General features: G+C 45.9%; 13 non-coding genes across 13 annotated transcripts; all 13 read right to left on the bottom strand.

Annotated features, from left to right (window-relative positions):
- Positions 1–23,950: 23,950 nt before the first annotated feature.
- Positions 23,951–24,022, bottom strand: trnae-uuc (transfer RNA glutamic acid (anticodon UUC)). The gene has a single exon. It is a non-coding gene; the product is annotated as a tRNA-Glu (tRNA).
- A 1,934-nt stretch (positions 24,023–25,956) lies between these two features.
- Positions 25,957–26,028, bottom strand: trnae-uuc (transfer RNA glutamic acid (anticodon UUC)). The gene has a single exon. It is a non-coding gene; the product is annotated as a tRNA-Glu (tRNA).
- Positions 26,029–29,980: 3,952 nt separating this feature from the next.
- Positions 29,981–30,052, bottom strand: trnae-uuc (transfer RNA glutamic acid (anticodon UUC)). The gene has a single exon. It is a non-coding gene; the product is annotated as a tRNA-Glu (tRNA).
- Positions 30,053–31,988: 1,936 nt separating this feature from the next.
- trnae-uuc (transfer RNA glutamic acid (anticodon UUC)) lies at positions 31,989–32,060 on the bottom strand. Its single transcript has one exon. It is a non-coding gene; the product is annotated as a tRNA-Glu (tRNA).
- A 1,930-nt stretch (positions 32,061–33,990) lies between these two features.
- trnae-uuc (transfer RNA glutamic acid (anticodon UUC)) lies at positions 33,991–34,063 on the bottom strand. The gene has a single exon. It is a non-coding gene; the product is annotated as a tRNA-Glu (tRNA).
- A 1,950-nt stretch (positions 34,064–36,013) lies between these two features.
- trnae-uuc (transfer RNA glutamic acid (anticodon UUC)) lies at positions 36,014–36,085 on the bottom strand. The gene has a single exon. It is a non-coding gene; the product is annotated as a tRNA-Glu (tRNA).
- A 1,933-nt stretch (positions 36,086–38,018) lies between these two features.
- On the bottom strand, positions 38,019–38,090 carry trnae-uuc (transfer RNA glutamic acid (anticodon UUC)). Its single transcript has one exon. It is a non-coding gene; the product is annotated as a tRNA-Glu (tRNA).
- Positions 38,091–40,034: 1,944 nt separating this feature from the next.
- Positions 40,035–40,106, bottom strand: trnae-uuc (transfer RNA glutamic acid (anticodon UUC)). The gene has a single exon. It is a non-coding gene; the product is annotated as a tRNA-Glu (tRNA).
- A 1,944-nt stretch (positions 40,107–42,050) lies between these two features.
- trnae-uuc (transfer RNA glutamic acid (anticodon UUC)) lies at positions 42,051–42,122 on the bottom strand. The gene has a single exon. It is a non-coding gene; the product is annotated as a tRNA-Glu (tRNA).
- A 1,950-nt stretch (positions 42,123–44,072) lies between these two features.
- trnae-uuc (transfer RNA glutamic acid (anticodon UUC)) lies at positions 44,073–44,144 on the bottom strand. The gene has a single exon. It is a non-coding gene; the product is annotated as a tRNA-Glu (tRNA).
- A 1,950-nt stretch (positions 44,145–46,094) lies between these two features.
- On the bottom strand, positions 46,095–46,166 carry trnae-uuc (transfer RNA glutamic acid (anticodon UUC)). Its single transcript has one exon. It is a non-coding gene; the product is annotated as a tRNA-Glu (tRNA).
- A 4,394-nt stretch (positions 46,167–50,560) lies between these two features.
- Positions 50,561–50,632, bottom strand: trnae-uuc (transfer RNA glutamic acid (anticodon UUC)). The gene has a single exon. It is a non-coding gene; the product is annotated as a tRNA-Glu (tRNA).
- A 1,947-nt stretch (positions 50,633–52,579) lies between these two features.
- trnae-uuc (transfer RNA glutamic acid (anticodon UUC)) lies at positions 52,580–52,651 on the bottom strand. Its single transcript has one exon. It is a non-coding gene; the product is annotated as a tRNA-Glu (tRNA).
- Between the last annotated feature and the right edge of the window lie 19,438 nt (positions 52,652–72,089).

The raw sequence follows: 72,089 nt of genomic DNA, 5'->3' as shown, positions 1-72,089 counted from the left end.
ATGGCACTGAATGCTGATAAATCCCCAGGGCCTGATAAACTACATCCCAGGGTACTTAAGGAAGTGATCCTAGAAATATTAGATGCATTGCTGGACAACTTCCAGAATTCGATAGACTCTGGACCAGTACCCATGGATTGGAGGGTAGCTAATGTTACCCCACTATTCAAAAAAAGGTGGTAGAGAAAAAGCGGATAATTAGAGACCGGTAAGCCTGACATCAGTAGTGGGGAAAATGCTGGAGTCCATTATAAAAGATGTAATAGCAGAGCACTTGGATAGCAGTGGCAGGATCGGACAAAGTCAACATGGATTTACAAAAGGTAAATCATGCTTGACTAAACTACTGGAATTTTTTGAGGATGTAACTGGTAAAATAGATCAGGGAGAACCAGTGGATGTGGTGTATTTGGACTTTCAGAAGGCTTTCGATAAGGTCCCGCATAAGAGATTAGCATGCAAAATTAAGGCACATGGAATTGGGGGCAAGGTATTGACTTGGATAGAGAACTGGTTGGCGGACAGAAAGCAAAAAGTGGGAATAAGCGGGTCATTTTCCGAGTGACAGGCAGTGACTAGTGGGGTTTCTCAGGTTCGGTCCTAGGACCCCAGCTGTTCACAATATATATTAATGATCTGGACGAGGGAATTGGATGTAATATCTCAACATTTGCAGACGACACAAAGCTGGGTGGGAGGGTATGCTGTGAGGAAGATGTTGTGAAAATGCAGTACGATTTGGACAGGTTGGGTGATTGGGCAGAAACATGGCAAATGTACGAAATTTTGGATAAATGTGAGCTTATCCACTTTGGTGGCAAAAACAGGAAGGCAGATTATTATTTGAATGGCAATAGATTGGGAGAAGGGGAAGTGCAAAGAGACCTGGGTGTCCTTGTGCAGCAGTCGCTGAATGTAAGCATGCAGGTGCAGCAGGCGGTTAAGAAGGCAAATGGTATGTTGGCCTTCGTAGCAAGAGGGTTGGAGTACAGGAACAAGGATGTCTTGCTACAATTCTACAGGGCCTTGGTGAGACCGCACCTTCAGTATTGTGTGCAGTTTTGGTCGCCTTACCTGAGGAAGGACGTTCTTGCCATGGAGGGAGTGCAGCGAAGATTTACCAGGCTGATACCTGGGATGGCAGGAATGACGTATGGTGAGAGATTGTGTCGATTGGCCTTATACTCACTGGAGCTTAGAAGATTGAGCGGGGATCTCATCGAAAGCTATAAAATTCTGTCAGGCCTGGACAGACTAGATGCAGGAAGGATGTTCCCGATGGCCGGGGAGTCCAGAACCAGGGGTCATAGTCTAAGGAGAAGGGGTAAGCCATTTAGGACTGAAATGAGGAGGAATTTCTTCACCCAGAGAGTGGTGAACCTGTGGAATTCTCTGCCACAGAGGGCGGTGGAGGCCAGTTCATTAAATATATTCAAGGAGTTGGATATATTTCTTAAGGCTAAAGGGATCAAGGGATATGGGGAGAAGGCAGGGACAGGCTACTGAATTTGAATGATCAGGCATGATCTCATTGAATGGTGGAGCAGGCTCGAAGGGCCGAATGGCCTACTCCTGCTCCTATCTTCTATGTTTAATTAAGTGTATATTGCCTCTCCCTGTTGGTTCTGCCAAAATCCCTCACCTCACACTTCTCTTTATTAAATTCCATCTGTCACTTGTCTTTCCACACTGCGAGCCTTTCTATGTCATGTTGCAGCCGATTGGTATCATCCTCACTGTTTGCCACACCCCCAAGTTTGGTGTCATTGGCGAATTTAGATATTTGACACTATTCCAATATCCAGGTCATTTATGTATATCAAAAAAAGCAGTGACCCCAGCACTGGCCCTTGCGGAACACCACTGTCTACCATCCTCCAATCTTAAAAGCAGCCATTTACCACAACACGCTGTTTTCTGTCATTAAGCCAATTCCTTATCCAAGCTGCCACTGACCATTCTATTACAAGAGCCTCAATTTTGTTAACCAGCCTTCTCCGTGGTACGTTGTCAAACGCCTTCCTAAAATCCATGTGGACAACATCCATTGCATTCCTTTCATTAATCCTCCCTGTTACTTCGTCAAAAAATTCATTTAGATTAGTTAAACACGATCTGCCTTTTACAAATCTGGGTTGGCTTTCCTTAATTAGCTTAAACCTCTCCAAATGCCCGTTAATTTTTTTCTTGATTATTGTTGCTAAACCTTTACCCAACACCGCTGTTAAACTGACCGAACTGTAGTTACTTGGATTGTCCTTGCACCCTTTCTTGAACACTGGTGTCATTTTTGCCACTTTCCAATCCTCAGGCACCTCCCCCGCATCTAGGGAAGATTGGAAAATTATGGCAAGCCCTTCCGCTATCTCATCCCCCAATTCCCTTAGCAACCTGGGATGCAAGCTATCTGGACCAGTCGACTTAGCTACACTAAACAAACCCAGCCTTTCTTATACATCCTGTGTATCTATTTTTACCCCGTCCATTGCTGCTACCTTTTCCACATCTACCGATTTTTTTTTTGACGGCATCCACCTCCTTTGTAACCACCGATACAAAGTATTCATTGAGTATTCTAGACTTGCCCTGCATGGGAAATGTCTACTCATGCCAAGAAGATGGATGCCGTTCTGAATGCAAGCTGCCGATTTATCACAGGTTGCTTAAAATCAACAAACACCAACAGCCTATATATCCTGGCGTGTATCGCTCCCCCTGATATAAGAAGAACGGTAGCCAGCAAGAAAGAGCGACTCCTTCAAACATCAGATGAGAGGCACCCTCTGCATTGTCCTGCACCTACACCCAGCCGCCTAAAGTCAAGGAAGAGCTTCATGAACAGTGTTGTTCCATTACAATCAACCTCATCTGAAGCCCGCATCGTCTTGTGGAAAGGCCAGCTCACCAGTCTTGAACAATCCCCAGCAATGGAAATTTTACCTGATGAAAGCCTCCCCCCCCCCCCCCACCAGGAGCTAATTGCAACTGGGCAATCTGGAAGTGCCTTAACAGACTTAGGACCTGTGTAGGTTGCTCAAAGGTGTCACTAAGCAAATGGGGATATTCAACCAGCGCGACAACTTGTGAATGTGGAACTGAGGCACAGACTATGCAACATCTCCTGCAATGCCCATCGTTAGAGGAACCCTGCACTGTTGCAGATCTTGCCGAATTCAACAACAAGGTGGAAAAATGTGACCAATTCTGGCTGGGCTATGTATAAACTGTCCGTGGACACGATAAGAAGATGATGCTTTTTTGTCCTTAATTGGCCCCACCCCGCCTCTTACTACCCACATGCTATTTTCATTCCAGTAGAATATTTTGGGTTCCCTTTAATGTTTACTGCCATTCTACTCTCATGTTCCCTCTTTGCCAATTTTATTTTCATCTTCACTTCCCCTCTCAACTTAACATATTTGGTGTGGTTCTCCCTTGAAGATTTAAACTGACATGAATCACACACCCTCCTCTTTTGTTTCATCATCTTCTCTATCTCTCTCGCCATCCAAAGAGCCCTTGCTTTGGTTCCCTTACCCTTACCTCTTCTTTGAATGTACCTAACTTGTACTTGGAACATCTCCTCCTTAAAGATCACCCATTGTTCTGTTACAGTTTTTCCTTTCAGTCTTTGGTTCCATTTTACCCTGGCTAGATCCTTTCGCATCCCATTGAAGTTAGCCCTATTCCAGTTTAGAAGGTCCACTCTAGATTGTTCCTTTCTCCTCTCCATTGCTAATCTAATTCTTATGATACGATGATCACACGTGCCAAAGTGTTCTCCCATAGTCACTTGGTCGAGCTGGACCACCTCTTTCCCCAGCACCAGATCCAGAATTGCCTCCTTTCTAGTTGGGCCAAGAATATACTGGTCAAGGAATTTATCCTGAATACATTTCAGAAAATCCTCCCTCTCATTTCACTTTACCCTGGCATTATCCCAATTGATGTGTGGGTAATTAAAGGTCCCCAATATCAGCACGCACTAGCTCTTGCATATCTCTGCGATTTCCCTGCAGATTTGCTCCTCTACCTCCCTGTCACTATTTGGAGGCCTATATAATACCCCCCCTAGCGTGATGATACACTTTTTGCTCCTCAGCTCTAACCAAATGGATTCTGTCCTTGTCCCCTCAAGAACATCCTCTCTTTCCAACACTACAATGTCTTCCTTAATCGGCACTGCCACCCCACCTCCCTTTTTTTCTTTCTCTATCTTTTCTGAACACCTTGTACCCTTGAATAAGAAGTGCCCAGTCCTCATCGTTTATAAGCCATATTTCCGTTATTGCCACAACATCCTATTGCCACACTGCTAATTGGGCTTGTAGCTCACCAAACCTATTCACCACACTTTGTGCATTTATGTACATGCATCCTACATCCATTTTTCGATTTAATGTAGATATTCTTAGTCTGTTCCTATCTAATAAGATACTACTTCTGCCTCTAACACTACTTTCTTCTCTTGTACTAACAAACACACTAACTGCTTTATGCACCTTATTCCTCTTTTCTACTCCTATATGTTGGTGCCCACCCCCTGGCCAAGTTAGGTTAAAGCATCGCCAAAGAACTAGCAAACCTCCCCACGAGAATATTGGTCCCGTCTCCATTGAGTTGTAACCCATCCAGCTTGTACAGTTCCCACCTTCCCCAGAAAGGATCCCAATACCTCGGAATCTAAAGCCCTTCCACCTCTCCAGCCACGGAATCATCTGTTCTATCCTCCTATTCCTGTAGGCGCTAGCACTTGGCACTGGGAGTAATCTGGAGATTACTACCTTTGATGTCCTGCCTATTAATCTCTTTCCTGGCTCCCTTTCGTCTGCCTGCAGGACCTCATCTCCCCCTCTGCCTATTTCGTTAGTGCCAATATGGACAATGAAATCTGGCTGTTTACCCTCCCCAGTCAGAATGTTCTTCAGCCGCTCAGTGACATCATGTCACCAGGGAGGCAACAAACCATCCTGGAATCATGTCTATGGCCGCAGAATTGCCTGTCTGTTCTTCTAACTAATGAACCCACTATCACTATTACTCTTTCATTCTTCTCCCCCAACCCCCGTGCAGCTGATACCCCAGCGGTGCCGTGGCCTTTTCTCTGGCTGCTCTTCCCAGTGGAGCCATCACCACCACAAGTTTCCAGAACTGTGAACCAGTTAATGAGCGAGATGCACTCTGGGGTTTCCTGCCCGACCTGCCTGGTCCTCATACTCTGTCTGCCAGTCACTGATTCCCTCTCTGCCTGCACACTCTGAGGCTGTGGGCTGACCACTTCTAGGAGCGTGCTTTCCAAGTATTTCTCAGCCTCCCAGATACACTGTAGTGACTCCAGCTGCCACTCAAGCTCCAAACACGGATCTCAAGTTGCTGCAGTTGGCGATACTTCCTGCACACGTGGTCGTCTAGGCCGTAAGAAGCATCCAGGATATCCCACATGGCACACGATGTGCAAATCACGGTACTGAGCTACCCTTCCACGCCTCTATTTACCAGTCTATTGGGATAATTTCGCAGAAATAAACTTGAAACTCTTAAAAGCTACTCACCAGCACCTTCCTCTTTTAGATAGGCTATGAACTACGTCTGTCTGACGGTCACCCATTCCTTCTCTGTCTACACAGTCTTAAGCTGCGGGGTGACCACCACCTGAAACGTGCTACCCACGTAGCTCTCAGCCTACAGATGGACCACACTGTCTTCAGCTGCTTCTCAAGCTCCAAAATTTGTGGCAAGTGTCCTGGGATTCCCACATGGCACAGGATGTGCACTCCACGTTACTGAGTTGCTGGCTCATGCCTCAAGTTAATTAATAGTCAATTAAATAAACAGAATTAAACTCAAGACTTAAAGTCATCATCTACTCACCATTCCTTGTCGTTTCAGCATCTTCCCTTGTGCTGACGTCACTTACCTCGCTCCCTTGCGCTCGCTCCCGGCTCCGGGTTCTCTGGCCTACCTTTATCTGCAGCCGCCCCTCTCATTCTACATAAGAACATAAGAAATAGGAGCAGGAGTAGGCCAATCGGCCCCTCGAGCCTGCTCCACCATTCAGTAAGATCATGGCTGATCTGATCCTAACCTCAAATCTTCTATCACTCTGCATCCACCCGAACCCATGTGATCTCCCGGGAGAGGCGAAAAACCAGATAAAGACCCAATGGCCAATTTGGGAGAAAAAAATCTGGGAAATTCCTCTCCGACCCATCTAGGCGATCGAAATTCTTCCAGGAGATCACTCTGTCCCTATATTTTCTACAGTACTTACCTTCTGTAAAGGCGATCTCCACCCCAGCCAGGAACAGGAATAAAACCATCTCCTGAAATCTAACAGAATTAGAACACAGTAGGAGCAGAACAAGGCTACACGGCCCCTGGGCCCGCTCCACTACCCACAGGGCCATGACCATTCCGAACCCAGACTCATGTCCAATTTCCTGCCCGCTCCCCGTAACCCTTTATTCCCTTTACTTCTAGGAAACTATCTATTTCTGTTTTAAATTTATTTAATGATATAGCTTCCACAGCTTTCTGGGGCAGCAAATTCCACAAACCTACCACCCTCTGAGTGAAGAAGTTTCTCCTCATCTCAGTTTTGAATGAGCAGCCCCTTATTTTAAGATTATGCCCCCTAGTTCTAGTTTCACCCATCATTGGGAACATCCTCACCGCATCCACCCGATCAAGCCCCTTCACAATCTTATATGTTTCAATAAGATCGCCTCTCATTCTTCTGAACTCCAATGAGTAGAGTCCCAATCTACTCAGCCTCTCCTCATATGACCACCCCCTCATCCCCGGGATTAACCGAGTGAACCTTCTTTGTACTGACTCGAGAGCAAGTATGTCTTTTCTTAAGTATGGACACCAAAACTGTATGCAGTATTCCAGGTGCGGCCTCACCAATACCTTGTACAACTGCAGCAATACCTCCCTGTTTTTATATTCCAACCCCCTAGCAATAAAAGCCAACATTCCATTGGCCTTCTTGATCACTTGCTGCACCTGCATACTAACTTTTTGAGTTTCGTGCACCAGGACCCCCAGATCCCTTTGTACTACAGTACTTTCCAGTTTCTTGCCATTAAGATAATAACTTGCTCTGTGATTTTTCCTGCCAAAGTGCATAACCTCACACTTTCCAGTATTGTATTCCATCTGCCAAATCTCTGCCCACTTACTTAGCCTGTCTATGTCCCTTTGCAGGTTTTTTATGTCCTCCTCACTCACTACTTTCCGTCCCATCTTTGTATCATCTGCAAACTTTGATATGTTACACTCGGTCCCCTCCTCCAAATCGTTAATGTAGATTGTAAAGAGTTGGGGACCCAGCACTGACCCCTGCGGAACACCACTAGTTACTGGTTGCCAATCTGAGAACGAACCATTTATCCCAACTCTCTGCTTTCTGTTAGAGAGCCAATCCTCCACCCATGCCAGAATATTACCCCCAATCCCGTGATTTTTTTTATCTTGAGCAATAATCTTTTGTGTGGCACCTTGTCAAATGCCTTTTGGAAGTCTAAATACACTACGTCCACTGGTTCCCCTTTATCCACCCCGTATGTTACTTCCTCAAAAAACTCAAGCAAATTTGTTAAACATGACTTCCCCTTCATGAAACCATGCTGAGTTTGCCCTATTAAATTATGTTTATCCAAATGTCCCGTTACTGTCTCCTTAATAATGGACTCTAACATTTTACCAACCACAGATGTTAGGCTAACAGGTCTATAGTTTCCAGCCTTCTGCCTACTACCCTTTTTAAATAATGGTGTTACATTAGCAGTTTTCCAATCTGCCGGGACCTTTGCTGAGTCCAGTGAGTTTTGGAAAATTATTACCAATGCATCCACAATCCCTACCGCTACTTCCCTCAAGACCCTGGGATGCAAGCCATCAGGTCCAGGGGATTTATCCGCCTTGAGTCCCATTATTTTACCAAGTACCACTTCCTTAGTGATTTTAATTGTATTTAGTTCCTCCCCCCCCCTAGAGCCCCCTGTTTGTCCAGTGTTGGGATATTCTTAGTGTCCTCTACTGTAAAGACTGATACAAAATAATTGTTCAGTGTTTTTGCCATCTCCATGTTTCCCACCATTAATTTCCCGGTCTCATCCTCTAAGGGACCAACATTTACTTTAGCCACCCTTTTTCTTTTTATATAACTATAGAAACATTTACTGTCTGTTTTTATATTTTTTGCTAATTTACTTTCATAATCTATCTTCCCTTTCTTAATCAATCTGTTCTCCTCCTTCCCCCCCCCCCCCGCCCCTAATTCCTACTCTCTCCAAATACACAACCTTAGCACTCTGTTTAGAAGCACTCCTTTTAGGATTACTCTGTGCAGAGCACTGAAAAATATGGATTTCCACAAAACTTGTTCTCTGATTTATTCCACACCAGGATTTCAGGATCAAAAAATTAGCAATCAATGAATTGCCCTAAACGAAAGGATCTTAGAGCTGATACCACTGATGGAACGATGTGACTCACCTACATGACATCGCTCCCGCCTCAATCCAGGAATTTAATTGTTAGAGCCGCCTAGTTTACACCCTTCCTTCCTCAATCCAGGAATTACATCCCCAGGACTGCAAAGATTACACTGCTCCAGCCTCAGCTGAGGAATGTTGTTCTTCAGGCCGCCTATATTTCCCTGCTCCCGCCTCAGTCCAGGAATTTCATTCATAGGGTCGCCTAGAATACACTGCTCCCGCCTCAATCCAGGAATTTCATTCTCAGGGCCACCTAGATAGCTCTGCTCCAGCCTCATTCCGGGAATGTCAATCCCTGGGCTTCCTAGTTTACACTGCAGCCACCTAAATCGCGAGATTTAATTTCCACGTTGCATAGATTTTACTGCCCCCGCCTCAGTCCAGGAATTTCATTCTCTTATCTGAAACTAGGACAAGAACAAGAACAGCAAGTTTATAAAGAGTGGCCTTAACCACACAAACATGTGGTGGTGTTTGACTGAGGGGAAGAAAGATTATCAGGAGCAAAGAACTGATACGAAGGAATCAAAAGAAAATGCTTAAAACATTAACCAATGAGATAAATAGCCTGTATGCATCGCAATAGTCCATTAAACCCTCTGGAAATATTGAATTCTCGCATAGTCTTTCTCACAGAATAATTCCTATCAGTCAATATTTCCGACTCCCCCAGCACCGTCCCAGGGTCTGCACAGAGGTGGAGGCACCGGGATCAACAATTGGGAGGGAGAAACCCTGCGGGTCCTCAACATTGACTAAGTACATAACTCAGTCGTATTGCTTCCAGTCAGACATGGTAAGGTCTCTTCCTGCTGATTACCACCTACCGCCCTCCCTCAGCTGATGACTCAGCGCATGTTTATGCTGAAAACCGAGTGCAGAAAGGATACAAATACACTCTAGGTCGGGAGGGGGTAAAGCTCCATGTCCATCACCAAGAGTGGCTCGGAAATAGCATCAATAACCAAGCCCTGAAGAGCGCAGCTGTTAGACTGGGATGTGGCAGGTGGTGGGAGAACCAAGATGACAGCACAGCCTGCTTGACCTCGTCCTCACCAACCTACCTATCGCTTATGCATCTGTCCATGACGATATTAGTAGGACTGACCACTGCAAAATATTTGTGGAGATTAGTCTCGCCTTCATATGCCACTACCATCGTGCTCAGTGGATGAAATGGGACAGAGCTAAGTGATCCCACAACCAACAGATCAGATTATTTCAAAGCTGTCATATCATGTCGTGAATGGTAGTGAAAAATTGAGTCGTTTCCACATAGCCCTGATGTCTCATTTTCAAGTATATATCCAATTACCTTTTGTAACTTACAGTTAAGAAAGAGAGAATTGCATTTATGTAGCGTTTTTCAAGATCTTAGGATGTCCCAAAACGCTTTACAGCCAATGAAGTGCCTTTGAAGTGTAGCCACTGCTGCAGGAGATGTAGCAGCCAAATTGTGCACAGCAAGCTCCTACGAATAACAATGTGATAATGACCAGATAATCTCCTTTGGTGATGTTGATTGAGATAAATATTTGTCAGAACACTGGGTTAACTCTGCTGCTCTGCTTCGATATGTTTCAGTGGGAGCTTTTACGTTCACCTTAGAGAACAGACGGGGCCTCGGTTTATCGTCACATCCAAAAAACGTCCCTTCCGACAATGCAATGCTCCCTCAATACTGCCTCTTCAACACTGCAGCGATCCCTCAGTACTGCATTGCAGTGTTAGCCTCGATTTTTGTGTTCAATTCGCTGGAGTGGGACTTCAACCCACAACCTTCTGACTTTGAGTTGAGAGTGCTATGACCTGAGCCGACTGAATCTGATTCCACCAGACTTTCAGAGTTCATTCCAGATCATAAAAACTCACTGTGACCAAAGTTCTCTTTCTGCTCTCTTTCTTTCACCGATTAATTTTTTCTGTGTCCTTTTGGTAATGACAAGGCAAGTAGTGGAAACAGTTTCTCCATGCTTACTGTATCAAAACCCCTCATCATTTTGAACACTATTCAAATCTCCCACTAAACCTCTCTGCTATAAGGAGAACAATCCGAGCATTTCTTGTCTCCCCACCCCCCCCACTCCCTAAGTAATTGAAATCCCTCATCCCTGGTGTCATTACGGTAAATTCTCCCCACACAAGTGGCGGACAATGATCACCTCCAACAAGAGGGAATCTAACCTCTTCCACTTGACAGTCAATGGCATTTCTACCACCGAGAACTGGGGAGGCTGAGTCATTGAATATATTTAGGGTGGAGATAGACAAATTTTTGAAGGATAAGGGAGTCAAGAGTTATTTGGAGCAGAAAATGAAGTGATGTTGAGACCAAGATCAGTTCAGCCAGGATTTCATTGAATGGCGGAGCAGGCTCGAGGGGCCAAATGACCCACTCCTGCTCCTACATCTTATATTCTTATGAATCCTCCAACATCAAAATCCTAGGAGTCGCCATTGAACAGAGACTCACTGGACCAGCCACATAAATGCTGCGGCTACTACAGCAGGTCAGAGGCTGGGAATTCTGCGGTGAGTAACTTCCCAGCTGACTCCCCAAATTATCTCCAACACCTATAAGGCACAAGTCAAAAGTGTTATGCATTAATATCTGTAGACATAGGGATGCCATGTGGGCAAGAACCTACTAATTCCACTAACATTATTAAATATATCTCTATATTAAGGACAAGTACATATATTACGAATAACTGTCTGCAAAATAAGTAGGTTCTAAGGGGCCTTATTCAGTTCAATATTAGAAACTGTGAATGAACATTAATGGACTGATAATCTGTAAAGACAGATCTGATGGCCAATAAATTCCCATCGGAATTTCGGAACTGATACCGCTTGTTTTACAACACCGCCCGAGAGTAATTTCGAGGCACTTTTGTTTGCAGCGTTTGTTTCTTTAAAAGCCGGTGTGACTGGTCCTGTCTCTTTATAAAGTCTGTGTGACTGGTCCTGTCTCTTTTATAAAGACTGTGTGACTGGTCCTGTCCCTTTATAATAAAAAAAAGCCTGTGTGACTGGTCCTGTCTCTTTATAAAGCCTGTGTGACTGGTCCTGTCTCTTTATAAAGCCTGTGTTTCTGGTCCTGTCTCTTTATAAAGCCTGTGTGACTGGTCCTGTCTCTTAAAAAGCCTGTGTGACTGGTACTGTCTCTTTATTAATCCTGGTGTGATTGGTCCTGTCTCTTTATAAAGCCAGTGTGACTGGTTCTGTCTCTTTAAAAAGTCTGTGCGACTGGGCTGTCTCTTTAAAAATCCTGTGTGACTGGTCCTGTCGCTTTAAAAAGTCTGTGTGACTGGTCTTGTCTATAAGAAATAGGAGCAGGTGTAGGCCAATCGGCCCCTCGAGCCTGCTCCGCCATTCAATAAGTTCATTGCTGATCTGATCCGCACCGCCAATCCACTTTCACAGAACCATCTCCTGAATCTAACAGAATTAGACACATGAAATAGGAGCAGGATCAGGCTACACGGCCCCTGGGCCCGCTCTGCTACCGACAGGGCCATGACCGATCCGAAACTAGACTCTTGTCCCAATTCTTGCCCTCTTCCCGTAACCCTTAATTCCCTTTACTTCTAGGAATCTGTCTATTTCTGTTTTAAATTTATGTAATGATGTAGCTTCTACAGCTTTTGGGGGCAGCATATTCCATGGACCTACCACCCTCTGAGTGAAGTAGTTCCTCCTCATCTCAGTTTTGAAAGAGCAGCCCCTTATTCTAAGACTATGCCATCTAGTTCTAGTTTCACCCATCATCGGGAACATCTTCCCCCGCATCCACCCGATACAACCCCTTCACAATCTTATGTTTCAAAAAGATCGCCTCTCATTCTTCTGAACTCCAATGAGCAGAGTCCCAATCTACTCAACCTCTCCTCATATGTCCATCCCCTCATCCCCGGGATTAACCGAGTGCACCTTCTTTGTACTGACTCGATAGCATGTATGTCCTTTCTTAAGTATGGACACCAAAACTATACGCAGTATTCCAGGTGCGGTCACATCAATACCTGCACAACTGAAGCAATACCTCCCTATTTTTATATTCTATCCCCCTAGCAATGAAAGCCAACATTCCAATGGCCGCCTTAATCACTTGCTGCACCTGCATACTAACCTTTTGAGTTTCGTGCAGCAGGACCCCCAGATCCCTTTGTACTTCAGTACTTTCCAGTTTCTTGCCATTAAGATAATAACTTGCTCTACGATTTTTCCTGCCAAAGTGCATAACCTCACACTTTCCAGTATTGTATTCCATCTGTCAAATCTCTGCCCACTTCCTTAGCCTGTCCATGTCCCCTTGCACGTTTTTTATGTCCTCCTCACTCACTTCTTTCCCTCCCATTTTAGTATCATCTGCAAACGTTGATATGTTACACTCGGTCCCCTCCTCCAAATCGTTAATATAGATTGTAAAGAGTTGGGGACCCAGCACTGACCCCTGTGGAACACCACTAGTTACTGATTGCCAGTCTGAAAATGAACCATTTATCCCAACTCTCTGCCTTCTGTTAGATAGCCAATCCTCTATCCATGCCAGAATATTACCCCCAATCCCGTGATTTTTTATCTTAAGCAATAATCTTTTGTGTGGCACCTTGTCAAATGCCTTTTGGAAGTCTAAATACACTACGTCCACTGGTTCCCCTTTATCCACCCTATATGTTACTTCCTCAAAAAACTCCAGCAAATTTGTCAAACATGACTTCCCCTTCATAAAACCATGCTGACTTTGTCCTATTAAATTATGATTGTCCAAATGTACTGTTACTGTCTCCTTAATAATGGACTCCAAAATTTTACCTACCACAGATGTTAGGCTAACCGGTCAAAGGTTTCCAGCCTTCTGTCTACTGCCCTTTTTTAATAAGGGTGTGACAATACAGTTTTCCAGTCTTCCGGAACTTTTGCCGAGTCCAGGGAGTTTTGGAAAATTATTACCAATGCATCCACAATCCCTACCGGCACTTCCCTCAAGACCCTAGGATGTAAGCCATCAGGTCCAGGTGATTTATCCGCCTTGAGTCCCATTATTTTACCGAGTACCACTTCCTTAGTGATTTTGATCGTGTTTAGCTCCTCCCCCCCCCTTTAGCCCCCTGTTTGTCCAGTGTTGGGATATTCTTAGTGTCTTCTACTGTAAAGACTGATTTAAAATATTCGTTCAGTGTTTTTGCCATCTCCATATATCCCACCATTAATTTCCCGGTCTCATCCTCTGAGGGACCAACATTTACTTTAGCCACCCTTTTCCTTTTTATATAACTATAAAAATTCTTACCAACTGTTTTTATATTTTTGGCTAATTTACTTTCATAATCTATCTTCCCTTTCTTAATCAATCTTTTTGTTATTTTTTGCTGTCTTTTAAAGTTTTCCCAATCCTCTATCCTCCCATTAGATTTGGCTACCTTATATGCCCTTGTTTTTAGTCGAATGCTATCCTTAATTTCTTTACTTAGACATGGATGGCTGTCTTTTCTTTTACACCATTTTCTTCTCAGTGGAATATATATTTTTTGGAAGTTGTAAAATAACTCCTTAAATGTACACCACTGATCATGTATCGTCTTACCCTTTAAGCTATGTTCCCAATCCACTCTACTCAATTCCGCTCTCATACCTTCATAGTCTCCTTTATTCAAGCTTCGCAAGCTTGTTTGAAATCCAACCTTCTCACCCTCTAACTGAATGTGGAATTCAACCATGTTATGGTCACTCATTCCAAGGGGATCCTTTACTGGGACATTTTAATTAACCCTGTCTCGTTACACAGGACCAGATCTAAGGTTGCTTGCCCCCTGGTCGATTCAGTTACATACTGCTCAAGAAAGCCAGCCCTCATACACTCAATTAACTCATCCTCAAGGCAGCCCTGCCCAATTTGATTTGTCCAATTAATATGATAGTTAAAATCCCCATAATTATAGATGTTCCCTTATTACAAGCCTCAACTACTTCCTGATTGCTACTCTATCCAACAGAGTTGCCACTGTTCAGACGCCTATAGACTACGCCCACTAGTGTTTTTTTCCCCTTATTATTCCTTACCTCCACCCAAACTGTTTCATTATCCTGATCATTTGACCCAATATCATTTTTCTGTATTAGTGATTCCTTCCTTTATTAACATAGCCACCCCACCTCCCCTTCCTTCCTGCCTGTACTTCCTGATCGTAAATAACCTGGTATGTTTAATTCCCAGGCATTGTCACCCTGCATTCATGTTTCTGTAATGGCCACAAGATCATACCCATATGTAGTTGTTTGTGCCTTTAACTCGTCTATTTTGTTACGAATGCTACGTGCATTCAGATAGAGAACTTTCAAAGATGTTTTGTGACAGTTATTTCCTGATTTTGCCCTTTTTATTACTTTACCTTTTACTCCATACCTTCTGCCCCTTCCTGACAAGCTCTGCTTTTAAATTTCCCCACTGCTACCTAAGTCTATGAGCTTCTCTGTTGTCATTTTTATTATTTGCTCTCTAGGAACGTCCCCCGCACTAGTTAGTTTAAAGCCCTCTTTACAGCCATAGTTATATGATCCGCCAGGACTCTAGTCCCAGCACTGGCCAAGTGAAGCCCGTCCCAACTGAACAGCTCCCTCCTGCCCCAGTACTGGTGCCAGTGTCCCAGGAAGCAAAACCCATTTCTTCCACACCAGTCTTTGAGCCACGCATTTAACTCTCTAATTGTATTTATCCTAGCTAAATTCGCTCATGGCTCAGGTAATAATCCAGAGATTATTACCCTTGTGGTTCTGCTTTTTAATTTGTTCGCTAGCTGCCCAAACTCCCTCAGCAGATACTCCTTCCTTGTCCTATCTATGTCGTTGGTACCAACATGGACCACGACAACTGGATCCTCCCCCTCCCAATCCAAGTTTCTCTCCAGTCCAGAGGAGATGCCATTAACCCTAGCACCGGGCAGGCAACACAGCCTTCGGGACTCTCGCTCTCGGCTGCAATGAACTCTATCTATCCCCCCTAACGATACTATCCTCTACCACTACAGCATTTCTTTTAACTCCCCCCACTTGAATGGCTACCCGCTCCACGGTGCTTTGGCCAGGTTGCTCATCCTCCCCACAGTCCCTGTTCCCATCCTCACAGGGAGTAAGAGCCTCGAACCTATTGGACAAGTGCAAGGGCTGTGGCTCCTCCAACACTGCCTCCTGGATCCCCGTACCTGCCTCACTTCTAGTCACACCATCCTGACCATGGCCACGGACTAAATCCGAATTAATTAATCTAATTGGTGTGAATACCTCGTTATACACAGAGTCCAGGTAATTCTCCCCCTTCCTGATGTGTCTCAGTGTTGGAAGCTCGGTCTCTAGCTCTTCAACACGGAGCCGGACTCCCTCGAGCAGCCAACACTTACTGCAAAGGTGATCACCATGAGCATCAATGGTGTCCACCAGCTCCCACATATTGCAGCAGCAACACATCAACTGATATCCCATTCTATGTAATTAATTAGATTTATTAATATTATTCTTAAATACCCTCTGCCCCGATTCTAGATGGTGAATATCACACCTTTAGAATCTATAAACCAAAGAGATTTAAGCTTAAAAAGGGAGAAATACTTACCAACCAATCACTTACCCACTTTCTGGTGACGTCACACTTGGATTACTTTTTACCTCTCGCCTCCTGGAGTCGCCAGCACCTGATGTAAAGACACTAATCCCAGACTCGCCAGCACCTGATGTAAAGACACTAATCCCAGACTTGCCAGCACCTGATGTAAAGACACTAATACAGGATTCGGCAGCACCTGATGCAGAGACACTAACCCCAGACTCGCCAAAACCTGATGTAAGGACACTAATCCAGGGCTCGGCAGAACAGATGCAGTGGCACTAATCCCAGACTCGCCAGCACCTGATGCAAATACACTAATCCTGAACTCGCCAGCACCTGCTGCAAATACACTTTATCCAGACTTGCCAGCACCTGATGTAAAGACACTAATCCTGGACTCGACAGCACTTTATGTAAAGACACGAAACCCGGACTCGCCAGCACCTGATGCAGAGACACTAATCCCGGACTCGCCAGCACCTGATGCAAAGACAATAATCCCGGACTCGCCAGCAACTGATGTAAAAACACTAATCCCGGACTCGCCAGAACCTGATGCAAAGACACTAATCCCAGACTCGCCAGCACCTGATGCAGAGACACTAATTCCGGACTCGCCAGAACCTGATGCAAAGACACTAATCCCAGACTCGCCAGCACCTGATGCAGAGACACTAATCCCGGACTCGCCAGAACCTGATGCAAAGACACTAATCCCAGACTCGCCAGCACCTGATGTAAAGACACTAATCCCGGACTCGCCAGAACCTGATGCAAAGACACTAATCCCAGACTCGCCAGCACCTGATGTAAAGACACTAATCCCGGACTCGACAGCACCTGATGCAGTTGCACTAATCCCGCACTCGCCAGCACCTGATGCAGAGACAGTAATCCTGGACTCGCCAGCACCTGAGGCAAAGACACTAATCCCAGACTCGCCAGCAGCTGATGTAATGACACTAATCCCGGACTCGCCAGCAGCTGATGTAAAGACACTAATCCCGGACACGCCAGCACCTGATGTAAAGAAACTATCCCGGACTCGACAGCACCTGATGCAAAGACACTATACCCGGACACGGCAGCACCTGATGCACAGACACAAACGCGGACTCGCAAGCACCTGATGCAAAGACACTAATCCCAGACTCGCCAGCACCTGATGTAAAGACACTAGACCCGGACTCGACAGCAGCTGATGCAGTGGCACTAGTCCCGCACTCGCCAGCAGCTAATGCAAATACACTAATCCCAGACACGCCAGCACCTGATGCAAAGACACTAATCCCAAATTCACCAGCACCTGATGCAAAGACACTAATCCCAGACTTGCCACGCCTGATGAAAAGACACTAATCCCGGACTCGCGAGTACCTGATGCAAAGGCACTAATCCCGGACACACCAGCACCTGATGTAAAGACACTTATCCTGGACTCGACAGCACCTGTTGCAGTGACACTAATCCCGGACTCGCCAGCACCTGATGCAGATACACTAATCCTGGACTCGCCAGCACTTGATGTAAAGACACTAATCCCGGACTCGCCAGCACCTGATGCAGAGACAGAAATCCCGGACACGCCAGCACCTGATGCAGCATCACTAAACCCGAACTCGCCAGCACCTGATGCAGACACTAATCACAGACTCACCAGCACCTGATGCAGAGTCACTAATCCCAGACTCGCCAGCACCTGATGCAGTGACACTAATCCCGGAATCGCCAGCACCTGATGCAGAGACACTAATCCCAGACTCGCCAGCACCTGAAGTAAAGACACTAATCTCAGACTCGCCAGCACCTGATGTAAAGACACTAATAACGGACTCGCCAGCATCTGATGTAAAGACACTAATCCCGGACACGACAGCACCTGATGCAAAGACACAAATCCCAGACCCGGCAGCACCTGATCCAGTGGCACTAATCCCGGACACGCCAGCACCTGATGCAGATACACTAATCCTGGACTCGCCAGCAGCTGATGCAAAGACACTAATCCCGGACTCACCAGCACCTGATGTAAAGACACAAATCCCGGACTCGCCAGCACCTGATGTAATGACACTAATCCCGGACTCGCCACCAGCTGATGTAAAAACACTTAGCCCGGACTCGCCAGCACCTGATGCAGAGACACTAATCCCGGACTCTCAAGCATCTGATGCAGAGCCACTTATCCCGGACTCGCCAGCACCTGTTGCAGTGACACTAATCCCGGACTCGCCAGCACCTGATGCAGATACACTAATCCTGGACTCGCCAGCACTTGATGTAAAGACACTAATCCCGGACTCGCCAGCACCTGATGCAGAGACAGAAATCCCGGACACGCCAGCTCCTGATGCAGCATCACTAAACACGAACTCGCCAGCACCTGATGCAGACACTAATCCCAGACTCACCAGCACCTGATGCAGAGTCAATAATCCCGGACTCGCCAGCACCTGATGCATAGACATTAATTCCAGACTCACCAGCACCTGATGCAAAGACACTAATCCCGGACTCGCCAGCACCTGAATTAAAGACACTAATCCTGGAGTCGACTGCACCTGATGCATAGACACTAAACCCGGACTCGACAGCACCTGATGCACAGACACAAACGCTGACTAGCCAGCACCTGATGTAAAGACACAATACCCGGACTCGCCAGCACCTGATGCAAAGACACTAATACCGGACTCGCCAGCACCTGATGCAAAGACACTAATACCGGACTCGCCAGCACCTGATGTAAAGACACTAATCCCGGACTCGACAGCACCTGATGTAAAGACACTAATCCCGCACTCGCCAGCACCTGATGCAAAGACACTAATCCCAGACCCGGCAGCACCTGATCCAGTGGCACTAATCCCGGACACGCCAGCACCTGATGCAGATACACTAATCCCGGACTCGCCAGCACCTGATGCATAGACACTAATCCCAGACTCACCAGCAGCTGATGCATAGACACTAATCCCAGACTCACCAGCAGCTGATGCAAAGACACTAATCCTGGACTGGCCAGCTTCTGATGCAAGGACACTAATCCCAGACTCGCCAGCCCCTGATGCAGAGACACTAATCCCAGACTCGCCAGCACCTGATGTAAAGACACTAATCCTGGACTCACCAGCACCTGATGCAGTGGCACTAATCCCGGACTCGCCAGCACCTGTTGCAGTGACACTAATCCCGGACTCGCCAGCACCTGTTGCAGTGACACTAATCCCGGATTCGCCAGCACCTGATGCAGAATCACTAATCCCGGACTCGCCAGCACCTGATGTAAAGACACTAATCCCGGACTCGCCAGCACCTGATGTAAAGACACTAATCCCGGACTCGCCAGCACCTGAGGCAGTGGCACTCATCCCGCACTCGCCAGCACCTGATGAAAAGACACTAATCCTGGACTTGCCAGCACCTGATGCAGAGACAGTAATCCTGGACTCTCCAGCAGCTGAGGCAAAGACACTAATCCCGGACACGCCAGCACCTGATGCAGTGGCACTAATCCCGCACTCGCCAGCACCTGATGCAAAGACACTAATCCCGGACTCGCCAGCACCTGATGCAAAGACACTAATCCCGGACTCGCCAGCACCTGATGCAGAGACACAATCCCGAACGCAACAGCAACTGATGTAAAGACACTAATCCCGGACTCTCCAGTACCTGATCTAAAGACACTAATCCCAGACTCGCCAGCGCCTGATGTAAAGCTACTATCCCGGACTCAACAGCACCTGACGTGAAGACACTAATCCCGGAATCGCCAGCACCTGATGCAGAGACACTAATCCCGGACTCGCCAGCACCTGAAGTAAAGACACTAATCCCGGACTCGCAAGCACCTGATGCAAAGACACTAATCCCAGACACGGCAGCACCTGATGCACAGGCACAAACCATGACTCGCCAGCACCTGATGTAAAGACACAATACCCGGACTCGCCAGCACCTGATGCAAAGACACTAATACCGGACTCGCCAGCACCTGATGTAAAGACACTAATCCCGGACTCGACAGCACCTGATGCAAAGACACTAATCCCGGACTCGACAGCACCTGATGCAAAGACACTAATCCCAGACCCGGCAGCACCTGATCCAGTGGCACTAATCCCGGACACGCCAGCACCTGATGCAGATACACTAATCCTGGACTCGCCAGCACTTGATGTAAAGACACTAATCCCGGGCTCACCAGCACCTGATGCAGAGACACTCATCCCGGACACGCCAGCAGCTGATGGAAAGACACTAATCCCGGACACGCCAGCGCCTGATGTGAAGACACTAATCCCGGACTCGCCACCAGCTGATGTAAAAACACTAATCCCGGACTCGCCAGCACCTGATGCAGAGACACTAATCCCGGACTCTCCAGCACCTGATGCAGAGACACTAATCCCGGACTCGCCAGCACCTGTTGCAGTGACACTAATCCTGGACTCGCCAGCACTTGATGTAAAGACACTAATCCCGGACTCGCCAGCACCTGATGCAGAGACAGAAATCCCGGACACGCCCGCACCTGATGCAGCATCACTAAACCCGAACTCGCCAGCACCTGATGCAGAAACTAATCCCAGACTCACCAGCACCTGATGCAAAGACACTAAGCCCGGACTCGCCAGCACCTGATGTAAAGACACTAATCCCGGACTCGGCAGCAGCTGATGTAAAGACACTAAACCTGGACTCGCCAGCACCTGATGTAAAGACACTAATCCGAGACTCGCCAGCACCTGATGCAGTGACACTAATCCCGGACACGCCAGCGCCTGATGTAAAGACACTAATCCCGGACTGGCCAGCTTCTGATGCAAGGAAACTAATCCCAGACTCGCCAGCACCTGTTGCAGTGACACTAATCCCGGATTCGCCAGCACCTGATGCAGTGACACTAATCCCAGACTCGCCAGCACCTGATGTAAAGACACTAATCCTGGAATCACCAGCACCTGATGCAGTGGCACTAATCCCGGACTCGCCAGCACCTGTTGCAGTGACACTAATCCCGGACTCGCCAGCACCTGTTGCAGTGACACTAATCCCGGATTCGCCAGCACCTGATGCAGAATCACTAATCCCGGACTCGCCAGCATCTGATGTAAAGACACTAATCCCGGACTCGCCAGCACCTGATGCAGTGGCACTAATCCCGCACTCGCCAGCACCTGATGCAAAGACACTAATCCCGGACTCGCCAGCACCTGATGCAGAGACAGAAATCCCGGACTCGCCAGCACCTGATGCAGACACTAATCCCAGACTCACCAGCACCTGATGCAGAATCACTAATCCCAGACTCACCAGCACCTGATGCAAAGACATTAATCCCGGACTGGCCAGCATCTGATGTAAAGACACTAATCCCGGACTCGCCAGCACCTGATGCAGAGACCCTAATCCCGGACTCGACAGCACCTGATGTAAAGACACTAATCCCAGACTCACCAGCAACTGATGCAAAGACACTAATCCCAGACTCACCAGCATCTGATGCAAAGACACGAATCCCGGATAGGTCACCACCTGATGTACAGACACTAACCCCGGACTCGCCAGCACCTGATGTAATGACACTAATCCAGGAGTCTCCAGCACCTGATGCAGAGACAGTAATCCTGGACTCGACAGCAGCTGAGGCAAAGATACTAAACTCGGACTCACCAGCACCTAATGCAAAGACACTAATCCTGGACACGCCAGCACCTGATGCAAAGACACTAATCCCAGACTCGCCAGCACCTGATGCAAAGACACTAATCCCAGACTCGCCAGAGCCTGATGAAAAGACACTAATCCCGGACTCGCCAGCACCTGTTGCAGTGACACTAATCCCGGACTCACCAGCAACTGATGGAAAGACACTAATCCCGGACTCGCCAGCGCCTGATGCAAATACACTAATCCCGGACTCACCAGCACCTGATGCAGTGACATTAATCTCGAACTCGCCAGCACCTGATGCAAATACACTAATCCTGGACTCGCCAGCACTTGATGTAAAGGCACTAATCCCGGACTCGCCAGCACCTGATGCAGAGACAGAAATCCCGGACACGCCAGCACCTGATGCAGAGACAATAATCCCAGACTCACCAGCACCTGATGCAAAGACACTAATCCTGGACTCGCCAGCACCTGATGCAAAGGCACTAATCCCAGACTCACCAGCACCTGATGCAAAGACACTAATCCCGGACTGGCCATCTTCTGATGTAAAGACACTAATCCCGGACTCGCCAGCACCTGATGCAGAGACACTATTCCCGAACTCAACAGCAACTGATGTAAAGAAACTAATCCCGGACTCACCAGCACCTGATGTAAAGACACTAATCCCGGACTCGCCAGCACCTGATGTAATGACACTAATACCGGACTCACCTGCACCTGATGTAAAGACACTAATCCCGGACTCGCCAGCACCTGATGTAATGACACTAATCACAGACTCGCCAGCACCTGATGCAAAGACACTAATCCCGGACACGCCAGCACCTGATGTATAGACACTAATCCTGGACTCGCCAGCACCTGATGCAAAGAAACTAATCCCGGACTCGCCAGCACCTGATGCAAAGGCACTAATCCCAGACTCGCGAGCACCTGATGCAAAGATACTAATCCCGGACTCGCCAGCACCTGATGCAGTGACACTAATCCCGGACTCCCCAGCACCTGATGCAGGGACACTAATCCTGAACTCAACAGCAACTGATGTAAAGACACTAATCCCGGACTCACCAGCACCTGATGTAAAGACACTAATCCCGGACTCGCCAGCACCTGATGTAATGACACTAATACCGGACTCACCTGCACCTGATGTAAAGACACTAATCCCGGACTCGCCAGCACCTGATGTAATGACACTAATCACAGACTCGCCAGCACCTGATGCAAAGACACTAATCCCGGACACGCCAGCACCTGATGTATAGACACTAATCCTGGACTCGCCAGCACCTGATGCAAAGAAACTAATCCCGGACTCGCCAGCACCTGATGCAAAGGCACTAATCCCAGACTCGCGAGCACCTGATGCAAAGATACTAATCCCGGACTCGCCAGCACCTGATGCAGAGACACTAATCACGGACTCGCCAGCACCTGATGCAGTGACACTAATCCCTGATACGTCAGGAGCAGATGTAAAGACACTAATCCCGGACCCGCCAGCGCCTGATTGAAAGATACTATCCCGGACTCGACAGCACCTGAGGTAAAGACATTAATCCCAGACTCGCCAGCACCTGATGTAAAGACACTAATCCCGGACTCGCCAGCACCTGTTGCAGAGAGACTAATCCCAGATTCGCCAGCACCTGATGTAAAGACACAAATCCCAGATTCGACAGCACCCGATGCAAAGACACTAATCCCGGACTCGCCAGCACCTGATGTAAAGACACTAATCCCGGACTCACCAGCACCTGATGTAAAGACACTAATCACGGACTCGCCAGCACCTGATGTAATGACACTAATCCAGGAGTCTCCAGCACCTGATGCAGAGACAGTAATCCTGGACTCGACAGCAGCTGAGGCAAAGATACTAAACTCGGACTCACCAGCACCTAATGCAAAGACACTAATCCTGGACACGCCAGCACCTGATGCAAAGACACTAATCCCAGACTCGCCAGAGCCTGATGAAAAGACACTAATCCCGGACTCGCCAGCAGAGACACGGACAAAGAGGGAGACAAAGATAGACCTGTTAAGGCGACAGCAGTGTTGAAATTTCAACGGTTGATCAGGAGCAGGCATTGCCTCGCGCGGGTGCATTGATTGGAGGCATTTCAAACAGCCCCAAAACACACTGTTCCCTGACCGGGAATCGAACCCGAGCCACGGCGGTGAAAGCGCCGAATCCTAACCACTAGACCACCAGGGAAGCTGCAAGAATGTGCTTGCCAGCTAGCAGAGCAACGCAGACTTTCCTCCTTGCTGCTTTGAAATTCAGATCACTTTCACGCCAGACAAACTTTTCGTTCAAGATGACATCTTTTAGACGAGAACACAAAGGACAAGTTCACTAAGCCACAGCACCATTGCGGGAAGGCGTCCATTTGGCATATATTTCCTTCTATGCTTTTCTCAGAGACAGAGGCATACAGTCAGAGAGAAGCCGTCGGGGAATTGAATACTGAACATTATAATATCGAGGACATTGTAGAGGAAATGGTGATGCAGTGCTTGAGACAAAGCATCAAACACACATAAAATACCCGTATGTGCTCTCTTTGTGTGGGTATGTCCCAGATATCCATCTCAGTGTCATGGATTCATGGAGGCTGGCAGCACAGAGGGAGGCCATTCGGCCAATCGTGCCCGTGCTGTCTCTTTGAAAGAGCAGTCATGCTTTCTCCCGCTGTTATCTTATTTTCTCTCTCCCTCCTCAGTGCCCCACACAAAAAGAGCACACTCTACTAACGAGGAACTGGTGCAGGGAGTTGTTATACATTTCTTCATATGTCAGTACATATTTTATAATTATTTTAGTTCATTTTATTCTAATCAACTTTTCCCAGGGTCTTTTTAAGGAGCTGCCCAAAGGTTTAAAATTGGAGATGTTAAAAATCCTCCCTGTCGGCGAATTGAACCCCGGTCTCCCGCGTGACAGGCAGAGATACTCACCACTATACTAACGAGTAACTGAACGATACTGAATCTGTCGGAGCTAAAATCCTCCTCTGAACAGAGGGACAAACAAGCAGAAGGGACAGAAATAAGAACAGAAGAAATAGGAGCAGGAGTGGGCAATTCGTCCCCTCGAGCCTGCCCCGCCATTCAAAAAATTCATGGCTGATCAGATCTTCAACTCAACGCCACTTTCCTGCCCGCTCCCCATAACCCTTGACTCCACTGTAGCTCAAATATATGTCTATCTCCACGTTGAACATATTCAATAACTCCGCCTCCACAGCTCTCTGGGATAGAGGATTCCAAAGATTCACCACATTCTGAGAGAAGAAATTCCTGCTCATCTCCGTTTTAAATGGCCGACCGGATATCCTGAAGCTTTGCCCCCTAGTTTTAGGTTCCCCCAGGGGGAGAAACATCCTCCCTGCATCTATCCTGTCAAGCACCCTCAGAATCCTATACATAGAGAGACACGGACAAAGAGGGAGACAAAGATAGACATACAGAGCGAGACACTCAGTTTGACGTCTTGCAGAGTGGTCCGAGGGATAAGGAACTTCAGTTATGTAGAGAGTTTGGGATTGTTTTCCTCAGGCGGTTAAGAGGAAATTTAATAAGAGGCTTTCAAAATTACAAGGGGATTTGATTGAGGTAATAAGGAGAAACGCTTGCCAGTGGCAGGGGAGACCAATTGAAGATAACAGAATCAGTATGGGGAGAATTGTCTTACGCAGCAAGGGCTCATGCCTAATGAATATCTTACTGCTTAGAAATGTTATCACGGCCCAACTCTCTCTCACTAAAGTCTTGCACACGTTGCTAACTTTCAAATGTTGCATTCTTCACACTGGCGTTGAGTTGATTGATAGCCGTGCTGTGATAAGCTAAGTTTGTTAGGGGGGTGCGGCCTGCAAGAAAATACATGGAAGATTGATAATAACCGTGACTGTTCTGACACTGTGACCTGCAGTTAAATGTGGGAATGTACACGTTTAAATTGTCTCGTTCCAAATATAATTTCCTGCTGACTTTGAAACAGCAGGCATTTTACAGAAGGCAGGGAAGTACATTGTGTCCCTGTTGAGGCGACAGCAGTGTTGAAATTTCAACGGTTGATCAGGAGCAGGCATTGCTTCGCGCGGGTGCATTGATTGGAGGCATTTCAAACAGCCCAAAAACATACTGTCCCCTGACCGGGAATCGAACCCGGGCCACGGCGGTGAAAGCGCCGAATCCTAACCACTAGACCACCAGGGAAGCTGCAAGAATGTGCTTGCCAGCAAGCAGATCAACGCAGACTTTCCTCCTTGCTGCTTTGAAATTCAGATCACTTTCACGCCAGACAAACTTTTCGTTCAAGATGACATCTTTTAGATGAGAACACAAAGGACAAGTTCACTAAGCCACAGCACCATTGCGGGAAGGCGTCCATTTGGCATATATTTCCTTCTATGCTTTTCTCAGAGACAGAGGCATACAGTCAGAGAGAAGCCGTCGGGGAATTGAATACTGAACATTATAATATCCAGGACATTGTAGAGGAAATGGTGATGCAGTGCTTGAGACAAAGCATCAAACACACATAAAATACCCGTATGTGCTCTCTTTGTGTGGGTATGTCTCAGATATCCATCTCAGTGTCATGGATTCATGGAGGCTGGCAGCACAGAGGGAGGCCATTCGGCCAATCGTGCCCGTGCTGTCCCTTTGAAAGAGCAGTCATGCTTTCTCCCGCTGTTATCTTATTTTCTCTCTCCCTCCTCAGAGCCCCACACAAAAAGAGCACACTCTACTAACGAGGAACTGTTGCAGGGAGTTGTTATACATTTCTTCATATGCCAGTACATATTTTATAATTATTTTAGTTCATTTTATTCTAATCAACTTTTCCCAGGGTCTTTTTAAGGAGCTGCCCAAAGGTTTAAAATTGGAGATGTTAAAAATCCTCCCCGTCGGCGAATTGAACCCCGGTCTCCCGCGTGACAGGCAGAGATACTCACCACTATACTAACGAGTAACTGAACGATACTGAATCTGTCAGAGCTAAAATCCTCCTGTGAACAGAGGGACAAACAAGCAGAAGGGACAGAAATAAGAACAGAAGAAATAGGAGCAGGCGTGGGCAATTCGTCCCCTCGAGCCTGCCCCGCCATTCAAAAAATTCATGGCTGATCAGATCTTCAACTCAACGCCACTTTCCTGCCCGCTCCCCATAACCCTTGACTCCACTGTAGCTCAAATATATGTCTATCTCCACGTTGAACATATTCAATAACTCCGCCTCCACAGCTCCCTGGGATAGAGGATTCCAAAGGTTCACCACATTCTGAGAGAAGAAATGCCTGCTCATCTCCGTTTTTAATGGCCAACCGGATATCCTGAAGCTTTGCCCCCTAGTTTTAGGTTCCCCCAGGAGGAGAAACATCCTCCCTGCATCTATCCTGTCAAGCACCCTCAGAATACTATACATAGAGAGACACGGACAAAGAGGGAGACAAAGATAGACATACCGAGCGAGACACTCAGTTTGACGTCTTGCGGAGTGGTCCGAGGGATAAGGAACTTCAGTTATGTTGAGAGTTTGGGATTGTTTTCCTCAGGCGGTTAAGAGGAAATTTAATAAGAGGCTTTCAAAATTACAAGGGGATTTGATTGAGGTAATAAGGAGAAACGCTTGCCAGTGATGACGGTAACCAGAGGAGACCAATTGAAGATAACAGAATCAGTATGGGGAGAATTGTATTACGCAGCAAGGGCTCATGCCTAATGAATATCTTACTGCTTAGAAATGTTATCACGGCCCAACTCTCTCTCACTAAAGTCTTGCACACGTTGCTAACTTTCAAATGTTGCATTCTTCACACTGGCGTTGAGTTGATTGATAGCCGTGCTGTGATAAGCTAAGTTTGTTAGGGGGGTGCGGCCTGCAAGAAAATACATGGAAGATTGATAATAACCGTGACTGTTCTGACACTGTGAGCTGCAGTTAAATGTGGGAATGTACACGTTTAAATTGTCTCGTTCCAAATATAATTTCCTGCTGACTTTGAAACAGCAGGCATTTTACAGAAGGCAAGGAAGTACATTGTGTACCTGTTAAGGGGGCAGCAGTGTTGAAATTTCAACGGTTGATCAGGAGCAGGCATTGCTTCGCGCGGGTGCATTGATTGGAGGCATTTCAAACAGCCCCAAAACACACTGTTCCCTGACCGGGAATCGAACCCGGGCCACGGCGGTGAAAGCACCGAATCCTAACCACTAAACCACCAGAGAAGCTGCAAGAATGTGCTTGCCAGCAAGCAGAGCAACGCAGACTTTCCTCCTTGCTGCTTTGAAATTCACATCACTTTCACGCCAGACAAACTTTTCGTTCAAGATGACATCTTTTAGACGAGAACACAAAGGACAAGTTCACTAAGCCACAGCACCATTGCGGGAAGGCGTCCATTTGGCATATATTTCCTTCTATGCTTTTCTCAGAGACAGAGGCATACAGTCAGAGAGAAGCCGTCGGGGAATTGAATACTGAACATTATAATATCGAGGACATTGTAGAGGAAATGGTGATGCAGTGCTTGAGACAAAGCATCAAACACACATAAAACACCCGTATGTGCTCTCTTTGTGTGGGTATGTCTCAGATATCCATCTCAGTGTCATGGATTCATGGAGGCTGGCAGCACAGAGGGAGGCCATTCGGCCAATCGTGCCCGTGCTGTCTCTTTGAAAGAGCAGTCATGCTTTCTCCCGCTGTTATCTTATTTTCTCTCTCCCTCCTCAGTGCCCCACACAAAAAGAGCACACTCTACTAACGAGGAACTGGTGCAGGGAGTTGTTATACATTTCTTCATATGCCAGTACATATTTAATAATTATTTTAGTTCATTTTATTCTAAACAACTTTTGCCAGGGTCTTTTTAAGGAGCTGCCCAAAGGTTTAAAATTGGAGATGTTAAAAATCCTCCCCGTCGGCGAATTGAACCCCGGTCTCCCGCGTGACAGGCAAAGATACTCACCACTATACTAACGAGTAACTGAACGATACTGAATCTGTCAGAGCTAAAATCCTCCTGTGAACAGAGGGACAAACAAGCAGAAGGGACAGAAATAAGAACAGAAGAAATAGGAGCAGGCCTGGGCAATTCGTCCCCTCGAGCCTGCCCCGCCATTCAAAAAATTCATGGCTGATCAGATCTTCAACTCAACGCCACTTTCCTGCCCGCTCCCCATAACCCTTGACTCCACTGTAGCTCAAATATATGTCTATCTCCACGTTGAACATATTCAATAACTCCGCCTCCACAGCTCTCTGGGATAGAGGATTCCAAAGATTCACCACATTCTGAGAGAAGAAATTCCTGCTCATCTCCGTTTTAAATGGCCGACCGGATATCCTGAAGCTTTGCCCCCTAGTTTTAGGTTCCCCCAGGAGGAGAAACATCCTCCCTGCATCTATCCTGTCAAGCACCCTCAGAATCCTATACATAGAGAGACACGGACAAAGAGGGAGACAAAGATCGACATACAGAGCGAGACACTCAGTTTGACGTCTTGCAGAGTGGTCCGAGGGATAAGGAACTTCAGTTATGTTGAGAGTTCGGGATTGTTTTCCTCAGGCGGTTAAGAGGAAATTTAATAAGAGGCTTTCAAAATTACAAGGGGATTTGATTGAGGTAATAAGGAGAAACGCTTGCCAGTGGCAGGTATGACGGTAACCAGAGGAGACCAATTGAAGATAACAGAATCAGTATGGGGAGAATTGTATTACGTAGCAAGTGCTCATGCCTAATGAATATCTTACTGCTTAGAAATGTTATCACGGCCCAACTCTCTCTCACTAAAGTCTTGCACACGTTGCTAACTTTCAAATGATGCATTCTTCACACTGGCGTTGAGTTGATTGATAGCCGTGCTGTGATAAGCTAAATTTATTAGGGGGGTGCGGCCTGCAAGAAAATACATGGAAGATTGATAATAACCGTGACTGTTCTGACACTGTGAGCTGCAGTTAAATGTGGGAATGTACACGTTTAAATTGTCTCGTTCCAAATATAATTTCCTGCTGACTTTGAAACAGCAGGCATGGAAGTACATTGTGTACCTGTTGAGGCGACAGCAGTGTTGAAATTTCAACGGTTGATCAGGAGCAGGCATTGCTTCGCGCGAGTGCATTGATTGGAGGCATTTCAAACAGCCCAAAAACACACTGTTCCCTGACCGGGAATCGAACCCGGGCCACGGCGGTGAAAGCGCCGAATCCTAACCACTAGACCACCAGGGAAGCTGCAAGAATGTGCTTGCCAGCAAGCAGAGCAACGCAGACTTTCCTCCTTGCTGCTTTGAAATTCAGATCACTTTCACGCCAGACAAACTTTTCGTTCAAGATGACATCTTTTAGACGAGAACACAAAGGACAAGTTCACTAAGCCACAGCACCATTGCGGGAAGGCGTCCATTTGGCATATATTTCCTTCTATGCTTTTCTCAGAGACAGAGGCATACAGTCAGAGAGAAGCCGTCGGGGAATTGAATTCTGAACATTATAATATCCAGGACATTGTAGAGGAAATGGTGATGCAGTGCTTGAGACAAAGCATCAAACACACATAAAATACCCGTATGTGCTCTCTTTGTGTGGGTATGTCTCAGATATCCATCTCAGTGTCATGGATTCATGGAGGCTGGCAGCACAGAGGGAGGCCATTCGGACAATTGTGCCCGTGCTGTCTCTTTGAAAGAGCAGTCAGGCTTTCTCCCGCTGTTATCTTATTTTCTCTCTCCCTCCTCAGTGCCCCACACAAAAAGAGCACACTCTACTAACGAGGAACTGGTGCAGGGAATTGTTATGCATTTCTTCATATGTCAGTACATATTTTATAATTATTTTAGTTCATTTTATTCCAATCAACTTTTCCCAGGGTCTTTTTAAGGAGCTGCCCAAAGGTTTAAAATTGGGGATGTTAAAAATCCTCCCCGTCGGCGAATTGAACCCCCGTCTCCCGCGTAACAGGCAGAGATACTCACCACTATACTAACGAGTAACTGAACGATGCTGAATCTGTCAGAGCTAAAATCCTCCTGTGAACAGAGGTACAAACAAGCAGAAGGGAAAGAAATAAGAACAGAAGAAATAGGAGCAGGAGTGGGCAATTCGTCCCCTCGAGCCTGTCCCGCCATTCAAAAAATTCATGGCTGATCAGATCTTCAACTCAACGCCACTTTCCTGCCCGCTCCCCATAACCCTTGACTCCACTGTAGCTCAAATATATGTCTATCTCCACGTTGAACATATTCAATAATTCCGCCTCCACAGCTCTCTGGGATAGAGGATTCCAAAGATTCACCACATTCTGAGAGAAGAAATTCCTGCTCATCTCCGTTTTAAATGGCCGACCGGATATCCTGAAGCTTTGCCCCCTAGTTTTAGGTTCCCCCAGGAGGAGAAACATCCTCCCTGCATCTATCCTGTCAAGCACCCTCAGAATCCTATACATAGAGAGACACGGACAAAGAGGGAGACAAAGATAGACATACAGAGCGAGACACTCAGTTTGACATCTTGCAGAGTGGTCCGAGGGACAAGGAACTTCAGTTATGTTGAGAGTTCGGGATTGTTTTCCTCAGGCGGTTAAGAGGAAATTTAATAAGAGGCTTTCAAAATTACAAGGGGATTTGATTGAGGTAATAAGGAGAAACGCTTGCCAGTGGCAGGTATGACGGTAACCGGAGGAGACCAATTGAAGATAACAGAATCAGTATGGGGAGAATTGTATTACGTAGCAAGGGCTCATGCCTAATGAATATCTTACTGCTTAGAAATGTTATCACGGCCCAACTCTCTCTCACTAAAGTCTTGCACACGTTGCTAACTTTCAAATGTTGCATTCTTCACACTGGCGTTGAGTTGATTGATAGCCGTGCTGTGATAAGCTAAGTTTGTTAGGGGGGTGCGGCCTGCAAGAAAATACATGGAAGATTGATAATAACCGTGACTGTTCTGACACTGTGAGCTGCAGTTAAATGTGGGAATGTACACGTTTAAATTGTCTCGTTCCAAATATAATTTCCTGCTCACTTTGAAACAGCAGGCATGGAAGTGCATTGTGTACCTGTTGAGGCGACAGCAGTGTTGAAATTTCAACGGTTGATCAGGAGCAGGCATTGCTTCGCGCGGTTGCATTGATTGGAGGCATTTCAAACAGCCCAAAAACACACTGTTTCCTGACCGGGAATCGAACCCGGGCCACGGCGGTGAAAGCGCCGAATCCTAACCACTAGACCACCAGGGAAGCTGCAAGAATGTGCTTGCCAGCTAGCAGAGCAACGCAGACTTTCCTCCTTGCTGCTTTGAAATTCAGATCACTTTCACGCCAGACAAACTTTTCGTTCAAGATGACATCTTTCAGACGAGAACACAAAGGACAAGTTCACTAAGCCACAGCACCATTGCGGGAAGGCGTCCATTTGGCATATATTTCCTTCTATGCTTTTCTCAGAGACAGAGGCATACAGTCAGAGAGAAGCCGTCGGGGAATTGAATGCTGAACATTATAATAACCAGGACATTGTAGAGGAAATGGTTATGCAGTGCTTGAGACAAAGCATCAAACACACATAAAACACCCGTATGTGCTCTCTTTGTGTGGGTATGTCTCAGATATCCATCTCAGTGTCATGGATTCATGGAGGCTGGCAGCACAGAGGGAGGCCATTCGGCCAATCGTGCCCGTGCTGTCTCTTTGAAAGAGCAGTCATGCTTTCTCCCGCTGTTATCTTATTTTCTCTCTCCCTCCTCAGTGCCCCACACAAAAAGAGCACACTCTACTAACGAGGAACTGGTGCAGGGAGTTGTTATACATTTCTTCATATGTCAGTACATATTTAATAATTATTTTAGTTCATTTTATTCTAATCAACTTTTCCCAGGGTCTTTTTAAGGAGCTGCCCAAAGGTTTAAAATTGGGGATGTTAAAAATCCTCCCTGTCGGCGAATTGAACCCCAGTCTCCCACGTGACAGGCAGAGATACTCACCACTATACTAACGAGTAACTGAACGATACCGAATCTGTCAGAGCTAAAATCCTCCTGTGAACAGAGGGACAAACAAGCAGAAGGGACAGAAATAAGAACAGAAGAAATTGGAGCAGGAGTGGGCAATTCGTCCCCTCGAGCCTGCCCCGCCATTCAAAAAATTCATGGCTGATCAGATCTTCAACTCAACGCCACTTTCCTGCCCGCTCCCCATAACCCTTGACTCCACTGTAGCTCAAATATATGTCTATCTCCACGTTGAACATATTCAATAACTCCGCCTCCACAGCTCCCTGGGATAGAGGATTCCAAAGGTTCACCACATTCTGAGAGAAGAAATGCCTGCTCATCTCCGTTTTTAATGGCCAACCGGATATCCTGAAGCTTTGCCCCCTAGTTTTAGGTTCCCCCAGGAGGAGAAACATCCTCCCTGCATCTATCCTGTCAAGCACCCTCAGAATACTATACATAGAGAGACACGGACAAAGAGGGAGACAAAGATAGACATACCGAGCGAGACACTCAGTTTGACGTCTTGCGGAGTGGTCCGAGGGATAAGGAACTTCAGTTATGTTGAGAGTTTGGGATTGTTTTCCTCAGGCGGTTAAGAGGAAATTTAATAAGAGGCTTTCAAAATTACAAGGGGATTTGATTGAGGTAATAAGGAGAAACGCTTGCCAGTGATGACGGTAACCAGAGGAGACCAATTGAAGATAACAGAATCAGTATGGGGAGAATTGTATTACGCAGCAAGGGCTCATGCCTAATGAATATCTTACTGCTTAGAAATGTTATCACGGCCCAACTCTCTCTCACTAAAGTCTTGCACACGTTGCTAACTTTCAAATGTTGCATTCTTCACACTGGCGTTGAGTTGATTGATAGCCGTGCTGTGATAAGCTAAGTTTGTTAGGGGGGTGCGGCCTGCAAGAAAATACATGGAAGATTGATAATAACCGTGACTGTTCTGACACTGTGAGCTGCAGTTAAATGTGGGAATGTACACGTTTAAATTGTCTCGTTCCAAATATAATTTCCTGCTGACTTTGAAACAGCAGGCATGGAAGTACATTGTGTACCTGTTGAGGCGACAGCAGTGTTGAAATTTCAACGGTTGATCAGCAGCAGGCATTGCTTCGCGCGGGTGCATTGATTGGAGGCATTTCAAACAGCCCCAAAACACACTGTTCCCTGACCGGGAATGCGAACCCGGGCCACGGCGGTGAAAGCGCCGAATCCTAACCACTAGACCACCAGGGAAGCTGCAAGAATGGGCTTGCCAGCAAGCAGAGCAACGCAGACTTTCCTCCTTGCTGCTTTGAAATTCAGATCACTTTCACGCCAGACAAACTTTTCGTTCAAGATGACATCTTTTAGACGAGAACACAAAGGACAAGTTCACTAAGCCACAGCACCATTGCGGGAAGGTGTCCATTTGGCATATATTTCCTTCTATGCTTTTCTCAGAGACAGAGGCATACAGTCAGAGAGAAGCCGTCGGGGAATTGAATACTGAACATTATAATATCCAGGACATTGTAGAGGAAATGGTGATGCAGTGCTTGAGACAAAGCATCAAACACACATAAAATACCCGTATGTGCTCTCTTTGTGTGGGTATGTCTCAGATATCCATCTCAGTGTGATGGATTCATGGAGGCTGGCAGCACAGAGGGAGGCCATTCGGACAATTGTGCCCGTGCTGTCTCTTTGAAAGAGCAGTCATGCTTTCTCCCGCTGTTATCTTATTTTCTCTCTCCCTCCTCAGCGCCCCACACAAAAAGAGCACACTCTACTAACGAGGAACTGGTGCAGGGAGTTGTTATACATTTCTTGATATGCCAGTACATATTTTATAATTATTTTAGTTCATTTTATTCTAATCAACTTTTCCCAGGATCTTTTTAAGGAGCTGCCCAAAGGTTTAAAATTGGGGATGTTAAACATCCTCCCCGTCGGCGAATTGAACCCCGGTCTCCCGCGTGACAGGCAGAGATACTCACCATTATACTAACGAGTAACTGAGCGATACCGAATCTGTCAGAGCTAAAATCCTCCTGTGAACAGAGGGACAAACAAGCAGAAGGGACAGAAATAAAAACAGAAGAAATAGGAGCAGGAGTGGGCAATTCGTCCCCTCGAGCCTGTCCCGCCATTCAAAAAATTCATGGCTGATCAGATCTTCAACTCAACGCCACTTTCCTGCCCGCTCCCCATAACCCTTGACTCCACTGTAGCTCAAATATATGTCTATCTCCACGTTGATCATATTCAATAACTCCGCCTACACAGCTCTCTGGGATAGAGGATTCCAAAGATTCACCACATTCTGAGAGAAGAAATTCCTGCTCATCTCCGTTTTAAATGGCCGACCGGATATCCTGAAGCTTTGCCCCCTAGTTTTACGTTCCCCCAGGGGGAGAAACATCCTCCCTGCATCTATCCTGTCAAGCACCCTCAGAATCCTATACATAGAGAGACACGGACAAAGAGGGAGACAAAGATCGACATACAGAGCGAGACACTCAGTTTGAAGTCTTGCAGAGTGGTCCGAGGGATAAGGAACTTCAGTTATGTAGAGAGTTTGGGATTGTTTTCCTCAGGCGGTTAAGAGGAAATTTAATAAGAGGCTTTCAAAATTACAAGGGGATTTGATTGAGGTAATAAGGAGAAACGCTTGCCAGTGGCAGGTATGACGGTAACCAGGGGAGACCAATTGAAGATAACAGAATCAGTATGGGGAGAATTGTCTTACGCAGCAAGGGCTCATGCCTAATAAATATCTTACTGCTTAGAAATGTTATCACGGCCCAACTCTCTCTCACTAAAGTCTTGCACACGTTGCTAACTTTCAAATGTTGCATTCTTCACACTGGCGTTGAGTTGATTGATAGCCGTGCTGTGATAAGCTAAGTTTGTTAGGGGGGTGCGGCCTGCAAGAAAATACATGGAAGATTGATAATAACCGTGACTGTTCTGACACTGTGAGCTGCAGTTAAATGTGGGAATGTACACGTTTAAATTGTCTCGTTCCAAATATAATTTCCTGCTGACTTTGAAACAGCAGGCATTTTACAGAAAGCAAGGAAGTACATTGTGTACCTGTTCAGGCGACAGCAGTGTTGAAATTTCAACGGTTGATCAGGAGCAGGCATTGCTTCGCGCGGGTGCATTGATTGGAGGCATTTCAAACAGCCCCAAAACACACTGTTCCCTGGCCGGGAATCGAACCCGGGCCACGGCGGTGAAAGCGCCGAATCCTAACCACTAGACCACCAGGGAAGCTGCAAGAATGTGCTTGCCAGCTAGCAGAGCAACGCAGACTTTCCTCCTTGCTGCTTTGAAATTCAGATCACTTTCACGCCAGACAAACTTTTCGTTCAAGATGACATCTTTTAGACGAGAACACAAAGGACAAGTTCACTAAGCCACAGCACCATTGCGGGAAGGCGTCCATTTGGCATATATTTCCTTCTATGCTTTTCTCAGAGACAGAGGCATACAGTCAGAGAGAAGCCGTCGGGGAATTGAATACTGAACATTATAATATCCAGGACATTGTAGAGGAAATGGTGATGCAGTGCTTGAGACAAAGCATCAAACACACATAAAATACCCGTATGTGCTCTCTTTGTGTGGGTATGTCTCAGATATCCATCTCAGTGTCATGGATTCATGGAGGCTGGCAGCACGGTGGGAGGCCTTTCGGCCAATCGTGCCCGTGCTGTCTCTTTGAAAGAGCAGTCATGCTTTCTCCCGCTGTTATCTTATTTTCTCTCTCCCTCCTCAGTGCCCCACACAAAAAGAGCACACTCTACTAACGAGGAACTGGTGCAGGGAGTTGTTATACATTTCTTGATATGCCAGTACATATTTTAGAAATTATTTTAGTTCATTTTATTCGAATCAACTTTTCCCAGGGTCTTTTTAAGGAGCTGCCCAAAGGTTTAAAATTGGGGATGTTAAAAATCCTCTCCGTCGGCGAATTGAACCCCGGTCTCCCGCGTGACAGGCAGAGATTCTCACCACTATACTAACGAGTAACTGAACGATACTGAATCTGTCGGATCTAAAATCCTCCTCTGAACAGAGGGACAAACAAGCAGAAGGGACAGAAGAAACAGGAGCAGGCAATTCGTCCCCTCGAGCCTGCCCCGCCATTCAAAAAATTCATGGCTGATCAGATCTTCAACTCAACGCCACTTTCCTGCCCGCTCCCCATAACCCTTGACACCACTGTAGCTCAAATATATGTCTATCTCCACGTTGAACATATTCAATAACTCCGCCTCCACAGCTCTCTGGGATAGAGGATTCCAAAGATTCACCACATTCTGAGAGAAGAAATTCCTGCTCATCTCCGTTTTAAATGGCCGACCGGATATCCTGAAGCTTTGCCCCCTAGTTTTAGGTTCCCCCAGGAGGAGAAACATCCTCCCTGCATCTATCCTGTCAAGCACCCTCAGAATCCTATACATAGAGAGACACGGACAAAGAGGGAGACAAAGATAGACATACAGAGCGAGACACTCAGTTTGACGTCTTGCAGAGTGGTCCGAGGGATAAGGAACTTCAGTTATGTTGAGAGTTCGGGATTGTTTTCCTCAGGCGGTTAAGAGGAAATTTAATAAGAGGCTTTCAAAATTACAAGGGGATTTGATTGAGGTAATAAGGAGAAACGCTTGCCAGTGGCAGGTATGACGGTAACCAGAGGAGACCAATTGAAGATAACAGAATCAGTATGGGGAGAATTGCATTATGCAGCAAGGGCTCATGCCTAATGAATATCTTACTGCTTAGAAATGTTATCACGGCCCAACTCTCTCTCACTAAAGTCTTGCACACGTTGCTAACTTTCAAATGTTGCATTCTTCACACTGGCGTTGAGTTGATTGATAGCCGTGCTGTGATAAGCTAAGTTTGTTAGGGGGGTGCGGCCTGCAAGAAAATACATGGAAGATTGATAATAACCGTGACTGTTCTGACACTGTGAGCTGCAGTTAAATGTGGGAATGTACACGTTTAAATTGTCTCGTTCCAAATATAATTTCCTGCTGACTTTGAAACAGCAGGCATTTTACAGAAGGCAAGGAAGTACATTGTGTACCTGTTGAGGCGACAGCAGTGTTGAAATTTCAACGGTTGATCAGGAGCAGGCATTGCTTCGCGCGGGTGCATTGATTGGAGGCATTTCAAACAGCCCAAAAACATACTATTCCCTGACCGGGAATCGAACCCGGGCCACGGCGGTGAAAGCGCCGAATCCTAACCACTAGACCACCAGGGAAGCTGCAAGAATGTGCTTGCCAGCAAGCAGAGCAACGCAGACTTTCCTCCTTGCTGCTTTGAAATTCAGATCACTTTCACGCCAGACAAACTTTTCGTTCAAGATGACATATTTTTGACGAGAACACAAAGGACAAGTTCACTAAGCCACAGCACCATTGCGGGAAGGCGTCCATTTGGCATATATTTCCTTCTATGCTTTTCTCAGAGACAGACAGTCAGAGAGAAGCCGTCGGGGAATTGAATACTGAACATTATAATATCCAGTACATTGTAGAGGAAATGGTGATGCAGTGCTTGAGACAAAGCATCAAACACACATAAAATACCCGTATGTGCTCTCTTTGTGTGGGTATTTCTCAGATATCCATCTCAGTGTGATGGATTCATGGAGGCTGGCAGCACAGAGGGAGGCCATTCGGACAATTGTGCCCGTGCTGTCTCTTTGAAAGAGCAGTCATGCTTTCTCCCGCTGTTATCTTATTTTCTCTCTCCCTCCTCAGCGCCCCACACAAAAAGAGCACACTCTACTAACGAGGAACTGGTGCAGGGAGTTATTATACATTTCTTGATATGCCAGTACATATTTTATAATTATTTTAGTTCATTTTATTCTAATCAACTTTTCCCAGGATCTTTTTAAGGAGCTGCCCAAAGGTTTAAAATTGGGGATGTTAAAAATCCTCCCCGTCGGCGAATTGAACCCCGGTCTCCCACGTGACAGGCAGAGATACTCACCACTATACTAACGAGTAACTGAACGATACCGAATCTGTCAGAGCTAAAATCCTCCTGTGAACAGACGGACAAACAAGCAGAAGGGACAGAAATAAGAACAGAAGAAATAGGAGCAGGAGTGGGCAATTCGTCCCCTCGAGCCTGCCCCGCCATTCAAAAAATTCATGGCTGATCAGATCTTCAACTCAACGCCACTTTCCTGCCCGCTCCCCATAACCCTTGACTCCACTGTAGCTCAAATATATGTCTATCTCCACGTTGAACATATTCAATAACTCCGCCTCCACAGCTCTCTGGGATAGAGGATTCCAAAGATTCACCACATTCTGACAGAAGAAATGCCTGCTCATCTCCGTTTTAAATGGCCGACCGGATATCCTGAAGCTTTGCCCCCTAGTTTTAGGTTCCCCCAGGAGGAGAAACATCCTCCCTGCATCTATCCTGTCAAGCACCCTCAGAATCCTATACATAGAGAAACACGGACAAAGAGGGAGACAAAGATAGACATACAGAGCGAGACACTCAGTTTGACGTCTTGCAGAGTGGTCCGAGGGATAAGGAACTTCAGTTATGTTGAGAGTTCGGGATTGTTTTCCTCAGGCGGTTAAGAGGAAATTTAATAAGAGGCTTTCAAAATTACAAGGGGATTTGATTGAGGTAATAAGGAGAAACGCTTGCCAGTGGCAGCTATGACGGTAACCAGAGGAGACCAATTGAAGATAACAGAATCAGTATGGGGAGAATTGTATTACGCAGCAAGGGCTCATGCCTAATGAATATCTTACTGCTTAGAAATGTTATCACGGCCCAACTCTCTCTCACTAAAGTTTTGCACACGTTGCTAACTTTCAAATGTTGCATTCTTCACACTGGCGTTGAGTTGATTGATAGCCGTGCTGTGATAAGCTAAGTTTGTTAGGGGGGTGCGGCCTGCAAGAAAATACATGGAAGATTGATAATAACCGTGACTGTTCTGACACTGTGAGCTGCAGTTAAATGTGGGAATGTACACGTTTAAATTGTCTCGTTCCAAATATAATTTCCTGCTGACTTTGAAACAGCAGGCATTTTACAGAAGGCAAGGAAGTGCATTGTGTACCTGTTGAGGCGACAGCAGTGTTGAAATTTCAACGGTTGATCAGGAGCAGGCATTGCTTCGCGCGGGTGCATTGATTGGAGGCATTTCAAACAGCCCAAAAATATACTATTCCCTGACCGGGAATCGAACCCGGGCCACGGCGGTGAAAGCGCCGAATCCTAACCACTAGACCACCAGGGAAGCTGCAAGAATGTGCTTGCCAGCAAGCAGAGCAACGCAGACTTTCCTCCTTGCTGCTTTGAAATTCAGATCACTTTCACGCCAGACAAACTTTTCGTTCAAGATGACATATTTTTGACGAGAACACAAAGGACAAGTTCACTAAGCCACAGCACCATTGCGGGAAGGCGTCCATTTGGCATATATTTCCTTCTATGCTTTTCTCAGAGACAGACAGTCAGAGAGAAGCCGTCGGGGAATTGAATACTGAACATTATAATATCCAGGACATTGTAGAGGAAATGGTGATGCAGTGCTTGAGACAAAGCATCAAACACACATAAAATACCCGTATGTGCTCTCTTTGTGTGGGTATGTCTCAGATATCCATCTCAGTGTGATGGATTCATGGAGGCTGGCAGCACAGAGGGAGGCCATTCGGACAATTGTGCCCGTGCTGTCTCTTTGAAAGAGCAGTCATGCTTTCTCCCGCTGTTATCTTATTTTCTCTCTCCCTCCTCAGCGCCCCACACAAAAAGAGCACACTCTACTAACGAGGAACTGGTGCAGGGAGTTGTTATACATTTCTTGATATGCCAGTACATATTTTATAATTATTTTAGTTCATTTTATTCTAATCAACTTTTCCCAGGGTCTTTTTAAGGAGCTGCCCAAAGGTTTAAAATTGGGGATGTTAAAAATCCTCCCCGTCGGCGAATTGAACCCCGGTCGCCCGCGTGACAGGCAGAGATACTCACCACTATACTAACGAGTAACTGAACGATACCGAATCTGTCAGAGCTAAAATCCTCCTGTGAACAGAGGGACAAACAAGCAGAAGGGACAGAAATAAGAACTGAAGAAATAGGAGCAGGAGTGGGCAATTCGTCCCCTCGAGCCTGCCCCGCCATTCAAAAAATTCATGGCTGATCAGATCTTCAACTCAACGCCACTTTCCTGCCCGCTCCCCATAACCCTTGACTCCACTGTAGCTCAAATATATGTCTATCTCCACGTTGAACATATTCAATAACTCCGCCTCCACAGCTCTCTGGGATAGAGGATTCCAAAGATTCACCACATTCTGAGAGAAGAAATTCCTGCTCATCTCCGTTTTAAATGGCCGACCGGATATCCTGAAGCTTTGCCCCCTAGTTTTAGGTTCCCCCAGGAGGAGAAACATCCTCCCTGCATCTATCCTGTCAAGCACCCTCAGAATCCTATACATAGAGAGACACGGACAAAGAGGGAGACAAAGATAGACATACAGAGCGAGACACTCAGTTTGACGTCTTGCAGAGTGGTCCGAGGGATAAGGAACTTCAGTTATGTTGAGAGTTCGGGATTGTTTTCCTCAGGCGGTTAAGAGGAAATTTAATAAGAGGCTTTCAAAATTACAAGGGGATTTGATTGAGGTAATAAGGAGAAACGCTTGCCAGTGGCAGGTATGACGGTAACCAGAGGAGACCAATTGAAGATAACAGAATCAGTATGGGGAGAATTGTATTACGCAGCAAGGGCTCATGCCTAATGAATATCTTACTGCTTAGAAATGTTATCACGGCCCAACTCTCTCTCACTAAAGTCTTGCACACGTTGCTAACTTTCAAATGTTGCATTCTTCACACTGGCGTTGAGTTGATTGATAGCCGTGCTGTGATAAGCTAAGTTTGTTAGGGGGGTGCGGCCTGCAAGAAAATACATGGAAGATTGATAATAACCGTGACTGTTCTGACACTGTGAGCTGCAGTTAAATGTGGGAATGTGCACGTTTAAATTGTCTCGTTCCAAATATAATTTCCTGCTGACTTTGAAACAGCAGGCATTTTACAGAAGGCAAGGAAGTACATTGTGTACCTGTTGAGGCGACAGCAGTGTTGAAATTTCAACGGTTGATCAGCAGCAGGCATTGCTTCGCGCGGGTGCATTGATTGGAGGCATTTCAAACAGCCCCAAAACACACTGTTCCCTGACCGGGAATCGAACCCGGGCCACGGCGGTGAAAGCGCCGAATCCTAACCACTAGACCACCAGGGAAGCTGCAAGAATGTGCTTGCCAGCAGGCAGAGCAACGCAGACTTTCCTCCTTGCTGCTTTGAAATTCAGATCACTTTCACGCCAGACAAACTTTTCGTTCAAGATGACATCTTTTAGACGAGAACACAAAGGACAAGTTCACTAAGCCACAGCACCATTGCGGGAAGGCGTCCATTTGGCATATATTTCCTTCTATGCTTTTCTCAGAGACAGAGGCATACAGTCAGAGAGAAGCCGTCGGGGAATTGAATACTGAACATTATAATATCCAGGACATTGTAGAGGAAATGGTGATGCAGTGCTTGAGACAAAGCATCAAACACACATAAAACACCCGTATGTGCTCTCTTTGTGTGGGTATGTCTCAGATATCCATCTCAGTGTCATGGATTCATGGAGGCTGGCAGCACAGATGGAGGCCATTCGGCCAATCGTGCCCGTGCTGTCCCTTTGAAAGAGCAGTCATGCTTTCTCCCACTGTTATCTTATTTGCTCTCTCCCTCCTCAGTGCCCCACACAAAAAGAGCACACTCTACTAACGAGGAACTGGTGCAGGGAGTTGTTATACATTTCTTCATATGTCAGTACATATTTAATAATTATTTTAGTTCATTTTATTCTAATCAACTTTTCCCAGGGTCTTTTTAAGGAGCTGCCCAAAGGTTTAAAATTGGGGATGTTAAAAATCCTCCCCGTCGGCGAATTGAACCCCGGTCTCCCGCGTGACAGGCAGAGATACTCACCACTATACTAACGAGTAACTGAACGATACTGAATCTGTCAGAGCTAAAATCCTCCTGTGAACAGAGGTACAAACAAGCAGAAGGGACAGAAATAAGAACTGAAGAAATAGGAGCAGGAGTGGGCAATTCGTCCCCTCGAGCCTGCCCCGCCATTCAAAAAATTCATGGCTGATCAGATCTTCAACTCAACGCCACTTTCCTGCCCGCTCCCCATAACCCTTGACTCCACTGTAGCTCAAATATATGTCTATCTCCACGTTGAACATATTCAATAACTCCGCCTCCACAGCTCCCTGGGATAGAGGATTCCAAAGATTCACCACATTCTGAGAGAAGAAATTCCTGCTCATCTCCGTTTTAAATGGCCGACCGGATATCCTGAAGCTTTGCCCCCTAGTTTTAGGTTCCCCCAGGAGGAGAAACATCCTCCCTGCATCTATCCTGTCAAGCACCCTCAGAATCCTATACATAGAGAGACACGGACAAAGAGGGAGACAAAGATAAACATACAGAGCGAGACACTCAATTTGACGTCTTGCAGAGTGGTCCGAGGGATAAGGAACTTCAGTTATGTTGAGAGTTCGGGATTGTTTTCCTCAGGCGGTTAAGAGGAAATTTAATAAGAGGCTTTCAAAATTACAAGGGGATTTGATTGAGGTAATAAGGAGAAACGCTTGCCAGTGGCAGGTATGACGGTAACCAGAGGAGACCAATTGAAGATAATAGAATCAGTATGGGGAGAATTGTATTACGCAGCAAGGGCTCATGCCTAATGAATATCTTACTGCTTAGAAATGTTATCACGGCCCAACTCTCTCTCACTAAAGTCTTGCACACGTTGCTAACTTTCAAATGTTGCATTCTTCACACTGGCGTTGAGTTGATTGATAGCCGTGCTGTGATAAGCTAAGTTTGTTAGGGGGGTGCGGCCTGCAAGAAAATACATGGAAGATTGATAATAACCGTGACTGTTCTGACACTGTGAGCTGCAGTTAAATGTGGGAATGTACAAGTTTAAATTGTCTCGTTCCAAATATAATTTCCTGCTGACTTTGAAACAGCAGGCATTTTACAGAAGGCAAGGAAGTACATTGTGTACCTGTTGAGGCGACAGCAGTGTTGAAATTTCAACGGTTGATCAGGAGCAGGCATTGCTTCGCGCGGGTGCATTGATTGGAGGCATTTCAAACAGCCCAAAAACACACTGTTTCCTGGCCGGGAATCGAACCCGGGCCACGGCGGTGAAAGCGCCGAATCCTAACCACTAGACCACCAGGAAAGCTGCAAGAATGTGCTTGCCAGCAAGCAGAGCAACGCAGACTTTCCTCCTTGCTGCTTTGAAATTCAGATCACTTTCACGCCAGACAAACTTTTCGTTCAAGATGACATCTTTTAGACGAGAACACAAAGGACAAGTTCACTAAGCCACAGCACCATTGCGGGAAGGCGTCCATTTGGCATATATTTCCTTCTATGCTTTTCTCAGAGACAGAGGCATACAGTCAGAGAGAAGCCGTCGGGGAATTGAATACTGAACATTATAATTTCCAGGACATTGTAGAGGAAATGGTGATGCAGTGCTTGAGACAAAGCATCAAACACACATAAAACACCCGTATGTGCTCTCTTTGTGTGGGTATGTCTCAGATATCCATCTCAGTGTCATGGATTCATGGAGGCTGGCAGCACAGATGGAGGCCATTCGGCCAATCGTGCCCGTGCTGTCTCTTTGAAAGAGCAGTCATGCTTTCTCCCGCTGTTATCTTATTTTCTCTCTCCCTCCTCAGTGCCCCACACAAAAAGAGCACACTCTACTAACGAGGAACTGGTGCAGGGAATTGTTATACATTTCTTCATATGTCAGTACATATTTAATAATTATTTTAGTTCATTTTATTCTAATCAACTTTTCCCAGGGTCTTTTTAAGGAGCTGCCCAAAGGTTTAAAATTGGGGATGTTCAAAATCCTCCCCGTCGGCGAATTGAACCCCGGTCTCCCCCGTGACAGGCAGAGATACTCACCACTATACTAACGAGTAACTGAACGATACCGAATCTGTCAGAGCTAAAATCCTCCTGTGAACAGAGGTACAAACAAGCAGAAGGGACAGAAATAAGAAAAGAAGAAATAGGAGCAGGAGTGGGCAATTCGTCCCCTCGAGCTTGCCCCGCCATTCAAAAAATTCATGGCTGATCAGATCTTCAACTCAACGCCACTTTCCTGCCCGCTCCCCATAACCCTTGACTCCACTGTAGCTCAAATATATGTCTATCTCCACGTTGAACATATTCAATAACTCCGCCTCCACAGCTCTCTGGGATAGAGGATTCCAAAGATTCACCACATTCTGATTGAAGAAATTCCTGCTCATCTCCGTTTTAAATGGCCGACCGGATATCCTGAAGCTTTGCCCCCTAGTTTTAGGTTCCCCCAGGAGGAGAAACATCCTCCCTGCATCTATCCTGTCAAGCACCCTCAGAATCCTACACATAGAGAGACACGGACAAAGAGGGAGACAAAGATAGACATACAGAGCGAGACACTCAGTTTGACGTCTTGCAGAGTGGTCCGAGGGATAAGGAACTTCAGTTATGTTGAGAGTTCGGGATTGTTTTCCTCAGGCGGTTAAGAGGAAATTTAATAAGAGGCTTTCAAAATTACAAGGGGATTTGATTGAGGTAATAAGGAGAAACGCTTGCCAGTGGCAGGTATGACGGTAACCAGAGGAGACCAATTGAAGATAACAGAATCAGTATGGGGAGAATTGTATTACGCAGCAAGGGCTCATGCCTAATGAATATCTTACTGCTTAGAAATGTTATCACGGCCCAACTCTCTCTCACTAAAGTCTTGCACACGTTGCTAACTTTCAAATGTTGCATTCTTCACACTGGCGTTGAGTTGATTGATAGCCGTGCTGTGATAAGCTAAGTTTGTTAGGGGGGTGCGGCCTGCAAGAAAATACATGGAAGATTGATAATAACCGTGACTGTTCTGACACTGTGAGCTGCAGTTAAATGTGGAAATGTACACGTTTAAATTGTCTCGTTCCAAATATAATTTCCTGCTGACTTTGAAACAGCAGGCATTTTACAGAAGGCAAGGAAGTACATTGTGTACCTGTTGAGGCGACAGCAGTGTTGAAATTTCAACGGTTGATCAGGAGCAGGCATTGCTTCGCGCGGGTGCATTGATTGGAGGCATTTCAAACAGCCCGAAAACACACTGTTCCCTGGCCGGGAATCGAACCCGGGCCACGGCGGTGAAAGCGCCGAATCCTAACCACTAGACCACCAGGGAAGCTGCAAGAATGTGCTTGCCAGCAAGCAGAGCAACGCAGACTTTCCTCCTTGCTGCTTTGAAATTCAGATCACTTTCACGCCAGACAAACTTTTCGTTCAAGATGACATCTTTTAGACGAGAACACAAAGGACAAGTTCACTAAGCCACAGCACCATTGCGGGAAGGCGTCCATTTGGCATATATTTCCTTCTATGCTTTTCTCAGAGACAGAGGCATACAGTCAGAGAGAAGCCGTCGGGGAATTGAATACTGAACATTATAATATCCAGGACATTGTAGAGGAAATGGTGATGCAGTGCTTGAGACAAAGCATCAAACACACATAAAATACCCGTATGTGCTCTCTTTGTGTGGGTATGTCTCAGATATCCATCTCAGTGTCATGGATTCATGGAGGCTGGCAGCACAGAGGGAGGCCATTCGGCCAATCGTGCCCGTGCTGTCTCTTTGAAAGAGCAGTCATGCTTTCTCCCGCTGTTATCTTATTTTCTCTCTCCCTCCTCAGTGCCCCACACAAAAAGAGCACACTCTACTAACGAGGAACTGGTGCAGGGAGTTGTTATACATTTCTTCATATGCCAGTACATATTTTATAATTATTTTAGTTCATTTTATTCTAATCAACTTTTCCCAGGGTCTTTTTAAGGAGCTGCCCAAAGGTTTAAAATTGGAGATGTTAAAAATCCTCCCCGTCGGCGAATTGAACCCCGGTCTCCCGCGTGACAGGCAGAGATACTCACCACTATACTAACGAGTAACTGAACGATACTGAATCTGTCAGAGCTGAAATCCTCCTGTGAACAGAGGGACAAACAAGCAGAAGGGACAGAAATAAGAACAGAAGAAATAGGAGCAGGAGTGGCCAATTCGTCCCCTCGAGCCTGCCCCGCCATTCAAAAAATTCATGGCTGATCAGATCTTCAACTCAACGCCACTTTCCTGCCCGCTCCCCATAACCCTTGACTCCACTGTAGCTCAAATATATGTCTATCTCCACGTTGAACATATTCAATAACTCCGCCTCCACAGCTCTCTGGGATAGAGGATTCCAAAGTTTCACCACATTCTGAGAGAAGAAATTCCTGCTCATCACCGTTTTAAATGGCCGACCGGATATCCTGAAGCTTTGCCCCCTAGTTTTAGGTTCCCCCAGGAGGAGAAACATCCTCCCTGCATCTATCCTGTCAAGCACCCTCAGAATCCTATACATAGAGCGACACGGACAAAGAGGGAGACAAAGATAGACATACAGAGCGAGACACTCAGTTTGACGTCTTGCAGAGTGGTCCGAGGGATAAGGAACTTCAGTTATGTTGAGAGTTCGGGATTGTTTTCCTCAGGCGGTTAAGAGGAAATTTAATAAGAGGCTTTCAAAATTACAAGGGGATTTGATTGAGGTAATAAGGAGAAACGCTTGCCAGTGGCAGGTATGACGGTAACCAGAGGAGACCAATTGAAGATAACAGAATCAGTATGGGGAGAATTGTATTACGTAGCAAGGGCTCATGCCTAATGAATATCTTACTGCTTAGAAATGTTATCACGGCCCAACTCTCTCTCACTAAAGTCTTGCACACGTTGCTAACTTTCAAATGTTGCATTCTTCACACTGGCGTTGAGTTGATTGATAGCCGTGCTGTGATAAGCTAAGTTTGTTAGGGGGGTGCGGCCTGCAAGAAAATACATGGAAGATTGATAATAACCGTGACTGTTCTGACACTGTGAGCTGCAGTTAAATGTGGGAATGTACACGTTTAAATTGTCTCGTTCCAAATATAATTTCCTGCTGACTTTGAAACAGCAGGCATTTTACAGAAGGCAAGGAAGTACATTGTGTACCTGTTGAGGCGACAGCAGTGTTGAACTTTCAACGGTTGATCAGCAGCAGGCATTGCTTCGCGCGGGTGCATTGATTGGAGGCATTTCAAACAGCCCAAAAACACACTGTTCCCTGACCGGCAATCGAACCCGGGCCACGGCGGTGAAAGCGCCGAATCCTAACCACTAGACCACCAGGGAAGCTGCAAGAATGTGCTTGCCAGCAAGCAGAGCAACGCAGACTTTCCTCCTTGCTGCTTTGAAATTCAGATCACTTTCACGCCAGACAAACTTTTCGTTCAAGATGACATCTTTTAGACGAGAACACAAAGGACAAGTTCACTAAGCCACAGCACCATTGCGGGAAGGCGTCCATTTGGCATATATTTCCTTCTATGCTTTTCTCAGAGACAGAGGCATACAGTCAGAGAGAAGCCGTCGGGGAATTGAATACTGAACATTATAATATCCAGGACATTGTAGAGGAAATGGTGATGCAGTGCTTGAGACAAAGCATCAAACACACATAAAATACCCGCATGTGCTCTCTTTGTGTAGGTATGTCTCAGATATCCATCTCAGTGTCATGGATTCATGGAGGCTGGCAGCACAGAGGGAGGCCATTCGGCCAATCGTGCCCGTGCTGTCTCTTTGAAAGAGCAGTCATGCTTTCTCCCGCTGTTATCTTATTTTCTCTCTCCCTCCTCAGTGCCCCACACAAAAAGAGCACACTCTACTAACGAGGAACTGGTGCAGGGAGTTGTTATACATTTCTTCATATGTCAGTACATATTTAATAATTATTTTAGTTCATTTTATTCTAATCAACTTTTCCCAGGGTCTTTTTAAGGAGCTGCCCAGAGGTTTAAAATTGGGGATGTTAAAAATCCTCCCCGTCGGCGAATTGAACCCCGGTCTCCCGCGTGACAGGCAGAGATACTCACCACTATACTAACGAGTAACTGAACGATACCGAATCTGTCAGAGCTAAAATCCTCCTGTGAACAGAGGTACAAACAAGCAGAAGGGACAGAAATAAGAACAGAAGAAATAGGAGCAGGAGTGGGCAATTCGTCCCCTCGAGCCTGCCCCGCCATTCAAAAAATTCATGGCTGATCAGATCTTCAACTCAACGCCACTTTCCTGCCCGCTCCCCATAACCCTTGACTCCACTGTAGCTCAAATATATGTCTATCTCCACGTTGAACATATTCAATAACTCCGCCTCCACAGCTCTCTGGGATAGAGGATTCCAAAGTTTCACCACATTCTGAGAGAAGAAATTCCTGCTGATCTCCGTTTTAAATGGCCGACCGGATATCCTGAAGCTTTGCCCCCTAGTTTTAGGTTCCCCCAGGAGGAGAAACATCCTCCCTGCATCTATCCTGTCAAGCACCCTCAGAATCCTACACACAGAGAGACACGGACAAAGAGGGAGACAAAGATAGACATACAGAGCGAGACACTCAGTTTGACGTCTTGCAGAGTGGTCCGAGGGATAAGGAACTTCAGTTATGTTGAGAGTTCGGGATTGTTTTCCTCAGGCGGTTAAGAGGAAATTTAATAAGAGGCTTTCAAAATTACAAGGGGATTTGATTGAGGTAATAAGGAGAAACGCTTGCCAGTGGCAGGTATGACGGTAACCAGAGGAGACCAATTGAAGATAACAGAATCAGTATGGGAAGAGAGACTGGGCAGATTGGGTTTGTTTTCCTTGGAGCAGAGGAGGCTGAGGGGGGACATGATTGAGGTGTACAAAATTGTGAGGGGCATAGATAGGATGGATGCTGAGGAGCTTTTCCCCTTAGTAGAGGGGTCAATAACTAGGGGGCATAGATTCAAGGTAAAGGGAGGGAGGTTTAGAGGGGATTTGAGAAAGAACTTTTTCACCCAGAGGGTGGTTGGAGTCTGGAACTCACTGCCTGAAAGGGTTGTGGAGGCAGAAACCCTCACAACATTTAAGAAGCATTTGGATGAGCATTTGAAATGCCATAGCATACAAGGCTACGGGCCAAATGCTGGAATATGGGATTAGATAAGACAGGGCTTGATGGCCGGCATGGACACGATGGGCCGAAGGGCCTCTATCTGTGCTGTATTACTCTATGACTCTATGACTCTAATTGTATTACGCAGCAAGGGCTCATGCCTAATGAATATCTTACTGCTTAGAAATGTTATCACGGCCCAACTCTCTCTCACTAAAGTCTTGCACACGTTGCTAACTTTCAAATGTTGCATTCTTCACACTGGCGTTGAGTTGATTGATAGCCGTGCTGTGATAAGCTAAGTTTGTTAGGGGGGTGCGGCCTGCAAGAAAATACATGGAAGATTGATAATAACCGTGACTGTTCTGACACTGTGAGCTGCAGTTAAATGTGGGAATGTACACGTTTAAATTGTCTCGTTCCAAATATAATTTCCTGCTGACTTTGAAACAGCAGGCATGGAAGGACATTGTGCACCTGTCGAGGCGACAGCAGTGTTGAAATTTCAACGGTTGATCAGGAGCAGGCATTGCTTCGCGCGGGTGCATTGATTGGAGGCATTTCAAACAGCCCCAAAACACACTGTTCCCTGACCGGGAATCGAACCCGGGCCACGGCGGTGAAAGCGCCGAATCCTAACCACTAGACCACCAGGGAAGCTGCAAAATGTGCTTGCCAGCAAGCAGAGCAACGCAGACTTTCCTCCTTGCTGCTTTGAAATTCAGATCACTTTCACGCCAGACAAACTTTTCGTTCAAGATGACATCTTTTAGACGAGAACACAAAGGACAAGTTCACTAAGCCACAGCACCATTGCGGGAAGGCGTCCATTTGGCATATATTTCCTTCTATGCTTTTCTCAGAGACAGAGGCATACAGTCAGAGAGAAGCCGTCGGGGAATTGAATACTGAACATTATAATATCCAGGACATTGTAGAGGAAATGGTGATGCAGTGCTTGAGACAAAGCATCAAACACACATAAAATACCCGTATGTGCTCTCTTTGTGTGGGTATGTCTCAGATATCCATCTCAGTGTGATGGATTCATGGAGGCTGGCAGCACAAAGGGAGGCCATTCGGACAATTGTGCCCGTGCTGTCTCTTTGAAAGAGCAGTCGTGCTTTCTCCCGCTGTTATCTTATTTTCTCTCTCCCTCCTCAGCGCCCCACACAAAAAGAGCACACTCTACTAACGAGGAACTGGTGCAGGGAGTTGTTATACATTTCTTCATATGCCAGTACATATTTTATAATTATTTTAGTTCATTTTATTCTAATCAACTTTTCCCAGGGTCTTTTTAAGGAGCTGCCCAAAGGTTTAAAATTGGGGATGTTAAAAATCCTCCCCGTCGGCGAATTGAACCCCGGTCACCCGCGTGACAGGCAGAGATACTCACCACTATACTAACGAGTAACTGAACGATACCGAATCTGTCAGAGCTAAAATCCTCCTGTGAACAGAGGGACAAACAAGCAGAAGGGACAGAAATAAGAACAGAAGAAATAGGAGCAGGAGTGGGCAATTCGTCCCCTCGAGCCTGCCCCGCCATTCAAAAAATTCATGGCTGATCAGATCTTCAACTCAACGCCACTTTCCTGCCCGCTCCCCATAACCCTTGACTCCACTGTAGCTCAAATATATGTCTATCTCCACGTTGAACATATTCAATAACTCCGCCTCCACAGCTCTCTGGGATAGAGGATTCCAAAGATTCACCACATTCTGAGAGAAGAAATGCCTGCTCATCTCCGTTTTAAATGGCCGACCGGATATCCTGAAACTTTGCTCCCTAGTTTTAGGTTCCCCCAGGAGGAGAAACATCCTCCCTGCATCTATCCTGTCAAGCACCCTCAGAATCCTATACATAGAGAGACACGGACAAAGGGGGAGACAAAGATAGACATACAGAGCGAGACACTCAGTTTGACGTCTTGCAGAGTGGTCCGAGGGATAAGGAACTTCAGTTATGTTGAGAGTTCGGGATTGTTTTCCTCAGGCGGTTAAGAGGAAATTTAATAAGAGGCTTTCAAAATTACAAGGGGATTTGATTGAGGTAATAAGGAGAAACGCTTGCCAGTGGCAGGTATGACGGTAACCAGAGGAGACCAATTGAAGATAACAGAATCAGTATGGGGAGAATTGTATTACGCAGCAAGGGCTCATGCCTAATGAATATCTTACTGCTTAGAAATGATATCACGGCCCAATCTCTCTCACTAAAGTCTTGCACACGTTACTAACTTTCAAATGTTGCATTCTTCACACTGGCGTTGAGTTGATTGATAGCCGTGCTGTGATAAGCTAAGTTTGTTAGGGGGGTGCGGCCTGCAAGAAAATACATGGAAGATTGATAATAACCGTGACTGTTCTGACACTGTGAGCTGCAGTTAAATGTGGGAATGTACACGTTTAAATTGTCTCGTTCCAAATATAATTTCCTGCTGACTTTGAAACAGCAGGCATTTTACAGAAGGCAAGGAAGTACTTGTGTACCTGTTGAGGCGACAGCAGTGTTGAAATTTTAACGGTTGATCAGGAGCAGGCATTACTTCGCGCGGGTGCATTGATTGGAGGCATTTCAAACAGCCCAAAAACACACTGTTTCCTGACCGGGAATCGAACCCGGGCCACGGCGGTGAAAGCGCCGAATCCTAACCACTAGACCACCAGGGAAGCTGCAAGAATGTGCTTGCCAGCAAGCAGAGCAACGCAGACTTTCCTCCTTGCTGCTTTGAAATTCAGATCACTTTCACGCCAGACAAACTTTTCGTTCAAGATGACATCTTTTAGACGGGAACACAAAGGACAAGTTCACTGAGCCACAGCACCATTGCGGGAAGGCGTCCATTTGGCATATATTTCCTTCTATGCTTTTCTCAGAGACAGGGGCATACAGTCAGAGAGAAGCCGTCGGGGAATTGAATACTGAACATTATAATATCCAGGACATTGTAGAGGAAATGGTTATGCAGTGCTTGAGACAAAGCATCAAACACACATAAAATACCCGTATGTGCTCTCTTTGTGTGGGTATGTCTCAGATATCCATCTCAGTGTGATGGATTCATGGAGGCTGGCAGCACAGAGGGAGGCCATTCGGACAATCGTGCCCGTGCTGTCTCTTTGAAAGAGCAGTCATGCTTTCTCCCGCTGTTATCTTATTTTCTCTCTCCCTCCTCAGCGCCCCACACAAAAAGAGCACACTCTACTAACGAGGAACTGGTGCAGGGAGTTGTTATACATTTCTTCATATGTCAGTACATATTTTATAATTATTTTAGTTCATTTTATTCTAATCAACTTTTCCCAGGGTCTTTTTAAGGAGCTGCCCAAAGGTTTAAAATTGGGGATGTTAAAAATCCTCCCCGTCGGCGAATTGAACCTCGGTCTCCCGCTTGACAGGCAGAGATACTCACCACTATACTAACGAGTAACTGAACGATACCGAATCTGTCAGAGCTAAAATCCTCCTGTGAACAGAGGGACAAACAAGCAGAAGGGACAGAAATAAGAACAGAAGAAATAGGAGCAGGAGTGGGCAATTCGTCCCCTCGAGCCTGCCCCGCCATTCAAAAAATTCATGGCTGATCAGATCTTCAACTCAACGCCACTTTCCTGCCCGCTCCCCATAACCCTTGACTCCACTGTAGCTCAAATATATGTCTATCTCCACGTTGAACATATTCAATAACTCCGCCTCCACAGCTCTCTGGGATAGAGGATTCCAAAGATTCACCACATTCTGAGAGAAGAAATTCCTGCTCATCTCCGTTTTAAATGGCCGACCGGATATCCTGAAACTTTGCCCCCTAGTTTTAGGTTCCCCCAGGAGGAGAAACATCCTCCCTGCATCTATCCTTTCAAGCACCCTCAGAATCCTATACATAGAGAGACACGGACAAAGAGGGAGACAAAGATAGACATACAGAGCGAGACACTCAGTTTGACGTCTTGCAGAGTGGTCCGAGGGATAAGGAACTTCAGTTATGTTGAGAGTTCGGGATTGTTTTCCTCAGGCGGTTAAGAGGAAATTTAATAAGAGGCTTTCAAAATTACAAGGGGATTTGATTGAGGTAATAAGGAGAAACGCTTGCCAGTGGCAGGTATGACAGTAACCAGAGGAGACCAATTGAAGATAACAGAATCAGTATGGGGAGAATTGTATTACGCAGCAAGGGCTCATGCCTAATGAATATCTTACTGCTTAGAAATGTTATCACGGCCCAACTCTCTCTCACTAATGTCTTGCACACGTTGCTAACTTTCAAATGTTGCATTCTTCACACTGGCGTTGAGTTGATTGATAGCCGTGCTGTGATAAGCTAAGTTTGTTAGCGGGGTGCGGCCTGCAAGAAAATACATGAAAGATTGATAATAACCGTGACTGTTCTGACACTGTGAGCTGCAGTTAAATGTGGGAATGGACACGTTTAAATTGTCTCGTTCCAAATATAATTTCCTGCTGACTTTGATACAGCAGGCATTTTACAGAAGGCAAGGAAGTACATTGTGTGAATGCTTTGAGCTAAGGTGGGAGATTCTGTGTCAGTTATCGACACCGAGGACCCAGTGTCTAAAATGGCACAGTACTGCCGGCCTCCTAACAGTACATTTAGACACGGGCGTGTGGACTTCGGCTCCCCGGGCCGTGGAGACCGTCATGTCCTAGTAGCTGGCGAGGAGGGCTCGGAACGCCTCCATCTCTTGGTGAGACAAGCCTCTCTTGGGTTGTCACTGCCCCTCTCTCCCTCCACCCTGTCGGTAACAGTCGGCCTGTTCATGCACTGTCCGCCCGCAATTAGTAAACCATCTCTTGGCTGGTGCATTCCTTAGCCAGGTGGTCCGGTGCATTATAAATGTAACAGAGTCGAGCCTCTTGTATGACTGCTACAGGTTCTGTTTTAATGCCCGGGGCTGCTATGGTGGGCCATAGTACTGATTTGTACTTGTCCAACCTCCCCCAGAAGCGATTCCCATGTCCCAGGAATTTGAATTCCTCCCCCTTGCACCATTCCTCTAGCAACGTATTAATCTGAAATATCCTTCTATTTCTACTCGGACTAGCACGTGGCACTGGTAGCAATCCTGAGATTACTACCTTTGAGGTTCAATTTTTATTTACCCCCTAACTCCCTATATTCAGCATTTTGGACCTCGTCCCGTTTTTACCTATATCGTTGTTACCTATATGCTCCACGACAATTGGCTGTTCACCCTCCCCTTCCAAAATGTTCTGCAGCCACTCTGAGACATCTTTGACCCTTGCACCAGGGAGGCAACATACCATCCTGGAGTCACGTTTGCGGCCACAGAAACGCCTCTCTATTCCCCTTAAATTAGAATCCCCCATTACTTTTGCTCTACTCCTCTTTTTGCTCCCGTCCTGTGCAGCAGAACCATCTGTGCCAGGAAGTTGGCTGCTGTTGCCTTCCCCTGATAAGCCATCCTCCCCAACAATATCCAAAGCGGTATATCTGTTTGAGAAGGGGTTGGTCACAGGGGACACCTGCCCTACCTGCCTGCGCCTACTACTCTGCCTGGTGGTCACCCATTCTCTTCCTGCCTGTGCAGCCTTTACCCGCGGTGTGATCAACTCCCTAAACGCTGAACTGTGGAACGCTGCACTTGAAATATTGGTATAAGGGAAGTAGAAAATCCAGGCTGCCTGTCAGGAGACTGATCACTGAAGCGATTGTTCCCATTGGAAGCAGGAATGCAGCAGCAGTATGCTAACCACTGTTCATTTCACGGAATCAAAGACTCTATTTTGATACGATAGATAATAGAGAATATTTGCACTCCTAATCACAAGTTCATCAGATAAATGGATTGAAAAACAAATCTGACCCTCATCCTGAACACAGGTTCCAGCTCACCATCTGTTTATAGGGAATGGATCTTCTCCTATCTTTGTCTTATTGCAACGTTCACTGTCTGGATCGGACAGGTTGAGAATATATTCTTGTTATACTAATCGGATTGGGGCGCAGGAGCAGGTGAGATGCGCTGCTCAACAGGGAAGTTTGGAAGGGCGAACGAGGAAGTGGCTGTGAGATGTTGGGTGCAAGATTGGCAGCAAGCTTGGCGTGGTCGATAAATTATAAGGACTGGAAAAAAGGTTTAACCGAGGCCTCAGATTCTGCAACGCCTAAAACAACTTTTTGCCGAAAACGAAGCTGTGAGAAACAACATTTGGAGATGTTGGGGATTTGAGCCCAGAATCTCATGCATGCGAAGCATGCGCGCTACCACTGAACTACATCCAGAACTGATGCGTTGTTGTAATCATTGAATCATAGAGATAGGAACAGGAGTAGGCCATTCGGCCCTTCGAGCCTGCTCCGCCATTCAATGAGATCATGGCTGATCTTCGTCTGAGATCATAGCTGATCTTACCAGTTCAGTACCCCGTTCCCGCCTTTTCTCCATAACCCTTAATCCCCTTAGCCTTCAGAAATATATCCAATTCTCTCTTGAAAATATTTATTGAATTAGCCTTCACAGCCCTCTGTGGCAGGGAATTCCACAGGCTCACCACTCTTTGAGTGAAGAAATTCTTCCTCATCTCTGTTTTAAATGATTTGCCCGCTATTTTTAGACTGTGGCCCCTGGTTCTGTGCTCCCCTGCCATTGGAAACATTCTCTCTGAATTCAGCCTGTCCAGGCCTGCCATAATTTTATATGTTTCGATGAGATCCCCTCACAATCTTCTAAACTCCAGTGAGTACAAGCCCAAACTATTCAATCTCTCCTCGTAGGTCATTCCCGCCATTCCAGGTATCAGCCTGGTGAATCGCCGCTGCACTCTTTCCATGGCAAGAACATCCTTCCGCAGATGGGGCGACCAAAACTGTACACAATACTCCAGATGCGGTCTCACCAGCACCTTGTACAGCTGTAGTAAGGTATCCCTATTCCTATACTCGAACCCCCTTGATATGAAGGCCAACATACCATTTGCCTTCTTAATCGCCTGTTGCAAATGCATGCTCTCCTTCAGTGACTGGTGCACAAGAACACCCAGGTCCCTCTGCACTTCCCCATCTCCCAATCTATTGCCATTTAGATAATAATCCACCCTCCTGTTTTTACCCCCAAAGTGGATAACCTCGCATTTATCCACATTATAGTGCATCTGCCACGTATCCGCCCATTCCCCCAACCTGTCCAAATCGCACTGTAGCCTCCTGACATCCTCATCAGAGCTCACCCCTCCTCCTAGTTTAGTGTCGTCAGCGAATTTGGAAATATTGCATTCAATTCCCTGATCCAGATCATTTATATATATTGTGAACAGCTGGGGTCCCAGGACAGATCCTTGCGGCACCCCGCTGGTCACTGCCTGCCACTCCGAAAACGAGCCGTTTATTCCAACTCTCTGTTTTCTATCCGCCAGCCAGCTCTCTATCCACGTTAATACTTTGCCCCCAATCCCATGAGCCTTAATTTTGCATGATAATCTTTTGTGTGGAACCTTATCGAAGGCTTTCTGGAAGTCAAGGTACACCACATCCACTGGCTCTCCCCCATCTATTTTACCAGTTACTTCCTCAAAAAATTCCAGCAGATTAGTCAAACACGATTTACCCTTTGTAAATCCATGTTGACTCTGTCCGATCCTTTCCCCATTTGTCAAGTGCTCCGCTATTTTATCCTTAATAATGGACTCTAGCATTTTGCCCACAACCGATGTAAGGCTTACTGGTCTATAATTCCCTGTTTTCTCTCTACCCCCCTTTTTAAATATTGGGGTAACATTAGCTACCCTCCAATCCACGGGTACTGTTCCCGAGTCAATGGAGTTCCGGAAGATGATCCTTAGAGCATCTGCTATCTCCAGGGCCACCTCCTTAAGTACCCTAGGATGTAGTTTATCAGGCCCCGGGGATTTGTCGGCCTTCAGTCCCCTCAACTTACCCAACACCATATCCCTAGAGATACTAATTTCTGTCAGCTCCTCCCTCTCATTAGTCCCTATGTTTGTCGATATTCCTGGGAGGTTATTTGTGTCCTCCTTTGTGAATACAGAACCAAAGTATGAGTTTAATTGGTCTGCCATTTCCTTATTCTCCATTATATATTCTCCCGAATCGGACTGCAAGGGACCGACTTGGGATTTTACCAGTCTTTTCCTCCTGATATACCGATAAAAGCTTTTGCAGTCTGTCTTTATGTTTGCTGCAAGTTTACTTTCGTATTCTATTTTCCCCTTCCTGATTAATCCCTTTGTCCTCTTTTGCTGTATCCTGTACTGCCCCCAATCTTCCGGTCTGGTGCTTTTTTTTGCCAGTTGATATGCCCTTTTTTTTGATTTTATGCTGTCCCTAATTTCCCTCATTATCCACGGTTGAGTCACCTTTTTAGGTTTATTTTTATGCCAAACCGGTATAAACATGTTCTGGAATTCTTCCATTCTATCTTTGAATGCTTGCCATTGTCTATCCACTGTCAATCCCCCCAGAAACACCACCCAATCAATCTTACCCAATTCCCGTCTCATACCCTCGTAATTCCCTTTATTTAAGTTCTGGACCTTAGTCTCTGATTCAATTTCCTCACTCTCCATCTCGACTGAGAGCTCGATCATATTATGATCGCTCTGACCCAAGGGGCCTCGTACAAGAAGATTGCTGATAAGTCCCTTCTCATTGCACAATACCCAGTCTAAAATGGCCTGATGTCGAGTCGGCTCCTCGACATATTGGTCCAGATAACCGTCCCGAAAACATTCCAGGAATTCCTCCTCCTCAGAATTTTTACTAATTTGGGTAGTCCAATCAATATGTAAATTAAAGTCACCCATGATGACAGCTGTGCTCTTATCGCACGCTTCTCTAATTTCCCTTTTTATGCCTTCCCTCACCTCCATATTACTATTTGGAGGCCTATATATCACACCCACTAACGTTTTCCTCCCCTTGCTATTTCTCATTTCTACCCATACAGATTCCCTTTCATCCGAGTTAATATCCTTCCTTTCCATTGCATTAATCCCCTCCTTTACCAGCAATGCTACCCCACCTCCCCTACCTTTTTGCCGATCCTTCCTAAATATTGTATATCCCTGGATGTTAAGTTCCCAGCCTTGCCCACCCTGCAGCCACGTTTCTGTAATCCCAATCAAATCATACTTGTTTACCTCTATTTCCACAACTAATTCATCCACCTTGTTCCTAACTTAGGGGAAGTTGAAAAGGTAGGTTCAATTTATTTTATTTCAGGAGCCTAACCTAGGTGGAAAAGGTTCCAGGACAGGAGGCGGCAGTGAAAATACAACACCAGAAAACAGGTAGGTGAGTACTTTCACAAACTTATTCTAAGTAGAATTCAATAATTAAGCTAAATCGTAGTAAATAAAAGGGTATTGTAGGGTTAAGTCATGGAAGGGCAGCTCGGACACGTGTCATGCTTCTCCTGTGCCATGTGGGAAATCAGGGACACTGTCCCTGACAACTATGTGTGCAGGAAGTGTGTCCAGCTGCAGCTCCTAGCAGACCGCATGGCGGCGCTGGAGCTGCGAATGGACTCACTCTGGAGCATACGCGATGCTGAGGATGTTGTGGATAGCACATTCAGTGAGTTGGTCACACCGCAGGTAAAGGCTAGCTCAGACAGTAAATGGGTGACCAAAAGGCAGGGTAAAGGCAGGAAGGTAGTGCAGGAGTCACCTGCGGTCATCTCCCTCCAAAACAGGTTTACCGTTTTGGGTACTGTTGGGGGAGATGACTTATCAGGGGAAGGCACCAGCAGCCAGGTTCAGGGCACCATGAGTGGCTCTGCTGCACAGAAGGGCGGGAAAAAGAGGGATAGGGCTATAGTGATAGGGGATTCAATTGTAAGGGGGATAGATAGGAGTTTCTGTGGCCGAGACTGAGACTCCAAGATGGTATGTTGCCTCCCTGGTGCAAGGGTCAAGGATGTCTCGGAGCGGGTGCAGAGCATTCTGAAGGGGGAGTGGGATCAGCCAGTTGTCGTGGTACATGTAGGTACCAACGATGTAGGTAAAAAGAGGGAGGAGGTCCTACAAGCTGAATTTAGGGAGTTAGGAGCTAAATTGAAAAGTAGGACCTCAAAGGTAGTAATCTCTGGATTGCTACCAGTGCCACGAGCTAATAAGTTTAGAGAGAGTAAGATAGATAAGCTAAATACGTGGCTTGAGCAGTGGTGCAAGGGAGAGGGATTTAAATTCTTGAGGCATTGGAACCAGTTCTTGGGGAGGAGTGACCTGTACCAAGGGGACGGTCTACACCTGAACTGTGAGGGAGCCGATGTCCTCGGGGTAATATTTTCTAGGGCGGTTCGGGAGGATTTAAACTAATTTGGCAGGGGGATGGGAACCTAGGTAGTGGAAAAGAGGGAAGTCATATGAAGTTAGAAATAGATGGTAGAAAGGTGAGAAGCAATAAGGAAAGGAGAGAAACACAAAGGGCCAAACTAATTCATAATGAGAGTGTGAAAAAAGCAAGCCTGAAGGCTTTGTATCTTAATGTAGTAGAGAAGACCTGGCTGCCTTTTCTTTCTAATCTCCCTTTGCTTTCTGTGTCTGTGCTGAAGAAGGAGCACCTGAAGAGAAGAATTCTGGCCTCGTCACTCCAGGATCAATGGAATGTGAAATGAGATGGAAGTCTTTGGTAATTATTTGGCCTATTGCTTCTCGGAAAAATGTAGACTGAGAGTAGAGCTCATTGTAGGCATTTGACATTAAGGAGAGGTTAAAATCATAGACTGTCATGCCTTTGAAAGTGATGTCCAATTTCACCTCACACCCCAGCGTTCTTCCAACGAGCCTGCAGATTAATTCCATTCAAAAACATATCCAATTTCCTTTTGAAGTTGCTTCGAATCTGACTCCACTACCTTTCTAGGTAATGTGTTCCTGCACTTAGCAAGCGTCTGTGCGCCAACATATATTACATCTATGCCCTCTGGTTATCATTCTACTTGTCAGAGGAAATAGTTTTCCTACTTGTTCTACCAAATCTCCTCAAGTTCTTGAATATCTCTATTAAGCCTCCCCTTTAACGTATCTGCTTTAAGGAGAACAATCCCAGGTTCCCCAATTACTCCAGATAACTAAATCCCTTAACCTTGGTACCATTGTGGGAATCTCCTCTGCACCCTCTCCAAGGCCTTGCCACCCTTCCCAAAGTATATTCCGATAATTGAGCAAATTACTCCCGCTGAGGGTAACCAGTGCTTTAGGAAGATTTAGCATAACTTCTTTACTTTTTTCACTATTCCTCTATTGATAAAGCCAAGCTTCCCATAAGCTTTCATTCATATTGCCTCTCCTCATTCGTCCTAACAAATTATGTTACGCCACACTTTTCTGCGTTAACTTCCATCTGCCATGTGTTTCCCCAACCTTCTTGAAGGCGATCAGAGAGTCAGCACCTACAACACCGGAGTGCAACGCATTACTGCTCTCTGGAAAAGTAACACCACTAAAATCCAGTCTATTGCTCCCTCTGTGTCAGCTTGAGAATATATTCTTTATATATTAATCGGAATGGAGCGCAGGAGCAGTTGGGAGGTGCTGTTCAACCGGTAAGTTTGGAAGGGTGAACAGGCAAGCGGCGGTGAGATGGTGGCAGCAAGGAGCAACAAAATGGTAAAAGTGGTGGAACCTGCGTAAGTGAGATACAGCGCGCGTGGAGACGTGAGAGTGAACAGAAATGCTAGCATCGAAAGTTTAAGAAGTGAAATAGATATTGGTAAAACTAGTCTGCCTGCACAGGATAACGCTTTTTGTGAAGCAACACAATTTAAAAATGCCGCAATAACTGACAGCGGTGGAATTCGAACTCTCGCTTCAAAAGAAATTGGAGCCTAATTCCATTTACGTTACACCACTCGGCGACGCTACCAGAGCGACAGCGTTAACGTCTGAAACTAGTGACTGGTGATTCAAAAGTGGCTTTTTGTTTCAAAGGGTAACAAAAGAAATTCAAGTAGTCGACGGCAAACCCTCTTCTGATATTGCAACACACTAGATCAGATGAAACTACTTGTTCACAGGGCAACACCAATAAATAGATGGATGTTTGAACACACCAATTGCTAATTTAATTCAATATTGATCCCGAAAGCAGCAGTGCGAAAAAAAATAGAGATATCTGGTCATTATCACGTTGTTGCCTTTGGGAGCTTGCTGTGCGCAAAATGGCTGCGGCGTTCCCTGCATTACAACAGGAATTACACTTTAAAATATATCTTTGGCTGTACAGCGCTTTGGGCCGTGTTCAGGTCGTGAATGGCGCTAAAGTAATACAAGTTTGAGCAGAGCCTGAGGGGAAACAGTGCAAGAGGACAACAAATGAAAGTGGGAGAACCGGCGGCAGAGAGTCAGCGAGAGTGGACAGAACGAGCCTGAGGCAAGAAAGAACCAACGGTAGAAACCAAGAAAGATAATCAATTCCATATGGAAAATTTTTGAAAATTTTGCCAATTGTGGGAATAACTTTCCGAGTAAAGGCGTCATCTTTTCATCTTTGGTCAAATGCTCTCTCTGAACTGAACTATTCCGGCCGCATTGAGCCTGAAATTTACCATAATTATAAGAGGAGAGAATAATATGGGATGTTTGACCTCCTAATCACAATTTCCGCAGACTAATATAATTTAATCCAGTATGCTTCCACTGCGCCACTCTGCTGGCGGTTGGTGCAGGAGCCTGGCTGGTGTTTAGGTTCCGATGCTCCACAGTGCTGTGTGTTAGCGAGACAAATTACAGCATCCAGGCTGTGTTGAAAGCTATAGCATGGCCCGCAAACAGCCCAGAGACCCGGATCCCGCAGCAACTCTGTTGGCAGCCTCACATGGCTGCACAATATCACAAGGACACTCAGAATTACACCACCCACAATGGGACAGACCCAGAATGACACACAGACAACCAGCAAGGGTCTTGTTGGCCACACAGAGGGAGCGACAGAGAAAGACACCGAAGAAACCAGCAGGAGAGAGAGACAAACAGACTGAATAACATGAGGGGGAGACCGAGACTGAGGGAAAGACCGAGACTGCGAGAGAAACAGAGAGGGAGGTAGACAGACAGGGAAACGGAGACAGGAATAAAGAGAGAGACTTGCATGAAGGTGCTTTTTGCTGTGTAAAGAAATTCCCTGTTGTGTAAAGCTGTCCCCTGTTATATAAACTTGTTCTCTGTTGTGTAAAGATGTTCGCTGTTGTGTAACGGTTTTCCCTGTTGTTTAGAGATGTTGTCTGCTTTGTAAAGATGTCCGCTATTGAGTAAAGTGTTTCCTGTTGTGTAAAGGTTCTCCGTGTTGTGTAACGGTGTTCCCTCTTGTGTGAAGGTATTCCCTGTTGTGTAAAGGCCAAGAGCACCATCTGGTGCTGGAGAGGCGGCACTGCAGGAATGCGTTGAGAAAAAGTTTGCAGCAATTGCAGCTTATGTTGGTGCATATAAATTGATTTGAAATTTGTGTTGCAGGTTATTGTGTTTATTGCAAGAAGGAAGTTGCTGTAAGTAAAGCGTAAAGTGCGATAAAAATACCTGCCGCACTAAGCCTGAAATTTACCATAATTATAAGAGGAGAGAACAATAGGCGATATTTGCCCTCCGAATCACAAGTGCCTCAGACTACTGGAATGAAAAACACATCCGACTAAAATCCTGAACACAGAGTCCAGATCCCCCCAAGTTTTTTTTACATTGAAGAAGGTATCTTCTCTTAAGCATGTCTTAATGTAATGTCTGGTTAGGTTAGATTGGAAAAAATATATTCGTGTTATATTAAGCGGATTGGAGCACAGGAGCAAATGGGGTGTGCTGCTCAACGTTCTGAAGGGCGAACGGGGAAATGACGGAGAGATGGTGGGTGTGAGAGTGACAACGATGGGGGGCGCGGTCGATAGATTGCACGAAATGAAAAAAACACAAATGCAAATGTGCTGTATATCTGTGGTGTGTTGAAGAGTGAGAAAATTGCCTGAAATCAGTTTCTTGGGTCATGGTGTTTCTAGTGTTCGCGCCAATTATGGACGAAAGGAAATTCTTCAAATCACATCTGCCTTTTAACAACCACTAAAGGGCAAGGACATCCATGATGAAGTGACATGATACGAACAAGCCTCACTGCCTGTTGTGAATGAAGCAGCGAAATTTATGAAAGCCACAATATCAGGCAGATAGGTGGGATTGAAACCCACGGCTCCGTAGAAGATGAAGAACCTGAATCCAGCTCCGTAGACCGCTCGGCCACGCTACCACAGAGATTCATAGCGGTTCTGAAACTAGTAACTGATGACTGAAATTTGTCTTTGTCTTGCTAAATAAAGGGGAAATAAAGTGAATTTAAATGAGTAGATGGCAAAATCTCTTCTGATGCAACCCACTAGATCAGAAGAAGCAACGTGTTCACCGGGGAGCACTAATAAATAGATGTTTGTTGGAGCACAACGGGTGTAAATTTAATTCATAATTTATCCTTAAATCAACAGCACGAATAAAACAGTTGAGCTGATCATTATCACATTGCTGCTTGTGGGAGATGTTGTGTGCAAATTGGCTGTGGCGTTTCCAACATTGCAAAATTAAAACACTTCAAAATACTTCATTGGTTGTAAAGCGCTGTGGGTCGCCCTGAGATGGAGAAAGGCGCTAAGGCAATACAATCTGAGAAATGCGTGCGAGCCTGAGGAAAGCAGTGCAAGAGGACAACAAATAAACTGTGGGAACCGACGGTGGAGAGTCAGTGAGAGCTGAGAAAGAGATCACGAGGGAAGAAAGAACCAACGGTAGAAAAAAAGAAAAATGATGATTTCCATATGGAAATATTTGAGAAATTAGGCAATTGTCGTATTAAAATTCTGAGAATAGGCGGCACATTTTGAGCTTCCTTCTTGCTCTCTCTCTCAACTGAATTATTCCTGCCGCATTGACCCTGAAATTTAACATAATTATAAGAGCAGTGAATAATAGGGATTATTTGCCCTACAAATCACACGTTCTCAGACTGATGGAATGAAAAACACATATGACACTCATCCTGAACACACAGCCAATCTCAACACCTATTTATACAGATGGGATCTTCTCTGATCCTTGCCTGAATGTAACTTTCACTGTCGGGGTAGGTTAATTTGAAAAAATGTATTCGTGTTATATTGTGTCAGGGCATCCAGATGAGCTGAGGGCGATGGATTGCCAATGAGAATGTCATCTACTTACTGAAGACAGGCAGAATCTTGCATTTTGGTGTCTGCCAATGCCTGCTGGCTGGATACCCTTTTCCAGGCTCTCGTGAAAAATAGTAGGGGCATTGTGAAATCCCTGAGGCAACCAGGTCCAAGTATAATGAATGGACCGGACAGTGAAAGTGAAACACTCTTGGGATCCGGGATCCAAAGGGCATGCCCTAAATCTGCTTTGGATGTCCAGTGCCGATTATGGACAGGGCTGCGTGGAGGCTTTTTAAAATAGTGGCTGGATTCACCACTAATGCATGGAGATTGGAGTAACCCGATTCAGAGCCGTATAATCAATGGTCATTCTCCAGGATCCATCTGATTTCTGCACTGGCCATACCGGGGAGCTGATACGGGAGCGGGTCTTTTTCAATATGCCGGTTTCTAATAAGTCTAACACTATCGACTCAAAGGTCTTTTGGGCTTCTGATCGGAGGGAGTATTTTCAGTGGGCCTCTTGGTAAAGACCTTGGACCCTAACTGGGTCCATCTCCGCTCTGCCGCAGTCTAATTTGTGGGTGGCCCATGTGAGAGGGTAAGTCTCGCAAAACTCTCCCCCATGGTCCGTCCTCCACCCATGTGAGAGGGTAACCCTCACAAACTTTCCCCCATGGACCTTCCTCCGCACATGTGAGAGGTTAACTCTCACAAACTCTCCCCCATGATCCTTCCTCCACCCATGCGAGAGGGTAAGCCTCAAAAACTCTATCCCGTGGTCGTTCCTCCGCCCATGTGAGAGGGTAAGTCTCACAAACTCTCCCCCATGGTCGTTCCTCCGCCCATGTGAGAGGGTACGTCTCACAAACTCTCCCCCATGGTCCTTCCTCTGCCCATGTGAGAGGGTAAGTCTAACAATCTCTCCCCTATGGTCCTTCCTCCGCCCAGGTGAGAGGGTAAGCCTCAAAAACTTTCCCCCATGGTCCTTCCTTCGCGCATGCGAGAGGGTAAGTCTCAGAAACGCTCCCCCATGGTCCTTCCTCCGACCACGTGTGCTTAGCCGGGCGGAGGGCTTGTACTCGGCATTGTCGGGCTTTATATTGCTGGAAGGGAAATCTCCCCCCCCCGGCCCCCCTACTTCCAAGAGATGAACACTTAGCAGCAACGTTGCCTCTATCTGGTGCAGGACATCTAAACCTAAAATCAGGCCCTTGCTGTTGGGACCTACCCAAAGAGTAACCCACCAGTTACGACTACTGGGGATAATTGCAGTGGAATCAGAAGAATCTGATGGAGGACCGCGCTTTCTCCAGTAGCCCCACTTACTTGGATGGTTCGATCTATCGTGGGAAATTCTGAGTAGGTTATTTGATCAGCTACCAGACTCATTTCTTTCCACCCATTCCTGATCACTTCACTTTGGTATTTTAAATTGGCCTCTTGGACCCGTTTAACAACAGTGACACTGGTGGCCATAGCCGGAACGTCCGGTGAAAAGGTTTTCCCCTCATCACCCATGTCAATCATTACGTATATCCTTATGCTCTATCTTATACTTTAACATGCTTTCTTCTCACGCAATCGCAATGCAATCGCATTGAGTTTAAGCAGACTTTGCTAAGTGGCAGAAAACGTCTTTTAATTGCATTTACTGAATTCTAGTGAGTAAAAAAGTGAATTATTTGAAGAAAGTTAAATTTTTTACAGTAAATTAAGCTGTTGGGGAGTTGAAGCCGTAAGTCGAATCCGGGTATAAAAAGGGGCGGGCTTAGTGCGGTCGCGCTGAGTGTGGTCGCATTGAGTGTAAGAAGAGTTTGGTAAGTGGCAGAGTTTGGGCAAGTGGGAGATGAGGGGGTGCTTGTTGCTCAGTTTTGCTTCCCTCTCTCAGGCTTATCCAACACTGCGGACGTGGAGCAGTGAGACAATTCAACCGGATAGGTCCCCCAGACAGCTTCCATGAGGGAGGTTTGTGATCAAGTGGTTGGCAGGGGCAGCACGGTGGCATAGTGGTTAGCACTGTCGCCTCACAGCGTGAGGGACCCGGGTTTAAATCCGGCCTCGGGTGACTGTCTGTGTGGAGTTTGCACATTCTCCCCGTGTTTGCGTGGGTTTTCTCCGGGTGCTCCGGTTTCCTCCCACAGTCCAAAGATGTGCGGGTTAGGTTGATTGTCCATGATAAAAATTGACCCTTAGTGTTAGGGGGGATTACATATGTGGGGTTACGGGGATAGGGCTTGGGTGGGATGGCTGTCTGTGTAGGGACTGGGTGCTAGGGTTTGGATGATCAGCCATGATATCGTTGAATGGCAGAGCAGGGCCGAATGGCCTACTCCTGCTCCTATCTTCTATGTTTCTTCCTTCTCTTCTATAACTTTAAGTTGGTAAGTCCTATTAAATAGTGGTGTAATATTATCATCTATATCGGGGCAGAGGGTCTTCATAACTAATAATAAGAAATTTAATTAATTACACAGATATGGGTGAACAGTTGATGTGTCACTGTTGCGAAATGTGGGAGCTGGTGGACACCATTGAGGCTCACGGTCATTATATTTGCGATAAGTGTTTGCTGCCAGAGGAACTCAAGCTCCATGTTAAAGAGCTTAAGACCGAGCTTCAGACACTGCGACACATCAGGGAGAGGGAGAAGTTCCTGGACTCTATATTTCAGGAGGTGGTCACAACTATGAAATTAATTACTGCAGATATACTCCGTGGTCAGGGACAGGACGGTGTGACTACGAGTGAGGAAGGTACAGGGATCCAGGATGTAGTGTTGAAGGAGCCGCAGCTCTTGCTCTTGTCAAGCAGGATTGAGGTTCTTACTCCTTGTGAGGGCAGGAGCGGGGACTGCAGGGAGGATGAGCAACCTGGCCACAGCACCGTGGTGCAGGGGGCCATTCAAGTGGAGGGAGTAAAAAGAAATGTTGTAGAGGTAGGGGATAGTATCATTAGGGATATAGATAGGGTTCTCTGCAGTCAAGAGCGGGTGTCCCGAAGGCTGTGTTGCCTGCCCGGTGTCAGGGTTAAGGACATCTCTTCTGGGCTGGAAAGAAATTTGGAGTGAGAGGGGGAGGATCCAGTTGTCGTGGTCCATGTTGGTACAAACGACATAGATAGGACAAGGAAGAAGGTTCTGTTAAAGGAGTATGAGCAGCTAAGGTCAAATTAAAAAACAGAACCTCAAGGGTAATAGTCTCTGGGTTATTACCTGAGCCACGAGCGAATTTGGCTAGGATAAATAAAATTAAAGAGTTAAATGCGTGGCTCAAAGACTGGTGTGGGAGAAATGGGTTTTGCTTCTTGGGACACTGGCAACAGTACTGGGACAGGAGGGAGCTGTTCCATTGGGACAGACTCCACTTGGCCAGCGCTGGGACTAGAGTCCTGGCGAATCATATAACTAGGGCTGTAGAGAGGGCTTTAAACTAATTAGTGGGGGGGGAGCTTTCTAGATAGCAAAGAACAGAAATGACAATGGAGAAGGTAGCAGTGGGGAAATTAAAAAACAGAACGTGTCAGGAAGGGACAGAAGGTATGGAGTAAAAGGTAAAGTAGTAAAAGGGGAAAAAGCAGGAACTAAGTGTTACAAAACATATTTGAAAGTCCTTTATCTGAATGCACGTAGCATTCGTAATAAAATGAATGAGTTAACGGCACAAATAACTACATATGGGTGTGATCTTGTGGCCATTACAGAAACATGGCTGCAGGGTGAACATGACTGGGAATTAAACATACCAGGTTATTTAACAATCAGGAAGGACAGGCAGGAAGGGAGGGGAGGAGGGGTGGCTATGTTAATAAAGGAAGGTATCACTATAATACAGAGAAATGATATTGGGTCAAAGGAGCAGGATAGTGAAACAGTTTGGGTAGAGATAAGGAATAAAAAGGGGAAGAAAACACTAGTGAGCGTAGTCTCAAGGCCTCCGAACAGTTGGACGGAGCATCAATCAGGAAATAGTTGAGGCTTGTAATAAGGGAACAGCTATAATTATGGGGGATTTTAACTATCATATTAACTGGACAAATCAAATTGGGCAAAGCAGCCTTGAGGATGAGTTCATTGAGTGTATTAGGGATGGGTTTCTTGAGCAGTATGTAACTGAACCGACCAGGGGGCAAGCAACCTTAGATTTGTTCCAGTGTAATGAGACAGGATTCATTAAAAATGTCCTAGTAAAGGATCCCCTTGGAATGATTGACAATAAAATGGTTGAATTCTATTTTCAAGTAGAGGGGGAGAAGGTTGGATCTCAAACAAGCGTGTTGAGCTTGAATAAAGGAGACTATGAATGTATGAGAGCGGAATTTATTAGAGTGGACTGGTAAAACAGATTAAAGGGTAAGACGGTACATGATCAGTGGTGTACATTTAATGAGTCATTTTACAACTTCCAAAAAATATATATTCCAGTGAGGAAAAAAGGGTGTAAAAGAAAAGATCGTCATCCGTGGCTAAGTTAAGTAATTAAGGATAGTATCCGACTAAAAACAAGGGCATATAAGGTAGCCAAATCTAGTGGGAGGATACAAGATTGGGAAGTCTTTAAAAGACAGCAAAAAATAACTAAAAGATTGATTAAGAAATGGAAGATAGATTATGAAAGTAAATTAGCAAAAAATATAAAAACGGATAGCAAAAGTTTCTATAGTTATATAAAAAGAAAAAGGGTGGTTAAAGTAAATGTTGGTCCATTAGAGGATGAGATTGGGAAATTAATGGTGGGAAACATGGAGATGGCAAAATCGCTGAAGAAATATTTTGCATCAGTCTTTACTGTAGAGGACACTAAGAATATCCCAACACTGGACAAACAGGGGGCTCTAGGGGTAGAGGAGCTAAATACGATTAACATCACTACGGAAGTGGTACTTGGTAAAATAATGGGACTTAAGCCGGATAAATCCCCTGGACCTGATAGATTACATCCTAGGGTCTTGAGGGAAGTGGCTGTAGGGATTGTGGATGCATTGCTAATGATTTTCCAAAACACCCTGGACTCAGGAAAGGTCCTGGCAGATTGGAAAACTGCTAATGTAACACCCTTACTTAAAAAGGGTAGTAGGCAGAATGCTGGAAACTATAGACCTGTTAGCCTAACATCTGTGGTTGGTAAAATGTTAGAGTCCATTATTAAGGAGACAGTAACGGGACATTTGGATAAACATAATTTAATAGGACATACTCAGCATGGTTTCATGAAGGGAAGTCATGTTTGACAAATTTGCTTGAGTTCTTTGAGGAAGTAACATACAGTGTGGATAAAGGAGAACCAGTGGATGTAGTGTATTTAGACATCCAAAAGGCATTTGACAAGGTGCCACACAAAAGATTATTGCTCAAGATAAAAAATCATGGGATTGGGGGTAATATTCTTGCATGGGTGGAGAATTGGCTCTCAACAGAAAGCAGAGAGTTGGGGTAAATGGTTCTTTCTCAGACTGGCAATCAGTAACTAGTGGTCTTCCACAGGCGTCATTGTTGGGTCCCCAACTCTTTACAATCTATATTAACGATTTGGAGGAGGGGACCGAGTGTTACATATCAAAGTTTGCAGATGATACAAAGATGGGAGGGAAATTAGTGAGTGAGGAGGACATAAAAAACCTGCAAAGTGACATAGACAGGCTAAGTAAGTGGGCAGAGATTTTTCAGATGGAATACAATACTGGAAAGTGTGAGGTTATGCACTTTGGCAGGAAAAATCATAGAGCAAGTTATTATCTTAATGGCAAGAAACAGGAAAGTACTGTAGTGCAAAGGGATCTGGGGGTCCTAGTGCATGAAACTCAAAATGTTAGAATGCAGGTGCAGCAAGTGATCAAGAAGGCCAATAGAATCTTGGCTTTTATTGCTAGGGGGATAGAATATAAAAACAGGGAGGTATTGCTGCAGTCATATAAGGTATTGGTGAGACCGCACCTGGAATACTGCATACAGTTTTGGTGTCCATACTTAAGAAAATACATACTTGCTCTCGAGTCAGTACAAAGAAGGTTCACTCGGTTGATCCCGGGGATGAGGGGGTGGTCATATGAGGAGAGGTTGAGTAGATTGGGACTCTACTCATTGTAGTTCAGAAGAATGAGAGGCGATCTTATTGAAACATATAAGATTGTGAAGGGGCTTGATCGGGTGGGTGCGGTGAGGATGTTCCCAATGATGGGTGAAACTAGAACTAGAGGGCTTAATCTTAAAATAAGGGGCTGCTCCTTCAAAACTGAGATGAGGAGAAACTTCTTCACTCAGTGGCTGGTAGGTTTGTGGAATTTGCTGCCCCAGAAAGCTGTGGAAGCTACATCATTAAATACATTTAAAACATAAATAGATAGTTTCCTAGAAGGAAAGGGAATTAAGGTTTACGGGGAGCGGGCAGGAAATTGCACATGAGTCTAGGTTCGGAATGGTCATGGCCCTGTGAGTAGTGGAGCGGGACAAGGGGCCGTGTAGCCTGGTTCTGCTCCTACTTCTTGTGTTTTAATTCTGTATTGGATTTCAGGAGATGGTTTTATTCCTGCTCCTGGCTGGGGTGTAGATCGCCTTTACAGAAGGTAAGTACTGTAGAAAATATAGGGAAAGAGTGATCTCCTGGAAGAGTTTCGATCGCCTAGATGGGTCGGAGAGGAATTTCCCAGATTTTTTCTCCCAAATTGGCCATTGGGTTTTTTATCTGATTTTTCGCCTCTCCCGGGTGAGATTGAGAGTGATAGAAGATTTGAGGTTAGGATCAGATCAGCCATGATCTTATTGAATGGTGGAGCAGGCTCGAGGGGCCGATTGGCCTACTCCTGCTGCTATTTCTTATGTTGTTATGTGTTCCCGCTAATCTTATACTTTAATTGGCACAAGCGTATCACCTTAGAAACTAAATCTGAAATACATATTCAGGTCTAGCAAATTCCGTCAATCCGTGGTCTTCGTGAGGAATAATTTAACTACGTGGATAATTTTAATACT

Source organism: Somniosus microcephalus, unplaced genomic scaffold (genome assembly GCF_052327205.1).
Source record: "Somniosus microcephalus isolate GS21.2 unplaced genomic scaffold, FLI_Smic_1.0 unresolved_chr8, whole genome shotgun sequence".
Classification (NCBI taxonomy): Eukaryota; Metazoa; Chordata; class Chondrichthyes; order Squaliformes; family Somniosidae; genus Somniosus; species Somniosus microcephalus.
Note: the sequence above shows the minus strand (reverse complement) of the source record. Positions and strands in the feature narration are given on the sequence as shown.